Consider the following 72089-nt stretch of genomic DNA (forward strand, 5'->3'; position numbering starts at 1 on the left):
AGGCGGGAGTGTGAGGAGGAAACAAGAGGGGAGGAGAGTAGGAGGTCATGAGCAGAGCGAAGGGGACGGGAGGGAGAGTATCTGGAGACAAGGTCTGAGATATAGGGGGGGGAGCAGTTCAGTTGAGGGCTTTGTATGTCAGAGTGAGAATTTTGTGTTTAATTCTGTGGGCCAGAGGAATCCAGTGAAGGGACTGGCAGAGAGGTGCAGCAGGAAGATCAGCCTAGCAGAGGCATTCATTATGGATTGTAAAGGAGCTAGGCAGCATCTGGGGAGACCAGAGAGGACAGAGTTGCAGTAATCAAGGCGGGAAAGGATGAGAGAGTGGATTAAAATCTTAGTTGAATCTTGTGTAAGGAAATGTCTAATTTTAAAGATGTTTTTATGGTGGAAGCGGCAGGATTTAGCCAAAGACTGAATGCAATGAGTGAAAGAAAGATCTGGGTCAAGTGTGACCCTAAGACATCGGGCATGCAGAGTAGGGGTAATGATGGAGTTGTCAATAGTTATAGAGTAATTGGGGGTGGATATTTTAGAAGAAGGAGGGAAAATAGGGAGCTCAGTTTTGGAGAGATTTAGCTTGAGGTAGTGAGAGGACATCCAGGAAGAGATGTGAGAAAGACAGTTAGTGACACGGGTTAGCAAGAAAGGAGATATGTCTGGTGCAGAGAAGTAGATTTGGGTGTCATCAGCATACAAATGATGTTGGAACCCGTGGGACTTTATTAGGGAACCTAATGATGATGTGTATATTGAGAAGAGAAGGGGACCAAGGACAGGCTACACTAAAGGTGTGGTTTGACAGGTAGGAAGAGAACCATCAGAGGGCTGTGTCACAAATTCCAAAGGATTGGAGGGTATGGAGCAAAAGAGGGTGGTCAACATTATCAAAGGCTGCAGACAGATCAAGGAGGATAATCAGAGAGAAGTGGCCTTTTGATTTTGCTGTAAGTAGGTCATTGGTAACCTTAACAATTGCTGTCTCTGTGGAGTGATGGGGACAAAATCCAGATTGCAGTGGGTCAAAGAGGGAGTTTATTGTAAGGAAATGGGATAGGCGTGCATATACTAGCTTTTTGAGAAGCTTTGAGGCAAGAGCGAGTAGGGAAATAGGGCGGTAGTTGGATGTGGAGGTTGGATCAAGAGAAGGTTTTTGAGGATAGGTGTGACCAGTGCATGTTTCAGAGATGAAGAAAATATACCAGTGCTGAGGGAGAGGTTGAAAATGTGTGTGAGTATAGGGGTAAGGGTAGAAGAGAGGGAGGGGAGCACCTGTGAGGGTATAGGGTCAAGAGGAAAGGTAGTGCGGTGAGAGCTCAGTATAAGTGCCAAAACTTCTTCCTCAGTAACAGGGGAGAAAGAGCTTTTGAGGGGGTGAGAGAATGGAAGTATGTTGAGAGCTGATTTTGTTTCTGATGGAGTCGATTTTGTTATTGAGGTGGCTGGCAAAGTCTTGAGTTGACAGAGAAGTTGTATTAGGGGGTGGGGATGGGCAGAGAAGAATATTGAAAGTGTAGAACTGACGTTTTGGGTTTGATAAAAAGGTTAGAAATAAGAGTAGAGAAGTAATGTTGCTTATAGAGATTAAGGGCAGAATAGTAGGAATTCAAAATTAACTTGTAATGAAGGAAAACAGCTGAACTCTGAGATTTTCTCCAGTGCCGCTCAGCAGTACGGGAACATCTGCATAGGTACCGTGTCAGAGGAGTATGCCAGGGCAGTGGATGAGTTTGTGATTTCCAAGCAATGGTAAGAGGGGCCAGATTGTCAAGGACCGATGTAAGGGAATTATAGTGGCAGATAGATTGGTCAGGGAGAGTAAAACTAGGTAGGCTAATAAGACCTCAGGAGTGTGCACGTGTCTTTAGAATTCTATGACAGCAGTATTTGCAACATTATTTGTAGCTTGTTATACAATGTTGCAAAACACTGTTGCCATAGAGTACTAAAGACACGTGCACACTCCTGAGCTCTTATGAGCCTACCTAGTTCTACTCTTAAATTAAAGATACCAACAGAACAAAGCAAATCTGATAACAGAAGTAATTTGGAAAGTTGTTTAAAATTGCATGCGCTATCCGAATCATAAAAGTTTAATTTTGACTTTACTGTCCCTTTAAGATAAGTAATTCTTTATGTGCGCTAACCTGATACTGTGTTAGACCTACATTCCAATTATCCTCACATAGACGAAAAATGTATTTTCTTCTTAAATGGAAAGAGTCCACAGCTGCATTCATTACTTTTGGGAATTAAGAACCTGGCCACCAGGAGGAGACAAAGACACCCCAGCCAAAGGCTTAAATACTCCTCCCAATCCCATCATCCCCCAGTCATTCTTTGCCTTTCATCCCAGGAGGTTGGCAGGGAAGTGTCAGAATTTTTTATTTTTTTTGTCTCTTATGGAGGGTAGTACTCTTCTGCATGGGGCAGGAGTTTTAAGTAGTCCTGTCAGTCTCTCAGTGAGGGCTTGGATGAAAGTTAGAGTCCGGAGATGCAGGGAGATTCTCTCTGCAAAACCATCCTGACTCATGTTAACAGCTCCTCAAGCAATCGGCGTTGTCAAACTTTGCTCTGCTGCCTGCTTTCTTCTCAGAAGTCCATGGCGGAGGAGATGCTACTATCCATCACACTTGAAATGCCGTGTTCCTTTTCCACGGCATAGATTCTGGTAAGATTGTTTCATTTTACTTTATTTCTCAATATACTGTAATGTGAATGTTTTCCCGAGAGGCTACCACCTTGCGGGTCTATCTTATCACAAGGGTCTCAGTGAGTCTCTTTTAGTATCTTGGAATCGAGGGTTAATATCTCCTGAGGGGGGTTATTGAACAGGGGGATTTATAATCATGTTTGTTATGTGATTCAACCTGCTTATGTGTGATGTTTATGGGCTCGTGGTTTGGAACATTAGAGGCCTTTGGAAGTGACGCAGCCTTTTGGTTGGGCGCACTTTTTTGGACTGTACAGTTTACCTTGTGTCGGGCGTGATTATGTTCCGTTTTTTCCATTTCCGCATTCCCAACCGTGTGATGAAGGAAATATTCTAGTCCGCAGGGGTCTGGTCATAGGAAGTGTTGAGTGCCCCAGCCATTGTGGGTGTCAGGTGCCATTTTTTGTTTTACTACTTTAGCCCATATTTATATATCCTCCACCAGTTATGGAGGATTGTGATGCTGAGGCTGTTCTAATTTCAGATTCAGTTACGGAGGATTCTGATACTGAGACTATTTTGATTTCAGATTTAGATTCTGTGTCCGGTGACGAATCCAGACTGGCCTCGTTGACACATGTCGACCAGTTTTGTTCTGTATGCCATTTTGGAGCACCTGGTTCCTCCTCAGGCTCGGTTAATCAAGGGACAGCTGAGCCATCCACCTCTGGGGGTCCTGTCCTCCGAGAGGCAAGTTCCCTACCAATTCATGCTTCTACACATGCGGGTAACCCAGTTTCTGATTCCTTCATGCAGGGTGGTGTGTTCCCCCTGGAGGTTGCAGCACATTTTCACTTCCATATAATGTTGGCGATTGTTCGTCTGCAGAGTCCAGACGTTTATTTGAGAATGTGTTCGTGCCCTATTGTCCCAGGCCTTCCGCCTTGGGGAGGGCCTCTACAGTTCCCCATGGGTGTAACTCTCCCTGAGTTTTGTGCCTTTCGTTACAGGATTGCGCAACTTTGCATATTGCTCAGACATGTTTTTCAGTTATTGAATGACCCTATCGTTACCTGATACGGGGATTTTCAGTCTGCTAGTTTGAATGGTGCGCCTCATTAGACATGCAGGGATGAGGTAATCTCCTGATTGTCATTTGATTGAGATCTTTCCCAGTCTTTTATGGAAGATAGGATTCCGTTTGGCTGGTACTACGGGTAGGCCTGTGTCTTTTTGGGCGCTAACCTCCGGGTTGCCTTATTTTATTTGTATCTGATGGGATGTCTTTTATTTGGTTTTGTTTCCTTCGGGAACCTTCTGGGATCGATACTCTTGGTTCTTCTTCGGAAGTTGTTTTGGACACGTTAGTCCTATGTTAAAATTTCTGTTTTCTTTTTTTCCCCTATGAGGGAGAATTTGGCAGCTTACCAGTTAGGACCCTAAGTGCAGGCTGGTCCTGTAGGGTTTGTTCGGTCTTGCAGCTTTTCAGATAAGTGGCGCTGTTCTGCTCGGCTGGTACGGTAGAAGCGCTGAGTGCTCAAGTTTTCATTGGTTTTCATGTTCAACTAAGCATTCGAGAGGACCTGTGGGTCCGTAAGGCGGGATGGATTCTTTCAGTCCTTATAACCTTCAGTCAGAGGTGACCGGGTCAGGGGAGTTTTTCCGCTGCGTCACTCTATCTAACATCTAATATCATCAGAACCTAGTGTTTTCCTCCCCCATGCGGGGGAGGGTTGGAGGGCTTAGTGCCCTGTTGCCGCAGTTTGAGTAGTTTGGCCTTCAGTTTCAGGGCTCTGGATTGCCTTGTGGGCCTAATCAACAGCTTGTATCAGATTAGGCTGTCTAGCATGTGGAGGGTTTTCAGTTTGAAACCAGTTGCAGCTCTTGGCACCTTGCAGGTGCATGCATACACTTTTTATAGTGTATCTAGATACTGCTCTTACTCTTGATGTGTATTGTCTGTTTGAGTGGAGACCTTTGGGTCTCCTTCCTTTGTCCCAGGTGTGTTGGATCTACCTTTTAGGGATCTATATTCCGGGTGATGGTTGATCCCTGTGGGGACTTTTTTTAGCTTGGGGTTTCCCGAAGCTGTGAATTCTTAGTGCCTTTTTTCTTCCCTGTGTCCTCTGCTGGTGTGGAGGTGATGGGGAGACTAGCCCTGCTAGAATTGACCTCGAGGTATCCCTTATGTTGTCCTGAGGCCTTAAGAAGTCTCTTCATGAGACTTCTAGCCTTGCTCCTTGGAGCATTGGACTTTGGCTAGGGGTGGTTCCTTCCTTGTTCAGGGCTTTCGAGTTCTTCTCACTATCAGGATTCTCTGGGTATGCATTCATATCCCTTGTGTCTGGCCTTTTGGCCAGTTGGGGTGTTTAGTTCTAGGGTAAGGTTGCCTGAACTATTAGGTGCCCAGACCTGTTTTTCTCCTGAGACTTCCAGTTGCTGAGGCTTCACTTGGCTTTTTTCCTGACCTAGCCGTGGGTTGTTTTGGAATCTTGGATCTCAGATCTGGTCGGGGTGTTCCACAGTAGTGGGAACTTGGGCTATGCCCTTGCTCCATCTACCTGGCCTGGACATGGTTGTCCAGGTTTTCGGAGTATTTAGTACTCTTTGCAACAGAGTAGCCCATGTCATCTAGTGGTTAGCTGTGTAGCTTGCACCTGTTGTTGGTTCATACCCAGCTGCAGGCGCTGTATGCCCAATTTCTGGTGTGCTTAAGGGTTGCATTCCATAGGTCAGCTTGACAGTGTACCCGTGGATTCCCTGCTCTGCAGGCAATTGGGTTGGCTGTGCCTCTGCTTGGCAAGCTACTTGTAGGGGGGTCCTTTTCTAGGACATTTGTGTTGGGGATTTATCTTCCCATAAGCCAGTGGCATCGGGCCTTGAGGAAAGTTGTTGCCCTTCTGGCCTCTTCCCTTTTCTTTTGTGGATATCAGGAAATCTAGGGGAGAAATAGAGGCACCACATAGAGTAGTACAGTTTTGAGCAGAAATGACAGCAGGAGACCCAACATCTCTATAGATTAGCCTCTCACCAAATGTTGCGGCACAACCGGAGTGCCAGACCAGATGGCACGGGACCTTCACAGTCGCCCGAAGGACACAGCGGCAGCTTTAGGCACGTCCCAACACAGCAGGTATCGGGGCTATCCAGTCGGAAGAACCAGGAGGCCAAAAGTTGACATGTATCAGATTCGTTGAATAAACAAAGGAGCATGAATAGTTAAAAGTACAATCTTTATTTTGTACACAGTGTTGATAGCATAGCGACACGTTTCTCAGCTTAAAATACCAGCTGTTTCATCAGGCTACATACACGTTCATATAAGTGCTCCTTATTTAAAACATCAGTGGACCAATCAGAGGAAAAGCCGGTGACAACACCTACCGTGACGTAAGATTGACCATCACGGACACCCGCCACAAATGAATGGAGCACTGACGGCTAAATTAAAAATAACACAGTCCTAAAAAATGCTAATATGTATTAAAGTAAGAATATAATGCTGCTAAACATAATAGTAATGTTTGGACAGTTACAATAAAAATGCTGTTGTGATCAATGTTATTTGAAAAAACGTCAATCAATAATACAACTAAGGTATTTGAGCATGAAAAATTTCTCCTTAGTAGAGACGTTAGGAAACCAATCAAAGGCCGGGCCGGTGATAATACCCACCGTGACATCGGAAATAACAGTCACAGACCCCTCGCACCACTGATATGGTTCCTAACGGAGATGGATAAAAATATAACCAAATGATACAATGCAAATATGCAAATAAACAAGGACATTTCAAGGTAAATAAAAAAAGATAAAATATGTATGAGAATATTAAAAATTATACAAACTATAAATATATCAACATAATCTATTTAGTTCAGGAACATCCTGATACCATAATACAGAACATTTGATTGATTACGGTAATCTACCGAGCCAAGATACAAAGACATTAACGGCTCTCTCACAAACACTACAAATTATGAGATGGGGGCAAATAAGACTAAACTATAAACCTAAAAACAAAAAGGGGGATTAAATGTATCAGTCCATCAATGGGAGTCCCATATGTCGTCTTAAGGTGTAAATACCTATCAATTAAACTTACATAAGCCATCAAAGTGTGGACTAACCGTACTGACCGAAAGGTGTATAATGGTCCATAAATAGAGTGTGACTCTCATAAAGGTGACCTGGGATTAATATAATATAGAATAGAGAACCCATTAGTGGCACATCTATATTGAATGAAGTCCTCCTAAAGAGAATTATCTATATTTAGACCTAGAATTAGTAAAAGCCAGACAAAATAGAAAATATGTAACAGCTCGTGGCTCATCAAAACTACATACTAGTGGTACCATATGAAGGAGAAGTCTACCATGATAAACCCTATTGGTAGATAGACAAAAAAATCCCCTATTAGGTATAAACCTAATTGAATATATGTGTATATCTCTAAATTAGAGATCATAATATCAGTAATAGGACACACAAGTAGACTTATTGTAAACAATAAGATGAAATATCCATTAAAGTATATCAGTCAGACCTTTGATCATTACTAGGACTACTCTATCAACCACACAACAAGCTCAGGCCAACTGATTATAGACCCCAGAACATTGCCAGAAACTTTAAGGAAAATTACATGAAGGCTGCCAAATCAATGTTAAGATTGAGACCATTGGGATGCATACTTTTCAGCAGATGGATCCAAAATGTCTCTCTCTGGCGTAACCTAAAGAACCGATTATATAGATGGGATTTAGGCACAAACTCTATAGGTAATATAGTAAAACAATTAGGTCTTCCCGGATGTTTCAAATTACAGTGTCTTGGAACACTATGATTTTGTAGATTTTTCTTAATATTGCGTTGGTGTTCAGACCATCTAATACTCAACCTTCTACAGGTATGTCCAATATATTGTATTCCACAAAAACAGGTCAAGAGGTAAACCACATATTTGGAGGAACATGATATAATACCTAAAATCGAATATTGACGACCTGTAATGGTCGAGGTGAAGCTCTTTCTATGTGGTAAATAGTCACATAATTTACATCTGTTCATATTACATTTGAAACTCCCATTTGTATTCTGTTGACACCCAACTTTGTGAATTACAGAGATGGTATTCTTTTTTGTTCCTCACAATCTTACTGGGAGCCAAAATTGTTTTAAGGTTTGGTGCCCTTTTATATACGATCTTAGGTACATTACCTAACAGACTACCTAAAATCGGGTCCTTCATCAAGATTTTCCAATGTTTATTCAAAACATTCTTAATAAGTTGATGATTGCTGTTAATTGAGTAATGAACAATGGAGAATTACCCATTGCATCAGGAGCTAATTCAGTTTTTTTTTAAATATTTGCTCCTATCGTCTGACCTGGCTCTATTATGACCTTTAGCAATAATATGTGGTGGGTATTTCTTCTCTAGGAATGGTTCTTTCAAAATCCCACTTTGTTGATCGTAATTGGCAAGGGAACTACAGTTCCGATGAACTCGCTTGAATTGGCCATACGGGACATTGAGTTTCCACGGTGAATAGTGGTTGCTGGTAAAATCTAAATAACTGTTGCAATCAACAGATTTAAAATAAGTGGTACTAATCACTTTTTTGTTTGCAAACTCTAGATTAAGATCCAGAAAACTGACTCTTTTAGTGTCTATTGTGCTGATAAAATATATGCCCCTATCATTGGAGTTGAGGTAATCGACGAAAATATTGGCCGATGTTATATCTCCTCTCCAAATAAAAATTAGGTCATTAATATAGTGGCCATAGAGTACCAGGTGCGCCCTGTACGCTGGGCTGTATATATATTCTTCTTCAAAGAGGCCCATAAATAAATTTGCATAACTAGGTGCGAACCTGGTACCCATCGCCGTTCCTTTGATCTGTAGAAAAAAAATCATCCTGAAAGAGGAAATAATTGTGACTTAATATAAAAGATATTAAAGATAGTAGAAAATCACATTGTTTTGATGTAAGATATTGGTCTTGTGTCAAATAATGGGTTATAGCTACTAAACCCAGTTCATGCTGGATGTTAGAGTAAAGAGCCTGGGCGTCACAAGTGATCCAGAGACAATCTGGAGTAATTACGTGGTGTTCTAGTTTTTCAATAAGATCAGATGAGTCTCGGATATAAGACTCAAGACCTACCACGTATTTTTGTAGAAAGTGGTCTACATAAGTGGACACATTGTTTGTAAGACTGCCGATACCGGCTATAATGGGTCGGCCAGGAGGACAAGTGGAGTTTTTATGTAGTTTGGGCAAATGATAATAAAATGCCACATTCGGTTCTCTGGGAAATAAAAATTCCCTCTCTTTCTTAAGGATTATTCCTTCATTGAAAGTCTTATCAATGGTATCCTTAAGTACGTTTTTATATATAACAGTAGGATCTTGTTTTAAACGAATATAATATTTGGCATCCTGAAGTATTTTCCTGGCTTCGGTGAGATAGTCCCCCAAATCCTGGAGGACTATCCCTCCACCCTTATCTGCTTGTCTTATAACCAGGGATGTATTATTCTTCAGGGTAAGCATCGCTCTCCTTTCATTTGGATACAGATTATCCCTAATATATTGATTATTTTTAGTGATAAGTTCAAGGTCATCACTGACCAACTGTTTGAAGATTTCAATGTGGGCATTGTTATTCAGTGAAAGAATAAAATTAGACTTATTCCGAAAATTAGTGTGAATAAAGCCCTCCTGGAGTTGTTCCATTAAAGAATCTGGTTCGTATACTGGGAGATTTAGTCCATTCAGCCTATCATCCATATTATTAGTCACAATTGGGCATCTTGTGTCATCTTTCAGACGTTTCTGTGCAAAATATTTTTGCATCCATAATTTTTGAGTGAATGGGTTAAGATTCACAAACAGAGAAAACATATTATGACCATTAGTAGGACTAAAAGAAAGTCCTTTGCCTAAAACTCGGACCTCGTCATCAGTTAAAATATGTGATGACAGATTGAAAATGCTCTTAGTGTCTGTAATCTCTCCTTTTTGACGGCTGTTGCTCTTCCTCTACATCCTCGTGGCTTTTCACTTTTTGAGGAGTTGTTAGGGAAATAACCGGTTCCATGTAACTTGATATAGTTCTTTGTTTCCAAGTCATTGGACTTGGACCTGACCCTAAAAAAGGTTGACTAGAGGTCACATCAGCCTCAGGTAAATCTAAAGGAGAATTAGGCAGAGTATTATTGGTCTGATATTGTTGGCCAAGGTTATTTGGTTGTACTGGCCTAAATCCGGTATTCTGATTATCACCAGAATTCGAAGGTCGCTCGTGTCTAGAATGACCTCTGTTCTGGTTAGAATGGCCCTTGTGATGGCCATTGAAATGGTGATGAACAGAAGAGGGTCTATCATCTTTACAGTTATCATGATTATTGGAACGATTAGGTAGATCGTGCCTATCATGAAGATGATATCTCTGATTAAATCGTGGTTTCCCCTGAGTGGTATATCTTTGTTGATATTGACCCTAAGAATATACCTGAGGGGTATGTCTCTGTTGAGATGAGAATTGCACCTGAGGGGTATATCTCTGTTGAGGAGGATGAAATCCAAATTGATCTGAAGTATTTTTAGAATGTTCATACCTGGAATGATATCCAGAATGGCCTGGCCTATGGGAGGTATCAGTATTACGTCTAGTATTGGAATCAGATTGGTTCCTCTGATAAAGGCGATGACCTGAATAGTCCATATCAGGATATTGATCATGGTATTTATAATAGTCGTTCTCTCTGTTAATCCCATCACTGTTATTAAAATGTTTATTTTTATTTTTATTTGAATTCTTGTTTCTATTTTTATGGTAGCGGAGAGTGGACCACTCATCATTATTTTGTGTCCCCATGTCAGTGGAGTATTGGATCTGATTGTTAGATCTAAACAATTTTATTTTTCACCAGATTGTACTGAATTGTCACTTTTAATATCAGTATTTTTGGTTTTATTTTTATTTTTATTACAGGTAAAAATCTCACCTTTTAGGTAGTCTTGCTCATCTCTTATAATTTGTCGATTTTTAAAATCCATTAACTCTTTTTGGTATGCATCTGTTTTTTGTAATACCATTTTATTCAGATCCTCATATAACTGCAGTTCTTTAAATTTCTCTAAATTCATCTGAATGTTATCTATTTCTTTCAATGTTTTTTTGTCAAAGATTTCCTATGGGAAATTAAAATTTTCATCAGTGTTGTTGAGCAAACATTCAAAGCTTCTTCCCATTTAGTTAAAAGGGCAGGATCATCTTTAAAGGAACAGCTCTTAAACATCCTAAGAACCCTTGATATCTGATTTTTATCTATATATTTCTGAAGCATTTCAGCATCTAACCAGTGCCTACATTCAATGTATATTGCTTCTTCCAATCTGGAAAATAAAGCATGTATTGACAAATTCTTAGTAGAGTTGTCATCAGATGGTCCCAAACTAGAGGGAGCAATATGTGACACCATTAGCAGTCTGTTATTATTCCTTTCATTAGAGGATAACATATTGTTCTATAAAACAATCTTAATCACACTAAAAATAAAAAAGTATTCTTTTGATGCTGGCTAATGGTAAAAACAGAAGAACAATAGAAACCTTTTAGAGTATAATACTCAAAATATATATATATATATATATATATATATATATATATATATAGATATTATGACCAGGTTGTCATTGATAAAGTTGAGTCAGTATATCTATACGAAACATGTTTGACATATAGCCTGTATTTACATGTCAAATAAAGACAGTTTATGTATTTACCAGATCGTCTGGCTGCTGTTTCTGGATATTCTATATTTGCTGTTGCCTGCTTACTGAAGTCCTTTGGGAGAGTTGGAGACCGGGTGCCTTCCTGTATCTGTTGGTTGGTGTAGATATTATACTAGGTGTGATACAAATGAAATCCAAATAGTCACACTCAATCGCTAATAATAACTAATAAAAATAATGAAATAGTGAATAAAATCCGCAAAACCGGAAGAAAATCCTATACCATATATCCGATTGATGATATATAAATCTCTGCTATGATCCTATAATAAACAGTGAAGATAGAAAATAACCTATATAATAAGTAAAAGTGCTGTGTAGTGTAGTACAAGTCCTATTGGGTTAAAGTCTCCTAGTGGAGTACTTAAAAGTGTCAGTAAAGGGAAATAGTTCCCTAAATATTGTAATAATATTGCTTATAATAAAGCAGATATAACCGACAGGTTACGAATTTACAAGTGCTATAAATACTAATCTCTAATGTAAGCTATATGTGAGATGTGAAGGAGGAGTACGCCCTAAATAATCAGATAAGCGTGCTGTTATAAAATCAAATATAGTATTAACTGTATAGTATTAACTATAGTATTAGATTGCAGGACATCTGTCATGCAGCACCTACCCTCTGGAACACTCTCCCTCGTGCTGTCAGGCTTTGCCCAAATCTTTCTTACTTTAAATGCTCTCTGAAGACTTTTCTGTTCAGAGAAGCCTACCACTCAACTCAATAACATTCCTTTTACCTAACAACATTTCCCTCCTCTAACTCTGCATTAACATCTTTCTCAATCTTGTAGTCCTCACCTCCTGTTTCTCAACCTTCTACCCTTCTAGATTGTAAGTTCCCACGGGAATAGGGCCCTCGATTCCTCCTGTATGTGTTTGTAAATTCTGTCCTGTATCTTAGTCTTAGAAGTTTTATACTATTGTTTTATTTAAATGATCTGTATCCATGGACAGCGCTGCGGAATATGATGACGCTTCATAAATAAAGTATAATAATAATAACAATAATAACTATGTTAACCTTAAAAAGCCAGATGCTATATAGCATCAAAGGGCTATACTAACTGGTTATGTATATAACATGCACTAGAGAAATCAATACGTGACCAATGAAACAATATAATCAAAAATCAGTAAGTGTCAGATAATAATACAAATAAAACAAAATATATAGAGATTTTGGGTCTCCTGCTGTCATTTCTGCTCAAAACTGTACTACTCTATGTGGCGCCTCTATTTCTCCCCTCTAGATTTCCTGTGCACCGACATTTCCTAAGAGAGCTGCCTACTACCGCTCATGATTGCTTCTCCTGTTTGGTCCCGAGCGCACCTCCTGAGAGGAATTTTCCATCTCCTCTTTGCATCCCTATGGAGATGGAGTCCTTTCTTGGGGCTTCTCCTAGATGGGTGGTAGAAAGGGGGGATTGGTTCCCCTGGGGTCGTACTGGCTCCAAGTCAGACTTGTTGGGCCTTTATTTTGATAGATCCTTAGGTCTATGGCCTTGTCATCTGTTTTCAGAGTCAGTACTCTGTACTTGTGCTCTGTGGAGATGGCTGTGCTATCCTTACGCTGTTCTGGATGCTTCTGTTCCCCTATTTTGGATCCCTGGGGCTGATTTGGTCCTGCTGGGTGTGGGTTTACAGGTCAGGATGGCCGAGCGGTCTAAGGCGCTGTGTTCAGGTCACAGTCTCCTCTGGATGTGTGAGCTTTGTTGAGTCTATCCGTTAGCTCAGTCTGCTAGGATATAGAATCTCCTTTCAACTTGCTCCATCGATTTAAGAAGAGGGTCTACTCTTCCTTTGGGTTCTGAGGGTATACTCTCCTTCTCGGGGGCCTCAATTGAGGTTTTGTGTTACCCTTTTTAGGGACCTCTGTCTGCAGCTTTGGTTGCCTGGAGCGTGCCCTCGGTCTGAGGGTGGCTTTTGTGGTCTGTTCCTTGCTTGACTGCTTCTTCTTCCTCTCAAGTGTCCTCTGTGTCGTCCTGATTTGGACTCTGTGTTCTCAAACTTGGGTTTTTTTTCACCTGAGTCTATTACACGTTTTTCGTGGTTGAATACTTTGGTATTCTATGTTCAGACACTGGGAGGACTTTGCCTCTTCAGTTGCATTTAGTGCTTGCAGGATGTTGGAGAGAACTCTGTTCTGTCTCTGGGCCGGGTCTTACCCTGGGTTTTGCTGGTATAGGTGTGACCTCCTTTTCTTGTTTGGGCCTGTTGGGGTCTCTGTGAGCAGGACTTACTCTTGGAGGTGTTCTTCTTTTGTATTAATGGACCTTTCGGTTTCCTCGGTTTTCCTTTGCCTTGTCCCCTTGGGGGTTTTGGCTGGTGTCCCCTTCATTAGTGGGGGGGTGAGTGGTGGGGGACCGTCTGTTGGGTGACGGTGTCTCCTGGAGGACTGTTGGCTCAGTCAAGTCTGTTTTGCGGTCTCTAGTTTGGCTTCTGGACTAGCTGTGAGTCAGTATCCTTGGGGCTTTTCCTTTAAAAATGTTCCCTGCTTCGGACAAAGCGGGGTTTTTTAATGGGTAGAGGTTCAGGCCTGGTGTCCTCAGTATGGGCTGCCAATTGTACCCTCCCGTCTTGGTATTCAGTATCCTCTATAGCTTGGGTATTGTTTTCCCAAAATTTATTAATGCAGCTATGGACTCTTTCCATTTAAGAAGAAAAACATAAATTATGCTTACCTGATAATTTCCTCGGCAGAATGACTGGGGGATGAGTGGAGTGGGAGGAGTATTTAAGCCTTTGGCTGTGGTGTCTTAATTCCAAAAAGTAATGAATGCAGCTGTGGACTCTTTCCATCAAAAGAAAAGGAAATTATCAGGTAAGAATAATTTATGATTTTTGTTTTTAAATATATATTTCTATATAAATCTGATGATGTTAATGTAGAAAAATGCATATATATAACTATATAGCTATATGAATGTAAATACTAGACGTACTCTATATACATTGTTACCAATGCACCAGGGAACACTGGGTAAGCTATGCAAATTAGAAATACAATATATCATGGTTTTTGCTTTTTTATTGTAATCTGGATTTATCTCCACCATAATTCAAATGATTATTGCTTTTTTCTCTGGAAATAAGCTTCACAAGTTAAACCTACCTTCTGCTGATGAGAGTCAAAAAATTTGAACAGGCTGTCCAAGAGTGGTTTTTTTTTAAATTTTCCCCATAAAAGGGATTTCTTTGTGATATTGTATAATTTGCATATCTTACTCAGAGTTCCCTGGTGCATTGGTAACAGTCTCTTAATTAGTAAATTCACTTACTAAGCATTTTAATTTCACAGATAAAAGGATACTTGTTATATAGAAACTTATTTTTTTATAAGTTGTATTGACTTTATTCAAATTGAAGACTGGCGTTTTTCAATATGTACGTAACACTAATAATGAAATCCATTGATTCAAGTGTTAGTCATTCTTTCATTAATCAATAATACAAAGAAATGCTTGATTCCAACCAATCTCTTCTCTGGTTGCATCTTAATATTTATAGCTTATAGCTCTCTGTTTCTATAAAGGGCCAGTAAACCTTACAAGGATGCTTGTGCGAAAACATGTAAGGAGACGTGTACCTGGCATGTGCAGGCACAGTCACTTTTTTTATCTCCCCATTTTAAAGGGACAGTCTACACCAGAATTTATATTGTTTTAAAAGATAGATAATCCCTTTATTACCCATTCCCCAGTTTTGCATAACAAACACAGTTATATAAATATACTTTTTACCTCTGTGATTACCTTGTATTTAAGCCTCTGCAGACTGCCCCCTTATTTTAGTTCTTTTAACAGACTTGCATTTTTAGCCAATCAGTGCTAAAATCTATATGGCACACATGAACTAACGCCCTCTAGTCGTGACAAAAATGTCAAATGCATTCAGGTAAGAGGCGGCCTTCAAGGGCTCAGAAATTAGCATATGAGTCTACCTAGGTTTAGCTGTCAACTAAGAATACTAAGAGAACAAAGCAACTTTAAAGGACTACTTTCTGTTATAATTTTTAAGCTAAACAACTAACATATTAAAGTTAATAAACATTAATTAAAACCTACTGACCTATATTTTCTCCAAAACGAAGTTTCATAACGTTCTAAAAGTTATATCTTTTATTCGCCGATGATGTCACGTTATCCTGCCCACTATTTTCAGCACTGCATGTTCAAAATACTTAAACCAATAACTTTGTGTTTAAAGCGCCATTTTGAAACCTAGGTATTGTAAACGGATTGGTACAGAGCAAAGGATACCCACGGAGTGGGTTTGGAAAACAATTAAATTTGCAGACAAGATTTCTGATATACGGTAGAGATATGTTAATGAAATGCTATTGATAAAAAGCGTATTTGGGGTAGTTAGTTAGTAACAGGCATAGAAAATATTTACTTACAGTGGCCCTTTAATGATAAAAGTAAATTGGAAAGTTGTTTAAAATCGCATGCCCTATCTGAATCATGAAAGTTTATTTTTGACTAGACTGTCCCTTTAAGGATGTTTACAATGAAATTCTGTGAGATTATGGTAAAATTCCACAAGATCAACTTTCCAATTGACTTCTGTTATTAATTTTGCTTTATTCTTTTGCTATCCTTTATTGAAGGGGCAGCAATGCACTGGGACCTAGCTGAACACTTTGGAAAATCGACGATAAGAGGTATATATGGACAGCCACCAATCAGCAGCAAAGTATACTAAGAGAATGAAGCAAATTAGATAATAGAAGTAAATTTGAAAGTTGTTTAAAAGCATATGCTCTATCTGAATGATGAAATACATTTTTTGGGTTTCATGTCCCTTTAAACCAGTAAAATAATTTAAAACAATACATCTGCATAATATACGCAGGCTAAGCTTTCAATTAAAGGGACACTGAACCCTAATTTTTTCTTTTGTGATTCAGATAGAGCATGTAATTTTAAGCAACTTTCTAATTTACTCCTATTATCAATTTGTCTTCGTTCTCTTGCTATCTTTATTTGAAAAAGAAGACATCTAAGCTTCTTTCTTTATTCAGAACTCTGGGCAGCACTTTTTTTATTGGTAGATGAATTTATCCACCAATCAGCAAGGACAACCCAGGTTGTTCAGCATCTAAACTTACATTCTTGCATTTCAAATAAAGATACCAAGAAAATAAAGAAAATTTGATAATAGGAGTAAATTAGAAAGTTGCTTACAATTTCATGCTCTATCTGAATCACGAAAGAAAAAATTTGGGTTCAGTGTCCCTTTAAATATATATCATTCTACCCAGTATTTACTGTACATAATGTTTAATGTATCTACAAGCACAGCATTGCAACAAACCTGCATTCTAAATAAATGTTTAAAAGCAAAATTTGCATTGCTTTGCAGTCCAGGGTCAAACATTTAGAAAATCTCCTGAGGAAAAAGAGAGTATGATGTAAAAGCATAGTCATTTGGAATACTATTACTCACAATGGTCAAGATTATAAGTCGCGCAGCAAATCAGTTGCAAAAACACTGCACACGTTTTGGCTTTTTCACATTTGGTGTTGCGCAGCTATAACAAGTTGCAAAATAACTTATTTTGCGCCCGCCTTAACCCACATAATCCATAAAGCCAGATCACATGTGAGTTCATGTATTCCTCATAGAAGTCAACCGAGAAGACAAATAGAAAAAAAACACACAAAAACCCTAATATGCTGCGCAAAAAGCCCTTGACGTATTCTCCTCGAAAAGTGTACATGAAAATGCAAATATTTCATATTGCGAAAATGTTTTCATAACGGAATATGTTCTTTTTATTTATAAAAATAATATTTCTCTACATATGTGATGATTTTTGGACAGATATATCTATTTATTGTGAGATATGTATATGAATATATTTATGTCTAGATATCTCGAGATCTATATGCGAATATCTCTTTTGAAAAATCCCTCTGAGATATTGTTTAATGTGCATAAGATTGTAATGTAAAATCTCTATTGTTAAACACATCTCTATACATATAAATCCATGTTTCTCTATGTATATATATGCATGTCAATGTAAAATCCCTGCATCAGCTTTTTTTCCCCTAAAACCCGAGATCTTGTATCTTTTTAGCCCTTATAACTTGTGTACAATATATTTTTTAAATAATTTTTATTAGACAGTGTTAATATGAGTGTAACTGTACTTTGTAATCTATTTTTGAAGTGTTTTGTTAAACTTTTATGTTGTGCAAAACTGTTAACTACAGCTCTTTGAGTGCAGAAAGGATTGTTGCGTAAAAGGCAAATGCGTGTGATCAATCGCGATTTTTCAAGACTTGTAAAAATTGAAATTGATTGAGAAAATACCATATTGCGCACAGAAAAATCATAATGCGTGACTTGTAATCTTGCCCAATGTCATTTGAGAGGTTAAAACTTGATGGAGTTGAATAGTTTTTCAATCTATATTATCTATCTATCTATCTATCTATCTATCTATCTATCTATCTATCTATATGTCTATCTTTCTATATTTTAAGTCAGATCGCACACTTTTTATTACTTTAGTTTATATAAGTAGCGCTAGTGTTACAACTAATTTATATAAGTAGAAGTCCAAATATATTAAGGCAAAGAATATGCTTTTATATTTCATGGGTTTAAGCTGTTACTATTTTCTGAAGTGGGAGATATAATATAGTTTTCTAATGGATAGTTTGTCTTTAGTCAGCATTTTGTATTTCTTGAGGTGCCCATAAGAGTGATGATTTATCTGCTGATAGAGAATGAATGCAGCTAACAAGCAATATGCACAATATGCTTTGTATATATTGAACCTTCCCATTGATCTCCACATTGGATTGTTTTTAATTACATGACAATCACCAGAGGGAATGAGTTTAGAAAGAACAAGACACAATATGGTAAATCAGAGTCAAGAATCAGCTTTAATTAGATTGCAAGATAGCCATATGTTTTACATGTATTTAAAATGATGTCATATGGCAAGAACTTTGCAGCAGTGTCACTGGACTCTTTATTAAAGGGATACTAAACCCATTTTTTTCTTTCATGATTCAAATAGAGCATGCAATTTTAAGCAACGTTCAAATTTACTCCTATTACATTTTTCTTATTCGTTCTCTTGCTATCTTTATTTGAAAAAAGCAGGAATATAAGGTTAGGAGCCGGGCTTTTTTTGGGTTATGCTTGCTCATTGGTGACTAAATGTAGCCACCAATCAGCAAGTGCTATCCAGGGTCCTTAACCAAAAATGGGTCGGCTCCTAAGCTTAGATTCCTTCTTTATTAAATAAAGATAGCAAGAGAACAAAGAAAAAATTGATAATAGGAGTAAATTAGAAAGTTGCTTAAAATTGCATGCTCTGTATTAATCATGAAAGAAAAAAATGTGAGTTTAGCATCCCTTTAAATATATGATTCCAACATAGAGTAACCTTGATTAGAAAAGAACCTGGAAAGGAAAAAAAAATCAATAAATAACAAACAATATAAATATTTAGAGAGTTCATTCAATTGGGAGCTGCCCATGGGGCCCTAAGATAGACCTGCCATGTCTACAAGGATATTTCAGGCAAAAGCTGATGTGCAACACAGACCTCTATGATAAACACATCTTTATTTTTTAACCCTTTGACCTCTACTCTAGGGAGATTTGAGTCAAAACTGAAACATATCAGTCTATTTTAGTTTTGATTAGAAACAATTTTCCAATACACTTATCAAGGGTATAACTACAGGGGTCTCAGAGTCTCAATTAAGACAGGGCCCACACCACTAGGAAGCTGACCCTGCAATCATTCATTAGCAGCATCACTGCTGGGTGCCACAATAGGGAAATAACTTGCCCCTCATTTATAAAGCAAAGTTACTCAAGTGCATATCTTCTGGTGAGGACTAACTAATGGATAAGCAGATTGCTTTGTTTCTATGTGGCTGCCAACTCAGCTTGTGCTGATTGCAAACAGCCAGTAACAGCATTGTGGAAATGGGGGAGCCTTGTCATAGCCCAGTGAGATTTAGTTACACCCCTGACACATATGTTATCAAAATGGCTTCTAGTAAAATCTGTCACTGTTTTCATGGTAGCTCTGTGTCTGCAACATACAGAGCATACATGCATATGCTATGTGCACCCACATGGAGAGATTGCACCTGCTCAGGAAGCCAACGGTGATTTGTACAACATCAGTAATGACACCCTGTACCATTATGAGATAAGATGAGATATTAGTCATCGCCAGTTCTCTGGGCAGTGCAAGCCTTTTATGCAGATGCCCACAGCATACTAATGCATATGGTGTGAGCACAGGAAAATATATTCCTAAAAGGCTGATACCTTTTAGTAGGAGTATTTTATAGAACTTGTATATTGCAAAAAAGTCTTCAAATAAAAACTTATATGCAACAATGGAAGTTTGTATTTTGACTAGAAACTCCTTTAACCCCTTCACTGCTGAACTATTTTGCACCCCTGTGCTGGATCTGTTTTTAGTTATTTGGCCCTCATTTGGAAAGTTTACAAGTAAAGCGATACTTTTTTTATCGCGCATGAGCGCTAACTGTGCACAAGGTAAAAAAATGATAGCTCTCAGATTAGCGCTTGTATTACAAGGTAAAAGTAAAAAGTTAGCGAAAGACTTAAGCGCGATAACGTCAGGACTTTGGATATCGTGACCATGCTAAATATGAATGTAACTGTAATTTTCCATATATTTATGTTATGTTTAGGGCAACTATTTTTTAAGCTTTTTCCTTTTACGGTAGGTTTTCAGTCGAGCTAACAGGACAAACGTAAAATGTGATTGCGCTCTCGCAATGGCGTTTATTTTCAACTTGTAATACGTGGGCTCTTTCTGTTGTGCACTAAAAACTGATATCGCTAGCGTGCAACAGTTAGAGCGTCACTTGTAATCTAGCCCATTATGTTTTATACTAATGAATAAATAATACTTTTTGGAACTTAAAGGGACACTGAACCCAAATTTCTTCTATCGTGATTCAGATAGAGCATGCAATTTTAAGCAACTTTCTAATTTACTCCTATTATCAAATTCTTTTCATTCTCTTGGTATCTTTATTTGAAATGCAAGAATGTAAGTTTAGATGCCGGCCCATTTTTGGTGAACACACTGGCCCCTATTTATCAAGCCATCAACCGCAAATACGCTGGAATTCCGCAGTGTAATTGTGGAGAGCCTGATTCCCCTTAGTTATCAAACCCTACAGACTGGCAAAAGTAGAATTTTGTGACGTAACATACGATCCGCCGGTCTCAGTCCAACACAGATCGAAGCTTATGTCATCACAGATGTTCCAAATGCAAATTTGGCACGATCTGACTACTTTTGTAAGTTATCAAATATCTACCAGGTACGCTCGCCACTATCCCGGCCCAGCGTACCTGGTTTTCAAGCCGCCGCCCTGGAGGCAGCGGATGCCATAGGAATCAACGGGAGTCTGAAAGCAGTGAAAGCTTATGTTTGCTGCTGCCCGATATCCCATTGATTCCTATGGGAGAATAAAGTTACGTTTACACCTAACACCCTAACATGTACCCCGAGTCTAAACACCCCTAATCTGCCATCCCCTACACCACCGCCACCTACATTATACTTATTAACCCTAATCTGCCACCCCCTATACCGCCGCCACCTACATTATACTTATTAACCCCTAATCTGCCACCCCGACACCGCCGCCACCTACATAAAGTTATTGACCCCTATCCCGCCGCTCCCGGAGCCCACCACAACTAAATAAAGTTATTAACCCCTAAACCTAACAATCTGCTAACTTTATATTAAATATTAACTCATCCCTATCTTATAATCAATTTAAACTTACCTTTAAAATTACATTAAACTATATTAAACTAATTTATTATAATAAAATTACATTAAACTATATTAAATTAATAATTAATCTACCCTAACTGTTATACTAAAATTACATTAAGCTATATTAAATTAATAATTAATCTACACTAACTTTTATAAAAAAAACTACATTAAACTACAAATTATATTAACTATATTATATATTTAGAAACCTCACCCTACTCAAATAATTTAAATCTACACTAAAAAATTTCTAAGTTACAAAAAAACTAACAACTTAGTTACAAACAATAACAAACACTAAGTTACACAAAAAAAATAAACACTAAGTTACAAAAAATAAAAAAGACATTATCAAAGATTTAAACTAATTACACCTAATCTAAGGGCCCTTTGCAGGGCATTGCCCAAAATAAATCAGCTTTTACCTGTAAATAAAAAATAAAAACAACCCCCCAACAGTAAAACCGACCACCCACACAACCAACCCCCCAAATAAAACCCTAACAAAAAAAACTAAGTTCCCCATTGCCCTGAAAAGGGCATTTGGATGGGCATTGCCCTTTAAAGGGCATTTAGCTCTATTGCACCCAAACCCTAATCTAAAAATAAAACCCACCCAATAAACCCTTAAAAAATCCTAACACTAACCCCTGAAGATCGACTTACAGTTTTGAAGATCCGACATCCATCCTCCAAGAAGCCGGCAGAAGTCCTCATCGAAGCCGGCAGAAGTCCTCATCGAAGCCGGGAGAAGTCTTCATCCAAGCGACCAAAGGCTTCATCCAAGCTCGCAGAAGTCTTCACCCAGACGGCATCTTCTATCTTCATCCATCCAGCGAGGAGCGGGTCCATCTTCAAGACATCCGGCGTGGAGCATCCTCTTCTTCCTAAGACTCCCGACAAATGAAGGTTCCTTTAAGTGACGTCATCCAAGATGGTGTCCCTTATATTCCGATTGGCTGATAGAATTCTATCAGCCAATCGGAATTAAGGTTGAAAAAATCCTATTGGCTGATGCTATCAGCCAATAGGATTTAGCTTCAATCCTATTGGCTGATCCAATCAGCCAATAGGATTGAGCTTGCATTCTATTGGCTGATTGGAACAGCCAATAGAATGTGCTTTCAATCCTATTGGCTGATTGGATCATCCAATAGGATTAAAGTTCAATCCTATTGGCTGATTGCATCAGCCAATAGGATTTTTTCAACCTTAATTCCAATTGGCTGATAGAATTCTATCAGCCAATCAGAATCTAAGGGACCCCATCTTGGATGACGTCACTTAAAGGAACCTTCATTCGTCGGGAGTCGTCGGAAGAAGAGGATTCTCTGCACCGGATGTCTTGAAGATGGACCCGCTCCTCGCCGGATGGATGAAGATAGAAGATGCCGTCTGAGTGAAGACTTCTGCGGGCTTGGATGAAGATTTCGGCCGCTTGGATGAAGACTTCTCCGGGCTTCAATGAGGACTTCTGCCAACTTCTTGGAGGATGGATGTCGGATCTTCAAAACTGTAAGTCGATCTTCAGGGGTTAGTGTTAGGATTTTTTAAGGGTTTTTTTTGAGTGGTTTTTATTTTTAGATTAGGGTTTGGGTGCAATAGAGCTAAATGCCCTTTTAAGGGCAATGCCCATCCAAATGCCCTTTACAGGGCAATGGGGAGCTTAGTTTTTTTTTAGTTAGGGTTTTATTTGGGGGGTTGGTTGTGTGGGTGGTGGGTTTTACTTTTGGGGGGTTGTTTTTTTTATTTACAGGTAAAAGAGCTGATTTCTTTGGGGCAATGCCCCGCAAAAGGCCCTTTTAAGGGCTATTTGTAGTTTATTGTAGGTTAGGGTTTTTTTTATTTTGGGGGGGCTTTTTTTATTTTCATAGGGCCCTTAGATTAGGTGAAATTAGTTTAAATCTTTGATAATTTCTTTTTTATTTTTTGTAACTTAGTGTTTATTTTTTTGTGTAACTTAGTGTTTGCTATTTTTTTTGTAACTAAGTTGTTAGTTTTTTGTAACTTAGTAATTTTTTTAGTGTAGATTTAAATTATTTGTGTAGGGTGAGGTTTCTAAATATATAATATAGTTAATTTAATTTTGTAGTTTATTGTAGTTTTATTATAAAAGCTAGTGTAGATTAATTATTAATTTAATATAGTTTAATGTAATTTTAGTATAATAGGGTAGGTTAATTATTAATTTAATATAGTTTAATTTAATTCTAAAGTTAAGTTTAAATTTATTATAAGATAGGGATAAGTTAATATTTAATATAAAGTTAGCGTGTTGTTAGGTTTAAGGGTTAATAGGTTCATTTAGTTTATGGCGAGGTGGGGGGCTGGCGGTTTAGGGGTTAATAACTTTATTTAGTTGCGGTGGGCTCCGGGAGTGGTGGGATAGGGGTTAATAAGTATAATGTAGGTGGCGGCGGTGTAGGGGGCGGCAGATTAGGGGTTAATAACATAATGTAGGTGGCGGTGGGCTCTGGGAGCGGTGGGATAGGGGTTAATAAATTTATTAGAGTGGTGATGGGCTCCGGGAGCGGCAGGATAGGGGTTAATAAATGTATTAGAGTGGCGGTGGGCTCCGGGAGTGGCGGTTTAGGGGTTAATAACTTTATTTAGTTGCGGCGGGGTCCATGAGCAGCGGGATAGGGGTAAAACAGTGTAGTATAGTGTGGGTGTTTAGTGACAGGGTATAAATAAAGCTATGAAAAAGCCGAATAGCAGCGAGATCGATGACTGTTAGTTAACAACAGTCCATTGCTCATCCCCCCGTACTTGGTGCGCGGCTTTTTGACAGCTTTTTTGGTAACTTTGGAGAACGTATTCAGGTCCGCGGCAGCAATGTTAGGCGATGTCAGGCGAGCGTATTGGTGCCGTCGAATGCAAGTAAGTTGACGGCTTGATAAGTAAGCCTCACTGTGTTGTTCTTACTGATTGGTGGCTAAATTCAGCTACCAATAAACAAGTGCTTTCCATAGTTCTGAACCAAAAAAATAGCTTAGATGCCTTCTTTTTCAAATAAAGCAAGAGAACGAAGAAAAATTGATAATAGGAGTAAATTAGAAAGTTGTTTAAGATTGCATGCTCTATCTGAATCAGGAAAGAACAAATTTGGGTTCAGTGTCCCTTTAAGGATTCTTTTATGCAGTTCCAATACATATTTATTTTCTGGATACTGGTTACCCCAGATTTAAGTTAAAGGGGTATATAGGATTTGTGAATACTGGTTTTTAGCTGGCCTTCCAGAAAATATATTACTTTTTTGTCTAAAAAGAAAGGCCTGAAAGTTTATTATTTCTTTTAAATGCTTTATGTTTTGTTATTAGTGAGCAGAGCAGCCACCAAATGTTGTTAGTTTATAGACTTAACGGTTTAGTGTGATTTCAATGGAGCAAGGAGTTTGCTTTATTTATTTCTGTTTAAATAATGTTGCAGCAAATTGCACATTTCTAGAATACTATATACAGTATATATTTATTTTTGGTTGTCTTGTTTTTTTACTATACAAAAGACTGTGTTTCAACTGATCCCAGTATATAGTGCCAAATAGATAAGTCCCTAAAGCAGAATAATATACTGTTGAAAACTAGGGAAAATACATTAAATCTTTGGTTCAAGGTGCAGCAATGCAACAAGAAACAACCAGTGTGTGTGTTGAGTTTAGTGATATACTACAACAACTTGTGTTCGGTCAAAAAGAAAACCCAAAAGGGGCCCATATATCAAGCTCTGAAGGGAGCTTGTGGGCCCGTGTTTCTGCCGAGTCTTCAGACTCGCCAGAAACACCAGTTATGAAGCAGCGGTCTAAAGACTGCTGCTCCATAACCCTGTTCGTCTGCTCTGAGGCGGACAGGAATCGCCGGAAATCAACCCGATCGAGTACGATCGGGTTGATTGACACCTCCCTGGTGGCGGATGTTTGGCCGCAAATCAGCAGGGGGAGGCATTGCACCAGCAGCTCTTGTGAGCTGCTTGTGCAATGTTAAATGTGGAGAGCATATTGCTCTCCGCATTTAGCGAGATCTTGCGGACCTGATCCGCACTGTCGGATCAGGTCCGCAAGACCTTTGATAAATAGGCCCCAAAAGCACTGACTAAGCAAGTGGCAGTCATACAGGTAAAAGATAATCATCTGCCAAACATCAGGAAATCCATGGTCTGTCTGAGAGGCTTACTGGGTGTGCTACAGAATAACCACACAGATCAGATTGCTTAGAATGAGTATCTGCTATAAAACTAGCTGCAGATGAAGTTGAGGCTTCTAACTGTTGTTCAATAATCTATAAAATATAATTAATTTTAGCGATAACATTTTTATTACATTATAAAGTTTAAAATTATAATTGTAATATTTATTTCAAGAGTGTAAACCGTTTGATTTAAAGAAAAAAACATAGAACATGGGTTGAGTGTACAGGGAAATTAGATCTCCTTATTTTATCACTTTCTGTACACACAATGCTTCCTTATCTTACATCTGTCTGTATACTAAAGTCCAATACTTAGAAAGAACAATTGAAAATTTAAATTGTATTACTTCTCTCCTATAATTTCTTTTTCTGGCTATGTTGACACAGCTTTTCTATAGAATAATAAAGAATAGAAACTTTCTGTATAGGTAGAGGTACCACAAGCTATTTCAATTGCTGAAAAAAGGTAAATGAACTATTTGTAAACAGTTTAATACACTTCAGTAGGTAAAATTGATTATTTGGAAAAAATTAAAGGGGAGAACATTTTAGGGTACACTGTCCCTGTAAGCTATGAATGTTTTCTTATGAAACGTCTTCCATGTCTCCCTTCAAAAAGGGGGAAATCCAAACAATTTGTTGAAAAGCATATAGTCAAATTCAGCAATAGAAAGACGGCCTTCCTCTTAGATTCCCCGAAATTGGTTCTCCAACCGACAATTAAAATGCTAAGGAAAAACCCCCAACATCTGAAGATCTTTCAGGACGAAGAGAAGCTATAACAAAACAGAAAGAGGAAGCATACAACAGAGATACAGAAATGTATAAAGGGAACAGTAATATTTTTTTTTTCAAAAATGGGTTTAAAATTTGCCCATTGAAAATCGGCTATTTCAAATGTTAAAGGAAAAAATCACAAGAAAGGTTACTGTTTTATTTTTGCCGGAAGGGACTATAACAGATCAAGCAACTAATAATAATGAAAGACCCACAATCTCTTTTTAGAGATCCATCTAAATTTTATCCAGTTCAAGAAAAAGGTTACCATATAATCGTATTCAATAAATTAAAAATAAAATAATTTGAAGACTGTAACAGCAACTGGAAAAAAAAGATAAAACAATTTAACATCAAAGGAATACCATTTTTAAAAAATAAATAAATAAAATATAAGACTCCATAATAAAATACACATTTGTAAACTATGGGCTAGATTGCAATTGGAGCGCTGATTTTCAGGGTAATCTTTTTTTTAGAATTAGGGCTTTTTATGCCCAAATTAACTAAAATCATTTTAGGGCAATGCCCGACCAAATGCCCTTATCAGGTCTTAGTGTTAGTTTAGAGGTTTTTTTAGGGGATGGCTGTTTTTTTAAGGGGACTTAAGTTTTAGCATAGGTCTTACTGGTTGGTGTTTTTTCTTTTTCGTAATTTTTTTTTTTCTTTTCTGTAATGTCAGATTATTATTTCCTGTAATGTTATTATTTTGTTTCCCTGTAATGGTATGTTTTTTTAAAAAAAATGAATAATTTGGTAATGGAGGTTTTTTTATTTGCTGTTACGTTAAAAGTGTTGGGGGGCTTAGCTGGTAGGAGGTTAGGGGACACTTTGTGATGCAGGTGTGGCGATTAGGGGGTTAATAGTGCAAAAAACACTGCAATCTCACGATCGCATTTGCGCTCCTCGTGCTAACTCATAATTTAGCCCTATGAAGGGAAATAAAAATAATTTGCAAGCAGTTGAGTGGAAATAGAAACTATCACTTGACAGATCTGTAGAACCTAAGTTTACAAAACTTTTTTTAATACTTAGGGCAATACAATTTATTCTTCATCAAAAATATATTGTTGTAATAGTCCATGTCATTTACAGATTTGTGAAACAGTCATGTGTAGAAGATTTTGCCAAGATGTGCTAGTATCTACATGGGTTTCTGGGAAGCAGAGTATATATGGAACAATAACACTTTAGACACAAATATTTTATCCTGGCTTAGATGTGTTGATGATGTGATTTGCATTTGGGATGGAAAAATATGAAATTAAACCGCTTTATTTCAGACATCAATAATAATTCTTATTCACTAAAATTATTGGATTTTTCACTTACATTAGTGAGTAGCAGTGTCACAGTAACACATAGGGGTGAGATTACAAGTGGAGTGGTATTTAACGCTCCTGCTCGCATGCAAACTCAGCTAGAAGTACGTTTTTTGCGCACGTCGGGTAGTTAAAAATAAAACTTTTTTGTTTTGCGAAACAGTTAACCAGAGCTCTGAGGACGCTATAACCATTCTAGCATAAATCACAATTGTGTTCATGCGTTCGTGTTTACTTTCAACTTGTAATACGAGTGATAAACCCGACGTGCACAAACACCCACAATTAAACCCCTTTTCGCTTGTGTGTAACTGTTAGCAATCCACTCGTAATCTGGCATTAAATTTGATAGCTGCTATCATTCCCTTTGGTTTAAATCTGTAGCTAGAGGACAATGTAATTGGCTTTGAAGAAATTGCAGTGTTTTAGAAGATTTTAATCAGCAATCTGAGATCTTGTCTTTTAAAGTTATAGATAAAGGATACTCAGAAAAAGATACCAGACAAGAAGCAGAAAGAATTAAAACTTCATAAAGATGGTGGCGTGTCTGGGCCGCGGCCATGATAAGTCGCAAAATTGGGAAACTTTCTACTCAATACGAATAATCCGGCGATTATTACCTTCATAGCTTGTCATCTCTAACTAGAAATCAGAATACTAACCAAGGCGAAGATCCGGAGTAAGATGATATTATTATTTTCATAATTCTATGAGGGACATCCCAATCTAGACCATTTGAGTCTGAAGGCGGTGGCCTTACTTCACTATCTCAATACCAGGTAAAGCAGTTTCTTGTCTGCTGTCATTGCTAATACACCTATCTACACATGGAGGAGGACCATCATATAAGGCTACAAGCTCTACTTAAAGATTTTGAGCAACGGATGCACTACAGTTTTGTGGACCTTACTTACACAGTAAAAGATATATGGGCTGGGGGAAATAATGATGTACCCAAAATGGCTGAATCTATGGAGGTCAATACACAACTGAAAAAAGCCAAAGTTAGTAAGAGCTACCTTCACCACAATGCAGATCGCAGTTTAGAGACCAGTGAGACAATGCAGGAACAGAGAACTGCCCTGCACTCTGGGAAGTCCAAGATCTCTTGTATCAAGCCTGGAACTCGCACTTCAGAGCAAGTAAAAAACAAAATCTCACGTGGAGACCTGCTTAGCTGCAACCCAAGTTTGTGTGGATCGCTCCTGGATTGTTTTGACTAATGTATCCGATGACACCTGTGCGTACACAAGCTTAGCACATACGACTCACATAGTGACCAATGCTCTCCATGTAGAAGTCACCCGGATGACTTGGAGAATTAGGCAGCACGAACTCAGCCATTCCATTGATGGTGCAATTTTAGAAACCACAGCCGTAACAGACTCCAGCTACCCAAAGAGGTCATTTATCGATTTAGACACACGCTTGCCAATCAATGCTACAGGGATTTTCTTTGAATCTGAGGGAGTGGCACTCAGCTCTAGCATTAATTTTGCTCTGGGTCTCAAGCAGAATTCAAGTGCTTTGAAAACCGTGCAGATTGGGGACACACTCATGAGACTCTTAAGATCATTAGTGCAAAGACAGTAGCTCTTTCAACACACACCTTCTTACACGGACCGTCTAGCAAATCAAGTAATCCCACTAGATCAACTTGTGAGTACTCTCTGTATAGTTGATGGCTCTTATAGTTTCCAAATGACACACATGAGAGCAGGAGTAGGGTAAACAGCGACCCACAATACCTGGGACTAGCTCTTCAATCTGGACATTACTTTATTGCTTTTGTTTCACAACTGTTGCTATAATAGACTTTGATTTGCCAATATGAACTTTCTGTTTGCGTTAACTTCAGTTCATAGGATGTCTGGGTTGTCTTGTTTTTCGCTATGTGACAAATTATACAGCATTGTGTTAGAGCAGTTACACAGTTTATTCTACACCACATATTACCTCTCAATTCTATGTGTATCTTTATCCTCTGGATGTTCTATTTCTATATTTGAAATATGTCTTTGGAGAGATAGTTTTTAATTTTTTGTGGTTTTATCAACGTTCTATATCTTCTAATACCCTCAGCTAATATTTATCCCATATACCTATCCTGCTGCTGCCCTGTCAGAGGCTGAGATAGGGTAGAACAGCACATTTGCTTATAGTCATTATGAGGGGAAGAGGAAAATTTATGTTTAACCTGATGTCATTACCAAATTCTGGACTTTAGAGAGGGTAAAGTAATTAATGAGTCTCCAATTACCACTACCTTAGTCAGACAAGATGTCCTGTACTCCAGAGCTATGAGGAGCCCTAATTAATACTCCCCACTCACCTCTGGAGCATCAACTTATAGTACTGTTAGAACTATTTTTCCTCCCAACTTCATACATTAGGAAGCTGCTAAATATATAGCCTGTTCCCTTTTAGCTATGAGAGCTAGAGGCCGAATTATCAAGCCGTCAACTATGCTGCATTCGATGGCACCAATACGCTCGCCTAACATCGCCTATCATCGTGGCCGCGTACTGAATACGCTCTCCTTAGTTATAAAAAAAGCTGTCAAAAAGCCGTGAACCAAGTACGGGGCGATGAGCACCAGACTGTTGTTAACTAACAGTCATCGATCTCGCTGCTATTCGGCTTTTCCCCAACTTTATTTATATCCTGTCACTAAACACCGCCACTATACGAAAATGTTTAACCCCTATCCCACTGCTGCAGGACCCCGCCACAACTAAATAAAGTTATAAACCCCCACCCTGCTGCTGCCGGAGCCCACCGCAACTCTAATAAAGTTATTAATCCCTATCCCTCCGCTCCCGGATCCCACTGCAACTCTAATAAAGTTATTAACCCCTATCCCTCCGCTCCCGGAGCCCACCGCAACTCTAATAAAGTTATTAACCCCCATCCCGCTGTGCCTGGAGCCCGCCGCAACTCTAATAAAGTTATTAACCCCTATCCCTCCTCTCCCGAATCCCACCGCAACTCTAATAATGTTATTAATCCCTATCCCCCCGCTCCTGGACCCCTCCGCAACTAAATAAATGTATTAACCCCTAAACCCCTGGCCTCCCACATCAATACCACTTACTAAACCTATTAACTCCTAAACCACCAGCCCCCCACATCGCCATAAACTAAATTAAGCTAATAACCCCTAAACCTAACAACCCGCTAACTTTACATTAAATATTAACTCATCCCTATCTTATAATAAATTTAAACTTACCTTTAGAATTAAAATAAACTATATTAAACTATTAATTAACCTACCCTAACTATTATACTAAAATTACATTAAACTAACAGTTAAAATAACTATATTACATATTTAAAAACCTAACCCTACTCAAGTTATTTGAATCTACTATTAAAAATTACTGTTACAAAAAAATAACAACTAAGTTACACAAAATAAAAAACACTAAGTTACAGAAAATAAAAAATAAATTATCAAATATTTAAACTAATTACACCTAATCTAATAGCCCTATCAAAATAAAAAAAAAAGTCCCCCCAAAATAAAAAAAAACCCTAGCCTACACTAAACTACCAATGGCCCATAAAAGGACCTTTTGCAGGGCATCGCCCCAAAGAAATCAGTTCTTTTACCTGTTAAAAAAATACAAATACTCCCCCAACAGTAAAACCCACCACCCACATAACCAACACCCCCAAATTAAAACCTATCTAAAAAACCTAAGCTCCCCATTGCCCTAAAAATGGTATGGGCATTGCCCTTAAAAGGGCATTCAGCTCTTTTACTGTCCAAAGTCCCTAACCTAAAATTAAAACCCACACAATAAACTCTTAAAAACCTAACACTAACCCCCGAAGATCCACTTACAGTTTTCGAAGACCCGAGATCCATCCTCATCCAATCGGCAGAAGTCCTCAGCGAAGCCGGCAGAAGTCTTCATCCAAGTGGGCCGAAGTCTTCATCCAAGTGGGCAGAAGTCTTCATCCAGAGGGAATCTTCTATCTTCATCTGTCCGGCACGGAGCAGCTCCATCTTCAAGACATCCGGCGCAGAGCATCCTCTTCTTCCGATGTTTTTTTCTGGCATGACGGTACCGTTAAGTGACGTCATCCAAGATGGCGTCCCTTAGATTCCGATTGGCTGATAGAATTCTATCAGCCAATCGGAATTAAGGTTGAAAAAATGCTATTGGCTGATTGGATCAGCCAATAGGATTGAGCTCACATTCTGTTGGCTGATTGGAACAGCCAATAGAATGCAAGCTCAATCCTATTGGCTGATTGGATCAGCCAATAGGATTTTTTCAACCTTAATTCCGATTGGCTGATAGAATTCTATCAGCCAATCGGAATCTAAGGGATGCCATCTTAGATGACGTCACTTAACGGTACTGTCATACCAGAAGAAGACGTCGGAAGAAGAGGATGCTCCGCGCCAGATGCCTTGAAGATGGAGCTGCTCCGCGCCGGATGGATGAAGATAGAAGATGCCGTCTGGATGAAGACTTCTGCCCGTCTGGAGGACCACTTCTGCCCATCTGGAGGACCACTTCTGCCGGCTTCGTTGAGGACATCTTGCCGCTTGGATGAAGACTTCTCCCGGTAAGTGAATCTTCGGGGGTTAGTGGGGACCAGACATCCATCCTCATCCAAGCAGCAGAAGTCCTCAGCGAAGCAGAAGTCTTCATCCAAGTGGGCCGAAGTCTTCATCCAAGCGGGCAGAAGTCTTCATCCAGAGGGTATCTTCTATCTTCATCCATCCGGCGTGGAGTGGCTCCATCTTCAATACATCGGGCGTGGAGCATCCTCTTCTTACAACGTCTCTTGAAGAATGATGTTTCCTTTAAGTTACGTCATCCAAGATGGCATCTCTTACATTCCGATTGGCTGATAGAATTCTATCAGCCAATCGGAATTAAAGGGGAAAAAATCTTATTGGCTGTTGCAATCAGCCAATAGGATTGAGCTTTCATCCTACTGGCTGATCTAATTAGCCAATAGGATTGAGCTTGCATTCTATTGGCTATTCCAATCAGCCAATAGAATGTGAGCTCAATCCTATTGGCTGATTGGATCAGCCAATAGGATGAAAGCGCAATCCTATTGGCTGATTGCAACATCCAATAGGATTTTTTCCCTTTAATTCCAAATGGCTGATAGAATTCTATCAGCCAATCGGAATGTAAGTGACACCATCTTGGATGACTTCATTTAAAGGAAACTTCATTCTTCAAGAGACGTCGTAAGAAGAGGATGCTTCACGCCGGATGTCTTGAAGATGGAGCCGCTCCGTGCCGGATGGATGAAGATAGAAGATGCTGTCTGGATGAAGACTTCTGCCCGCTTGGATGAAGACTTCTGCCGCTTGTATGAGGATGGATGTCCGGTCTTCGAAAACTGTAAGTGGATCTTCGGGGGTTAGTGCTAGGTTTTTTTAAGGGTTTATTGGGTGGCTTTTAATTTTAGGGTAGGGACTTTGGGCAGTAAAAGAGCTGAATGCCCTTTTAAGAGCAATGCCCATACAAATGCCCTTTTCAGGGCAATGGGGAGCTTAGGTTTTTTAGATAGGTTTTTATTTGGGGATGTTGGTTGTGTGGGTGGTGGGTTTTACTGTTGGGGGGGTATTTGTATTTTTTTAACAGGTAAAAGAGCTGATTTCTTTGGGGAAATACCCCGCAAAAGGCCCTTCTAAGGGCCATTGGTAGTTTAGTGTAGGCTAGGTTTTTTTATTTTTATTTTGGGGGGGCTTTTTTATTTTGATAGGGCTATTAGATTAGGTGTAATTAGTTTAAATATTTGATAATTTTTTTTTTTTGTGTAATTTAGTGTTTTTTATTTTGTGTAACTTAGTGTTTTTTATTTTGTGTAACTTTTTTTTGTAACTTAGTAATTTTTAATAGTAGATTTAAACAACTTGAGTAGGGATAGGTTTTTAAATATGTAATATAGTTAATTTAATTTTTAGTTTAATGTAATTTTGGTATAATAGTTAGGGTAGGTTAATTAATAGTTTAATATAGTTTATTTTAATTCTAAAGGTAAGTTTAAATTTATTATATGATAGGGATGAGTTAATATTTAATGTAAAGTTAGCGGGTTGTTAGGTTTAGGGGTTAATAGCTTACTTTAGTTTATGGCGATGTGGGGGGCTGGCGGTTTAGGGGTTAATAGGTTTAGTAAGTGGTAGTGATGTGGGAGGCCAGGGGTTTAGGGGTTTAGGGGTTAATACATTTATTTAGTTGCGGAGGGGTCAGGGAGTGGCGGGATAGGGATTAATAACTTTATTAGAGTTGCGGTGGGCTCCGGGAGCGGAGGAATAGGGGTTAATACATTTATTTAGTTGCGGTGGGCTCCGGGAGCGGCGGGATAGGAGTTAATACGTTTATTTAGTTGCAGCAGTGTTGGGGAGTGGCAGGATAGGGGTTAATAACATTATGTAGGGGCGGCGATGTCGGGGGTGGCAGATTAGGGGTGTTTAGACTTGGGGCTTATGTTAGGGTGTTAGGTGTAAACGTAATTTGTTTTCTACCATAGAAATCAATAGGATATCTGTCAGCATCGAACATGAACTTTCGCTGCTTTCAGACTCCCATTGATTCCTGTGGCATCCGCGTCCTCCAGGGTGGCGGATTGAAAAACCAGGTACGCTTGGCCGGAATAGTGGCAAGCATACCTGTTAGAAGTTTGATAAATGGCAAAAGTTGTCACATCATTACTATTATTTTTCACATAATCTATTACCATTTAGACATATCTTAGTATACTACAAGCCTCTTGTTTGTATAGGTTTCCTAGCTATCTCTATAACCCAGACTATCTCATATTTCATCCTCTTATTGTAGCTTGAATCCTTGATCTCGCATATAAGTAGCTCCTCCTCTATTAAAACTTACTAACATAAGTTTGCACATACATTTTATCATATATTATAGTATGGGTCGCTAAGCGTTTATACCTTTAATACACTGAAGATCCAAGAGCGACCCCTTCCCATGCAAACATAGTATTTGCCTATATCATTTTGTTTTATATCCACCCATTGGAAATATCATTACAATATCCTTTGCTAATTTGTTTTAATTATACAGGTCCAAAAGTGACCACCTCAAAAGCTAATTTTCCTCCTAGATGATATAAGTCTTATTATGTCCAAGAGTGACTGTATGTGCCAAGTGAGGCAACTTTTGAAGAAAAGATTATAAAACGGAGGTTCCAGATGTCTACCTAGTATAACTTTTTATATCACCTCAACTTATATCTTTGACTGTTTTTGGGAACCCATTTATGTTGTACTCTTCGCACAACCTCAATACAAAATAGAGATGAAATGTTGGCATAAAAACCTAGAAAAGCTTTAGGTTAGAAATGGATCTGATTTTGTAAGGATTTTAAAGATATCAACTGAATTCTCCATAAGCATTAGCATTTATTAAAAACATATTCTAGCCAAGGTGCTACAGAAAAAAGAAAAAGCACAGATAACTTACAGAAAGCTAATAGGAACAGCCAATAGAATGAGAGCTCAATCCTATTGGCCTATTGGAACAGCCAATAGAATGAGATCTTAATCCTATTGGTTGATTGGAAAAGCCAATAGAATTTTAGCAGCTCTAATTCCTATTGGCTGATTGAAATCTTTCAGCTAATAGAAATGCAAGGGATGCCATCTTGGATTGCGTCACTTGCATTGAAGAATCAGTTTACGGCGGGGACCGTATGAAGAGGATGCTCCGCGCCAGATGTCTTCAGGATGGACCTACTCCGCGCCGGCTGGATGAAGATCGAAAAGGCTGCCTGGATGAAGACTTCTTGCCGCATGGATGAGGACTTTGCTGGCTGGATGACGATAGAAGAGGCCGTCTAGATGAAGACTTCTTGCCACATGGATGAGGACTTCGCCGGCTGGATGAAGATAGAAAAGGCCGCCTGAATGAAGACTTCTTGCCGCATGGATGATGACTTCGCCGGCTGGATTGATCCTTCAAGCAGGACTTCAACAACTGTAAGTTGATCGTCGGTGGTTAGTGTTACGTTTTTTTTAAGGGTTTTTTGGGTGGGTTTTACTGTTGGGGGGTCTTTGTGTTTTTTTACAGGTAAAAGAGCTGATATCTTTGGGGCAATGCCCCACAAATGGCCCTTTTAAGTGCTATTAGGAGTTTATTGTAGGCTAGGTTTTTTTTTATTTTGGGGGGGCTTTTTTATTTTGATAGGGCTATTAGATTGGGTGTAATTCTTTTTTATTTTTGATAATTTGTTTGTTATTTTTCGTAATTTAGTGTTTGTTATTTTTTGTAATTAGAAACATTTTGTAATTTTTAGAGTAGTGTTAGGATTTTTTTAATGTGTAGTTTAGTTTTATTTAAATGGTAGTTAGTTTAATTTTAGCTTAATAATTATAATAGTTTAATTGTTAGTTTAAAATTATTTTCTTAAATTTGACAGGTAAGTTTTAATTTAATATAAGGTAGGTAGGTAGTATATTTTTAATTTTATATATGTGTATTTTATTTGGAGTTAAGTTAGAGGGTGTTAGGTTAGGGGGTTTAGTTATTAGTTTAAAGGGACAGTCAAATCCAAAAAAAACTTTTATGATTTAAATAGGGAATGTAATTTTAAACATCTTTCCATTTTACTTTTATCACCAATTTTGCTTTGTTCTCTTGGTATTCTTAGTTGAAAGCTAATTCTAGGAGGTTCGTATGCTAATTTCTTAGACCTTGAAGACTGCCTCTAATCTGAATGCATTTTAACCACTAGAGGGCATTAGTTCATGTGTTCCATATAGATAACATTGAGCTCATGCACGTGAAGTTACCCTGGAGTGAGCACTGATTGGCTAAAATGCATGTCTGTCAAAAGAACTGAAATAAGGGGGCAGTTTGCAGAGGCTTAGATACAAGGTAATCACAGGGGTAAAAAGTGTGTTTCTATAACAGTGTTGGTTATGCAAAACTGGTGTTGACTGTCCCTTAAATACTTTGCAATGTGGGGGGTTGGCCATTTAAGGGTTAATAGTTTAATTAGGTACTTCTCTTTGTGGAGGGATGGCGGTTTAGGAGTTAATAGTTCAATTAGGTACTTTGCGTTGTGGGAGTATGGCGGTTTAGAGGTTCATTGTTTATATACTTTGCGTTGTGGGGGGATGGCGGTTTAGGGAATAATGTTTAATTACTTTTTGCATTGTGGGGGAATGCCAGTTTAGGGGTTAATAACATTAATTAGTGTTTGCGATGTGGGGGGTTGGCGGTTTAGGGGTTTTGAATGGCGTTTTGATGTGTCGGTTTATTTATTTATTTTGGTTTCTATTTTTTTTTTATGTGAATATAACTAAAAAAAACCCTACTCTTTATTTTTATTTTACGCGTGCAATATACCGGCGTAAGTTACTGGCGACGCCAGAAATGTGTAGTTGCGTACATTTCTGAACCTCACCAGTTTAACGACTTTTGCCAGTTTATCATATGGCGTTGTGTGTTATGTGATTCACCCGATGTGCGAGGTGAACTTTTGGGCGATGTGGGTTTCAGCAGTTGCTCTGAAAAAATATGCAACACATGTGATTGCGCCCTCTGTGTCTATAAAACAATGGGGAGCTGCCATGTTGTAACTTAGGTTACCTTCTCTGCAGTGGGACAGTTATAAATAGGTCACTAGAGTGTGCAGCCAATGGCTGTGTGGAATATAACAGTGTTTTGCACTTCCATTTCTAACAGGAACAGAAAAGCTCACAATTTCAGATTGGAATTACAAGAAAAGGGGACAAAATAAATAATGAAAGTATATTGTAGAGTTTTATTATTTATATGATTTATCATTTTATGTTAGCATCTCGTAGGGGTCAATTTATCAAGCCCCCGTGTTTCAGGCTCGCTGGAAATAGAAGTTATGAAGCAGCAGTCTAAAGACTGCTGCTCCATAACCTGTCTGCCTGCTCTGAGGCGGCGGACATAAATCAACCCGATCGGGTTGATTGACACCCTCTGCTAGCAGCCGATTGGCCGCAAATCTGCAGGGGGCGGTATTGCACCAGCAGTTCACAAGAACTGCTGGTGCAGTGATAAATACCAACAGCGTATGCTGTTGGCATCTATCGATGTGCAGCGGACATGATACGCTATATCGTATCATGTCCGCTCGCACATTAGTAAATTGACCCCAAAGTGTTTAATGTTTCTTTAGGTGGTAATATGGTTATTGTTAGACCTGTGCATTCGGATAATTTGTTATGATCCAAATGCATAAGAAGGCTGCCGCTCGCAGCATTCGTCTCTTTTCGAAGCAGCATTTGCAGATCTTAGTGTGTTTCACTTTCACAAGAATAAATGAGGCTCAGAAAGAGCCAAATGCTGCAAACACCTTTTAATTTCAATCTGTAAAGTGTGCAGCAGTAGTGGCCCTTGGGGCCCTGGGTATATGCTGGCTTGCCCACCCCTAAAAGTAGGCCTGTTTCTATTATCAATTTTTTTTGTTTCCTTGGCATTCTTTGTTGAAAATAATATCAAGGTAGGCTTAGGAACAGCAATGCACTACTGCGATCTAGCTGATTATTGATGGCTACACACATACTGTCATGGCCAAAAATATTGGCACCCCTGCATTTCTGACAGATAATGCACCACTTCGCCCAGAAAATTGTTGCAATTACAAATGTTTAAACATTCTCATGTTTATTTCTTTTGTTTGTATTGGTATAACACAAAATTTGAGAGAGAAAAGACAAATCTGACACATTCCACGCAAAACACCAAAAATGGACTGGACAAAAATATTGGCACCCTCAATTTAATATTTGGTAGCACACCCCTTGGAAAAAATAACTGAAATCAATTGCTTCCTGTAACCATCAATGAGTTTCTTACACCTCTCTACTGGAATTTTGGACCACTTTCGCCAACTGCTCCAGGTCTCTTAGATTGGAAGGGTTACTTTTCCCAACTGCTGTTTTGAGTTCTTTCCACAGGTGCTCTATGGGATATAGCGCTTTGTTAGATTGAGCTCGCATTCTATTGGCTGATCGGAACAGCCAATAGAATGCGAGCTCAATCTGATTGGCTGATCCAATCAGCCAATCGGATTGAACTTGAATCTGATTGGCTGATTCCATCAGCCAATCAGAATTTTCCTACCTTAATTCCGATTGGCTGATAGAATCCTATCAGCCAATCGGAATTCGAGGGACGCCATCTTGGATGACGTCCCTTAAAGGAACCTTCATTCTTCAGTTGGACGTCGAACGAAGAGGATGGATCCGCGCCGGAGGTCTTCAAGATCAGCCGCTCGTCATCGGATGGAACAACATAGAAGATGCGGCTTGGATGAAGATGTTTGCCGGTCCGGATCTACTCTTCTGCCCGGATAGGATGAAGACTTCTGCCCGAAGATGGACTTCTTCATTTGCCGCTTGGATCAAGACTTCAGCCGGAGGATGGACGTCACTCTTCAGCCCCCGCTTGGGCTTGGATCAAGACTTCGGAGGCTTGGATCAAGACTTCGGTGAACGGATCGGTGAACCCGGCGTGGTGAAGATAAGGTAGGAAGATCTTCAGGGGCTTAGTGTTAGGTTTATTTAAGGGCAGTTTGGGTTAGATTAGGGGTATGTGGGTGGTGGGTTGTAATGTTGGGGGGGGTATTGTATGTGTTTTTTTTACAGGCAAAAGAGCTGAATTCTTTGGGGCATGCCCCGCAAATGGCCCTTTTCAGGGCTGGTAAGGTAAAAGAGCTTTGAACTTTTTTAATTTAGAATAGGGTAGGGCATTTTTTTATTTTGGGGGGCTTTGTTATTTTATTAGGGGGCTTAGAGTAGGTGTAATTAGTTTAAAATTATTGTTATATTTTTCTAATGTTTGTAAATATTTTTTTATTTTTTGTAACTTAGTTCTTTTTTATTTTTTGTACTTTAGTTAGTTTATTTAATTGTATTTATTTGTAGGTATTGTATTTAATTAATTTATTGATAGTGTAGTGTTAGGTTTAATTGTAACTTAGGTTAGGATTTATTTTACAGGTAATTTTGTAATTATTTTAACTAGGTAGCTATTAAATAGTTATTAACTATTTAATAGCTATTGTACCTGGTTAAAATAATTACAAAGTTGCCTGTAAAATAAATATAAATCCTAAAATAGCTACAATATAATTATTCGTTATATTGTAGCTATATTAGGGTTTATTTTACGGGTAAGTATTTATCTTTAAATAGAAATAATTTAGTTAATAAGAGTTAATTTTTTTTGTTAGATTTAAATTATATTTAATTTAGGGGGGTGTTAGTGTTAGGGTTAGACTTAGCTTTAGGGGTTAATACATTTATTAGAATAGCGGTGAGGTCCGGTCGGCAGATTAGGGGTTAATAATTGAAGTTAGGTGTCGGCGATGTTAGGGAGGGCAGATTAGGGGTTAATAATATTTATTATAGGGTTATTGAGGCGGAAGTGAGGCGGATTAGGGGTTAATAACTTTATTATAGTAGCGGTGAGGTCCGGTCGGCAGATTAGGGGTTAATAATTGAAGTTAGGTGTCAGCAATGTTAGGGAGGGCAGATTAGGGGTTAATAATATTTATTATAGGGTTATTGAGGCGGGAGTGAGGCGGATTAGGGGTTAATAACTTTATTATAGTAGCGGTGAGGTCCGGTCGGCAGATTAGGGGTTAATAATTGAAGTTAGGTGTCGGCGATGTTAGGGAGGGCAGATTAGGGGTTAATAATATTTATTATAGGGTTATTGAGGCGGGAGTGAGGCGGATTAGGGGTTAATAACTTTATTATAGTAGCGGTGAGGTCCGGTCAGCAGATTAGGGGTTAATTATTGTAGGTAGCTGGCGGCGACATTGTGGGGGGCAGATTAGGGGTTAATAAATATAATATATTGGTCAGCGGTGTTAGGGGCAGCAGATTAGGGGTACATAAGTATAACGTAGGTGGCGGCGGTGTGCGGTCGGCAGATTAGGGGTTAAAAAAATGTAATCGAGTGGCGGCGATGTGGGGGGGCCTCGGTTTAGGGGTACATAGGTAGTTTATGGGTGTTAGTGTACTGTAGAGCACAGTAGTTAAGAGCTTTATGAACCGGCGTTAGCCCAAAAAGCTCTTAACTCCTGTTTTTTTTCTGCGGCTGGAGTTTTGTCGTTAGATTTCTAACGCTAACTTCAGCCAAGACTCTAAATACCGGCGTTAGAAAGATCCCATTGAAAAGATAGGCTACGCAATTGGCGTAAGGGGATCTGCGGTATGGAAAAGTCGCGGCTGTAAAGTGAGCGTTAGACCCTTTCCTGACTGACTCCAAATACCAGCGGGCGGCCAAAACCAGCGTTAGGAGCCTCTAACGCTGGTTTTGACGGCTAACGCCAAACTCTAAATCTAGGCGTTAGCTAGTCAATAATATTCCTGGTCCAGGCTCAGAATATGCCATTAAAGTCAGGTTTCTTTACTTTGTGAATTGTCTTTTTTTAATTTAACAGTATTTTTCCATTTTGATTCTTGTCTGTGAGATTTTTGTGTTTGACCATTGACTTCACTGGTAGAATACTCCTGGTTCTAATTCATTATGATAGGACTTATTTTATTTTACTGACTTTAGAGTGTAATTCTATTTGAATGTTAAAAAAAAAAAAAAAAAAAAAGAAAAAAAATGCCTGGAAATTCAAAACTTAAAAAAATATGGAGATTAGGTAAATATGTGCAAGAGGCTTTTTAAGGCGAATGTGTATGCATGTATGTAATGCACATTCTTTATATCCAAAATACACCTCCCATGGTTAAACTCACAGCTTTGGGTGCTCATCTGGCACTCACAATTTGCTGTATATGCATTCAGTGACTCAGGCAGTTAACCCTAGACAAGCCGGGATGCAAAGATGAATAGTCCCTCACTTAGATGCACACAACTAGACTTAAAGCACATTTTAAAGAGTGAGTTACACCATTTGGCCATCCTACATTTCCTAACCTAAAGACACACATGCAAGGTTTTGGTCGGAAGCAGTTTTTGAGCTTATCATCATTTGTCCAAACACTGTAACTTTAACCTAGATGTGCATCTAAGTTAGTTTGGCAATTTTGTGTTTTTGCTTTACACATACACTATATATATATATATATATATATATATATATATATATATATATATATATATATATATATATATATATATATATATATATTATTTGAAAGAGAACTAGAAGGATCAGCGCTAGGTGTGCCCCCCAAGAACAGTTGTATATTTATATGTGAATGAACCGGCAGCCCAATACCTGAAATAAGGGCACTTGATAGGTCCCCACCTATCAACATCCTATTTCTAGTTATGAAAAAAATTTGTGGGTGAAAAGATTAGTATTAGGCGCACAGGTTAAAGAACAATGACCTGTTTAGTGTCAATATTATTGCCAGAGGAAAATGCTATGCAGATATAAATCAGGCATATGTTATATGTATCACCATATATTACATGAGTATCGATGTTAATATAATGTAGTATCGTTTTACCTTATTCTTATTTGGTGTGAGTGGAAATAATTGGGTACAGCAACTAATTATTGGATCTTATACAGAAAGAAAAAATTCCACAATATGTATATGTCATGTAAATAGGACCTAGTAAATGCAAAGAAGTGACTTTGAACAAAGTACACAAATAAATTAGTCCCAAATTTGTATAAGATTGTGCAGTATCAGTTCTTTTTTTCTCCTCTTAATCTTGTGACATCCACATATTATACGTCAGTGCCCACTTACTAGATTAGACCTCAATCCTATGAGGTAAGTAAATGTGTCCCTTTAAGATAAAGTTGTCCTTCAGCAATCCAGAAAAACTGCTTCTCTGCCTCCTCAGTGTCGTAGAAAGTTTATTTCTCCCCTCTTAGTCGAGTCTTTTGTTCTCCTTCCAGTGTCACTTGGTGTCATGCACATAGATAGGGGAATACAGGAAGTTGGAACATGCCGCATGGGTTGACCTCTCTGTAAATGAATCACCGTCGCACCCTCCCGCTGGCAAGTCATCAGCTACTCCGGCCTCACAGTGACGTTCCCCCCACACACACTCACTCACAAAGTAACCTCCTTAATTTAGCAGTGTGCCATTCATACACTGCCCTTTGCTTTAGCTACTGCTCTGCTCACTGGACCTATCTTTATTGGCAAAAGGGCAGAAGGGGACACTGGCGCTGGGGTGTGAGTGTCGCCCCCTGTCAAGGTGAGCACCGGTCCAGGCAGCTCTAAATTAAGGAGGTTACTTTGTGAGTGAGTGTGTGTGGGGGGAATGTCACTGTGAGGCCGGAGTAGTTGATGACTTGCCAGTGGGAGGGTGCGACGGTGATTCATTTACAGAGAGGTCAACCCATGCGGCATGTTCCAACTTCCTGTATTCCCCTATCTATGTGCATGACACCAAGTGACACTGGAAGGAGAACAAAAGACTCGACTAAGAAGGGAGAAATAAACTTTCTACCACACTGAGGAGGCAGAGAAGCAGTTTTTCTGGATTGCTGAAGGACAACTTTATCTTAAAGGGACGCATTTACTTACCTCATAGGATTGAGGTCTAATCTAGTAAGTGGGCACTCACCTATAATATGTGGATGTCACAAGATTAAGAGGAGAAAAAAAGAACTGATACTGCACAATCTTATACAAATTTGGGACTAATTTATTTGTGTACTTTGTTCAAAGTCACTTCTTTGCATTTACTAGGTCCTATTTACATGACATATACATATTCAATATTGTGGAATTTTTTCTTTCTGTATAAGATCCAATAATTAGTTGCTGTACCCAATTATTTCCACTCACACCAAATAAGAATAAGGTAAAACTATATTACATTATATTAACATCGATACTCATGTAATATATGGTGATACATATAACATATGCCTGATTTATATCTGCATAGCATTTTCCTCTGGCAATAATATTGACACTAAACAGGTCATTGTTCTTTAACCTGTGCACCTAATTCTAATCTTTTCACCCATATATATATGAGTGCTTAATTCTGGGATAATATGCAAGCTTTATACAGCACCCTAACAGCTGTGGTTGGTTGATGAGAGTGCACACACATACATACACACACATACTGTACATACATAGACATATACACACACTCACATGCATATGCACATACACAACACACACAGATACACATACATACACACACACACACATACACACACATACATAAACACACACACACAGATACACACACATATATACACACATACATACACACACAAATCTTGATCTAAAACTTATATTGATCAGGTATTGAAAACAGCATCTGCATATGCTTACTAAATTAATTGTTTTACAGTGTGTTAATGAGCAACAATAAAAAATATTCATATTCTGTTGAGTAGATTTTTTTTTGCTATAAACATAAATGTATTTCTTTGCTAAATTACTCTATATGTTAAACTTATTTATAACTTATATGCTTTGAATTATATGAAGCTTTAACAAAGAATTAATCTACCCCACCATAAAAAGATCTATCATCCAGTAATAATGTCTAATAGCTATTTTGAAAGAGAGTGACAAAGAAATAATATGTAAACCAGTCATTTTTAGATTACATTTTTTCCAATATTTTAATCTTTTTCCATGATAGCGATTGATGGCTTTTATATAAACTCAAAGAAATTTCATAACAACCACTTTAGATGTATTTCTCAACACATTTTAAGTGTATATAATTCAAATCCAAAAGCCACTTGGCATTTTGGGGAGTATTTTAAACAAATTCTTACTCTGATGCTTGTACATAAATCTATAGTTAATGTGAGTAATCTGATTGGGTAAAGGATACTATTTTAATGTTAAATGTACATCTGTGTAATTAAGCATGATTAAGGGCCATGTAGGCTCGAAAAATTGCTTTTTTACTGTCTTGGGAGGCTGACGGTCATCCAATAAAGATTGTGTCACTTTTATACTAAATGGCACTGTCACATGCTCTTTTGTAGGTCTGTTATAAATATATATTTACCCTTGGAAATACATATTTGGGGCAAGATTACATATACGGCGTCGCTTGCAAAAGCTGGCGCGTATATTTCACTTGTCGCCCGAAATTTATACTCCCATAAGCTAACATAGAACCACATTGCAAATTGGTATCACATATCACTCACGCAGTGAAAATCGAGCCTTACGCTGAAAATGTGAGCACCGTAACTCCTGTAACAGCCTGAAAATATTAACTAACACGTAACGCATGCACAATATCTATCTACTTGTCAACCGCCAACCCCCACTGCAATAACTAATAAAGTATATTAACCCCTAATCCGCCATTAACCCACATCACAATAAACCTAATAAATGTATTAACCCCTAATGCGCCATTAACCCACATCGCAATAAATCTAATAAATGTATTAACCCCTAATCCGCCATTAACCCACATCGCAATAAAACTAATAAAACTATTAACCCCTAATCCACCAAACCCACACAACACAATAATCCTAATAAATCTATTAACACCTAATCCGCCACACCACCACAACGCAAATAACTAATTAAATTACTAAGACCTGTAACCTAACATCCCCTAAATTAACCCCAATTACCTAAATTTAAAAATACTAAATTACTATTAAAATAAAAAGCTAACATTACTTAAAAATAAAAAATAATTAAAAAAAATAATCTAAGATTACAAAAAATAAAAAAGTCTAATATTACATAAAATAATAAACCAAATTATCAAAAATAAAAAAATTAAACCTAATCCCTATATAAATAAAAAAGCCCCCCCAAAATAACCCCCCCAATCTAATACTAAGATACCAATAGCCCTTAAAAGGGCCTTTTGTAGGGCATTGCCCTAAGTTAAAGGGACAGTCAAGTATAAATTAAACTTTCATTATTCAGATAGGACTTTTAATTTTAATTGACTTTCCAATTTACTTTTATCATCAAATTTGCTTTTTTCTCTTGGTATTCTTAGTTTAAACTAAACATAGGTAGGCTCATATGCTAATTTCTAAGCCTTTGAGGGCTGCCTCTTATCACATGCTTTTTAAATCTCTTTTCAACACAAAGAGACAGAAAGTACACGTGGGCCATATAGATAACACTGTGTTCAGGCACAGGGGGTTATTTAAGATCTAGCACAAAGCAATGCTAAATTGAAGACAATAGATAATAAACAGTCACAGTCATGTGATCAGGGGGCTGGAAGAAGGTTCCTAGATACAAGGTAATCACAAAGGTAAAAAGTACATTAATATAACTGTGTTGGTTATGCAAAACTGGGGAATGAGTAATAAAGGGATTATCTATCTTTTAAAACAATAACAATTCTATGGTTGACTGTCCCTTTAAACAGCTATTTTACCTTAAAAAAATACTAAGTCCCCCCTCTAACAGTAAAACCCACCACCCAACAAACCCCCCAAAATAAAAAAAAACTAACACTAAAAAATCCTAAAATACCCATTGCCCCTAAAGGGACATTTGTATGGGCATTCAGCTCTTTTAAGAGTGCCCAATAAATCCCTAATCTTAAAAATAAAAAAAAAATAATAAAAAAAAAAAGCCTAAATCTAACACCTAAATAGGTACTCACCGTTCCTGAAATCCGGTGGAGAAGGTCCTGTTCCAGGCGGTGAAGTCTTCTTCCTAAAGGCCGACATTTTCTTGCAAGCTGGGACCACTTTCTTCTTCATCCAGGACCAAGGCGGCGTGGAGTGGAGTTGAGCGCGGAGCAGGACTGGTGACTGCGGGGCCATGGAGCAGTGTGTCAAAAATAGTGGTTGATGTGACTCTCCTATAATATGATTATTACGATCCTTAGATGGGCAATATAATATGCCTGAATGTGCTGTAAATAATGCATTAGAAGGGTAATTTACAGGAATATAGTGTTTACTATATATCCAAGAAATAAGAAAATGTGAATAGATATTTTGATTATACATAATCAGTGTACTCCTAATTAGTGATGTCCCGAACTGTTCGCCCGCGAACGGTTCACAGCGAACATAGCTTGTTCGCGTTCGCGTTTGTGGGCGAACACATGGCGATGTTCGATCCGCCCCTATGTGTCATCATTGTGGAAACTTTGACCCTTTATGTCACAGCCGCCTGACACATTAGAGCCAATCAACATCAGACACTCCCTCACAGACACTCCCAGCTACTCGGAATCCGCCATTTTAGACTCATAACGACCTTGCTTTTTTAATGAGAGGACGTGTTATGTTTTTGCTCCTGACATTAATAGTAAAAACATAGCTAGGCTAGTGTATTTACAGTCCAGAAGGACTCCACTCATCTCTGCTGCAAGCACAGCACCCCAAAAAGCCCTTTTTAGGGCTATATTTCGTGCCGTTTTTTTTTTTTTTTTTTTTTTTTTATTATTAGCATTTGCCTGGCTTTCAGGTGTGTGTTTAAGGCTCACAGCATATGCTGTGACTACTGCCACCACTGATATCTCCCTAACAACATTAGTTTAAATTTAACTAACCCAAAAATATAATTATTTTTCTAGTGTAATTTTTTTTCATTTTCTATCAGGCCAGTGTCACACAGCATATACTCTGGTTCATTGCTCTGTGCCAGCCAGCAGCCAGCAGTGTTAATATCCGTTTATAACATTATTTTTAATTTAAAAAAAAAACACAAAAAAATATTTTTCTAGTGTAATCTAATTACATTTACTATCATGCCTGTGTCTGTCAGGCTCACTCAGCATTAATATACCTCTTTTTTTTCAGTCTTTTGGTTAATTGGTCTGTGCCAGGCAGCCACCCAGCACTCATATCTATTTTTCTTTCACCTTAATTTTAATATAAAAAAAAAAAAAGTTTAAATTTGTTTGCTAGTGTAATCAAATCTAATTTTCTATCTGGCCTGTGTGTTTTGCTGACATAGAGAGCCTACTGTGTTTACTTGCTGCCCTCCCTAGTCTATGAGCCACAACTCATATGTGTTTAACCTTTTTTTAATTCCCCCCCCCCAAAAAAAATTTCAATCATTTTTCTAGTGTAATCTAATAGTATTTTCTGTCAGGCGTGTGTGTATCCGACATACATAGCCTACTGTTTTTAATAGCTGCCCTTCCAAGGCTATCAGCCACGACTCATATGTATGTGCTTAACCTTTTTCTTAAAATTTCCAAAAAAAAGTCTTTAAATCATTATGCTAGTGTAATCTAATTGTATTTTCTATCAGGCCTGTGTCTAACTGTCTATCTGACTTACACAGCATACTGTTGTTATAATTGCTGCCCTACGTAGCAGCCAGCCAGTGCGACCACTCATAGAGTCATATGTGCATTGCACTTCTTAACATAATTTTAATATTAAAATCTAAAATTTTAAAATATTTTGCTAGTGTAATGTAACTTAATTTTCTATCAGTCCTGTGTTTTTGTCACTTACACAGCATACTGTGTTAAATTACTGCCCTACCTACCGTCCACGACTCATATCTGCCAGCCTGTCTGCCAGGCCCAAGTAGCCAATTAGTGGCACCAATCACAATTCTTGTAACAGTAATAAAAATAAAAAAAATCATAATTTTTTGGACTGCAAATATTCAGTCTCCTAGGGCCATTGAATTTAATTTACCTCCTGCCTGCCACTGCCAGCCTTTTGTGCCAGGCCGTCTAGCCAACTATTTACACCAATCATAATTGTTGTCACAGTCAGACAGTATAGTTATTAATTTAAATTAAAAAAATCTTTATTGTTGATGATCTTAACCCTCAGTTCGCTCGTGCCTTTGAATTGCACTTTTCTACAGCCTTCCAAGCCTGGGTGCCAGGCCTACTTAAAAAATATTTACACCAATCATATTTGTTGTGACAGTATTCTAATAATTAAAAATTAAAATTTTTGGTAATAGTTGCTGTGATTTGAATCGTCAGTTTGCTGGTGCCATTGAAACGCACTTTCCTGCTGCCTTGCAGCCTGCTGTGAGCCAGGCCCCCACCTAGCCAATTGTTGTCAGCAATCATATTTCTGTTAACAGTATTGCAAAAATTGTCAATCATCACTGTTTAGACTGTCAGTAATCAGTCTCCTAGTGTCCTTGAATTGCATCTCCCTCCTGCCTGCCATCCTTTTGTGCCAGGCCGTCTTGCCAACTATTTACACCAATCCTAATTTTTTGTCACAGTATAGTTACTAATTATAATTAAAAAAATCTTTATTGTTGATGATCTTAACCCTCAGTTTGCTCGTGCCTTTGAATTCAGCTGTCTACAGCCTTCCAAGCCTGTGTGCCAGGCCTACTTAAAAAATATTTACACTAATCATATTTGTTGTGACAGTATTCTAATAATTAAAAATTAAAATTTTTGGTAATAGTTGCTGTGATTTGAATCGTCAGTTTGCTGGTGCCATTGAAACGCACTTTCCTGCTGCCTTGCAGCCTGCTGTGAGCCATGCCCCCACCTAGCCAATTGTTGTCAGCAATCATATTTCTGTTAACAGTATTGCAAAAATTGTCAATCATCACTGTTTAGACTGTCAGTAATCAGTCTCCTAGTGTCCTTAAATTGCATCTCCCTCCTGCCTGCCATCCTTTTGTGCCAGGCCGTCTTGCCAACTATTTACACCAATCCTAATTTTTTGTCACAGTATAGTTACTAATTAAAATTAAAAAAATCTTTATTGTTGATGATCTTAACCCTCAGTTTGCTCGTGCCTTTGAATTGCAGTTTTCTACAGCCTTCCAAGCCTGTGTGCCAGGCCTACTTAAAAAATATTTACACCAATCATATTTGTTGTGACAGTATTCTAATAATTAAAAATTAAATTTTTTTTTTGGGTTTGGGTGCAGCTAATCATGAAGGACAGATAGACCTGCCACCATTTGGTGTTGTAACAGGTATGAAAATGCAAAGAACAGTACTACATAACACAACCTACTTACCATGGGTCCCAGAACATATGTTTGGTTGTTATATTTTGTAAGGGTAATCATGCAGGCCATATAGACCTCCACCGATAGGGTGAGTATGAGTAACAGCTATTAAAATGCGAAGGACATTACTAATTAACACAACATAGTTACCATGGGTCGCAGACCAAGAGCAGATGTCTTATTATTATATTTTGTATGGGTAATCATCCAGGCCGTATAGACCTCACCAAATAGGGGGAGTTACAGAGATTAAAGTGCTAAGAATGATAGTACTTAAAACACAACCTCGTTAAAATAGGTAGCAGACCACATGTCTTATTATTATAATTTTTCAGGGTAATCTGGCAGGCCATATAGAACTCCCACGATAGGGGGGGGGGACAGGGATTAAAGTGCTAAGAAAAGTACTAATTGACACAAGCTAGTTGGGTCCAAGAACGCATGTTTGATTATTAGAATTTATTAGGGTAATTATATATCTAACAAATATATCTATTTCTCTTCTATCGATTCTATCTAACTATCAATCTATGTATATCTATCTATCCTATCTATCACTATCAATCTATCTTCTGTCCGGGATGTTTTGAGACAGCCACTTTGGGAATGTTAGTTGATTTAGACCCATTATGGCTTAAAAGCAGACTCTGCATCAACTATGTAATTTCCATTGGAGTTTTGCCAGGGATCCCCCTCCAGCATGCAACAGTCCAGGTGTTAGGACCCTTGAAACAACTTTTCCATCACTATTGTGGCCAGAAAGAGTCCTTGTAGGTTTTAAAGTTCGCCTGCCTATTGAATTCAATGGCGGTTCACACGTTCGCGAACAATACTGGAAGTTCGAGTCCGCGGTTCGCGAACCGAAAATTTTAGGTTCGCGACATCACTACTCCTAATAAAAAATACCTTGTGAGTGACTAAGTGTGAAAAAGAAACATTAACATAAGTAGGTATTGATGCCTTTATGGTAATAATGTAAATATGAATTTCATTTCTGATATGAAGTGGGTTTGCTTATTTTTTCTGATTAAGGGTAGCACTCCCCATTTTATAGGCGAATATACCTATATCGGTTGTATTAATTATAAAAAGTAAAAATAATTGTTTTGTTCATTTATTCCTCTAGGCTGTACAGAGTTAAGTAGGTAGATCCACTTGCATTCTGCTTGAAGTAGTGCTTTTTCTAAGTTGTCACCCCCTAATATCTAAGCTGATTTTCTCCACCCCCATGCATTGGAGATTTGTAGGATTAGACCAGAGGTGTTGTAAGAAATGAGAGGCCACAGAGGTGATATTTTTGCCTTTCTATTTGTCTTTAGCTGCATTTTTTATATTTCTTTTATGCTCTTGTAATCTAACCCGTAATTTTCTCCTTGTCATACCTACGTAGATTTTGGGGCATTTGCACATAAGAACATAGATTACTCCTTCAGTTGAGCAGCTAATATAATTTTAGAGTTTGTGCTGTTTGTTCACAGATTGTATTTGTCTTTTTTATATGTGGGCATATAGAACAAGTGCCACATGGGAAGGACCCTGGATTAAAAGCAGTTCGAGTTTTGGGAAGATAAAAATGACTACTGGACACTCTATCTTTGATGTTCTTGGTACGCCAGTAACCTACTTCTACTTTAGTGACTACTATAGGCTTAAGGTCAGGATCCGTCAGGAGAATATTTCAATGTTTGTTTAGAATTTGAACGATATGATGTATTTGTGGGCTATATGTTAGAATTAGCCTGGTTTTGGTGTCAGTTTTTTCCTCCTTTTCCTTGAGTAGCGTTTGTCTATTTGTATTCATAGCTCTGGGTTTGGATCAATTTGCACTAGCCCTGCAAACCCTGCTGACTCGCACTGCACATTTGGACCAAAGTGTCCCGCAAGTTATGGCTTCTCCTGTTTCTGCTGCTGCACCTATGCCTACCAGGAGCATGTCCGGTTCTGCACCTCTACCTCAGCGATATGGAGGCGATCCTATTCAGTGCAGAGGGGTTTTGAACCAGGTGGGCATTTACTTTGAGATGTTACCTCAGGCGTTTCCCTCTGACAGAGCTAAGGTGGGATTTCTCATCTCGTTGCTCTCTGACACAGCTCTTGCCTGGGCTAATCCCTTGTGGGAGACTAATAAACCTGTGATTTCAAATTACCCTGAATTTGTGGCCTCCTTTCGAAGGGTATTTGATGTTCCGGCTCGCTCCTCCTCTGCTGCTAAACGACTCATGTCCATTCAGCAAGGTACAAGATCTGTTGCTCAGTATGCTATTGAGTTTCGTACGCTTGCCGCAGAGGTAGGTTGGAACAATGAAGCCCTTGTTGCCGCCTTCTTTCATGGGCTCTCTGATGCGATTAAAGATGAAGTTGCTGCCAGAGATTTACCAGAGGATCTCGAGGCATTGGTGTCTTTTTTGATCCTAATTGACATCAGACTCAGAGAGAGGCCCTCTTTCAAGGAGCGCTTGCGGAAGCCTCCTGTTCCGTTGTCTCCTCAGTGTTCATTTCCTCCCATGCCTCCTGGTCCTGAGTCACCAGGTACTGCTGAGCCAATGCAGTTGGGATTCACACGTCTCTCCACGGCGGAGAGGGCCTTTAGGAGGAGGGGGGGCTCTGCCTCTATTGTGGGTTACAGGGCCACCTTTTGAAGTTTTGTCCTACACGGCCGGGAAACGCTCACACCTAAGGTCCTGTCGGGGGCAGACCTTGGGTGGTTTATCCTCGTCCCCGGAACCGCTTAAGGAGAAACCTTTTGTCACGGTTGTCCTTTCCTGGGTGGACTCCTCCATAGTCACTCAGGCTCTTGTTGACTCCAGTGCTGCGGGCTATTTCATTGACAGTGCTTTTGTATCAAAGCACTCCATTCCTGTTTTGCCTCGGTCCGTTCCGCTTGCTATTGAGGCCATTGATGGCAGGCCCCTTTAGCCCGCACTTGTTACTCACGAAACTGCTCCGTTTTCTATGGCTGTTGGGGCTCTCCATTTTGAAACCCTCCAGTTCCAGGTGATTAACTCTCCGCATTTTCCAGTTGTTCTGGGTTATCCCTGGCTCCAAAAGCACAATCCCAGTCTCGACTGGCGCAGGTCCGAAATTTTGTCATGGTCCCCGCAATGTATTTCCACTTGTCTTCGGAAACCAGTTAAAGTCTTGTGCACTTCTTCGGTATGTCAATTGCCAGAGGAGTACTGAGAGTTCCTAGACGTGTTTGACAAGGTGCGTGCCGGTACATTGCCTCCTCACCGGTCTTACGATTGTGCCATAGACCTGCAACCCGGAGCCATTCCTCCTCTGGGCCGGGTGTACCCTCTGTCTGTTGCAGAGAATTGTGCTATGGAGGAGTATGTTGCCGATGCTCTGTCGCGGGGAATCATCCACAAATCCTGCTCTCCTGCAGGGGCTGGCTTCTTCTTTGTGAAGAAAAAGGGTGGCCAGTTAAGACCATGTATCGATTATAGGGGTCTTACCATTAAGAATGCTTACCCTATTCCGCTCATTATAGAACTCTTTGACCGCCTCAAGGGAGCTACGGTCTTTACTAAACTTGATTTGAGAGGAGCGTACAATCTCGTTAGGATTAAGGAGGGTCACGAATGGAAAACAGCATTTAACACCAGGAGCGGGCATTTTGAGTATCTTGTAATGCCCTTTGGCTTATGTAATGCTCCTGCTGTTTTTCAGGAATTTATTAATGATGTCCTACGAGATATGCTGCAACAGTGTGTTGTGGTGTACTTAGACGACATCCTCATATACTCACCCACACTTGAGGCTCATCGTTTTGATGTTACACAGGTTTTTCAGAGACTACGTGAGAACGGCCTGTTTTGTAAACTCGAGAAATGTGAGTTCCATCAGTCTCAAGTAACCTTCCTAGGTTATGTTATCTCCGTTGCAGGGTTCTCCATGGATCCTGACAAGTTATCTGCAGTTCTGCAGTGGCCTCGCCCAGTTGGTCTTCGGTCTATTCAACGTTTTTTGGGGTTTGCCAATTACTATAGAAAGTTTATTAAAAACTTTTCTTCCTTGGTCAAACCTATCACAGACATGACCCGTAAAGAGAATGATCCACTCCATTGGTCACCTACTGCCATTAAGGCCTTTGATAGTCTTAAGACTGCCTTTGCTGTCGCTCCAGTTCTGGCTCATCCTAACCCTGTCCTGCCTTTTGTTCTTGAGGTCGATGCGTCTGAGACTGGAGTAGGTGCCCTCTTGTCTCAACGTCCTACGCCTGACGGTTCCTTGCATACGTGTGGTTTCTTCTCTAAGAAATTGTCTCCAGGGGAGTGCAATTATGAAATTGGCGACAGGGAATTACTGGCCATAATTTTGGCACTCAAGGAATTGAGGCATCTTCTCGAGGGTACTAGCGTGCCAGTGCTTATTCTTACTGACCACAAGAATTTAACTTATCTATCTGAAGCAAAATGTTTGTCGCCCCGACAGGCCAGATGGGCGCTATTTTTGTCTCGGTTTAATTATGTGGTCTCCTACCTGCCTGGTAGTAAGAATGTTAGGGCTGATGCCCTTTCTCAACAATTTTCGCCTCTGTCCAAGGAGGAGTCTGTACCTACTCCTGTTATACCTCCTGACCATATTTTGGCTACCATACGTACTAATTAGACTTCTACCTTGGGGGAGGAGATCCTGGCTGCATAAACCAAAGCACCTCCTGAGAAACCTAGTGGTAAGTGTTTTGTTCCTGACAATCTTCAAACTAAACTTTTGCACACTTACCACTATCCTAAAGCCGCAGGTCACCCAGGCAAGAACCAAATGATTTGGTCTGTCACTCGACAATTCTGGTGGCCAGGTCTTCGTTCTGATATTGCTGCGTATGTTGCCTCCTGCTCAGTTTGTGCACAGAATAAGACTCCTCGACGTCTTCCTGTGGGTCTTTTTCAACCTATTGCTAATGGTGAGCGTCCTTGGACACATCTTTCCATGGACTTCACTGTCGAGCTCTCTGTTTCCAATGGCAATACTGTTATCCTTATGGTGGTTGACCATTTTTCTAAAATGTCACATTGCATTCCCTTGATGAAGCTGCCTACCGCTCAGGAGCTTGCTTCAATTTTTGCCCGGTAGGTCTTCCATTTACATGGGTTACCCAAGGAGATAGTGTCGGACCGGGGTAGCCAGTTTATCTCCAGATTTTGGCGTTCCTTCTGTGCTCAAATGGGGATCCAGCTTTCCTTCTCCTCGGCATATCACCCTCAATCCAATGGGGCTGCGGAACGGTCTAATCAAGCTCTGGAACAGTTCCTCCATTGCTATGTCTCAGATCACCACAATAATTGGTCTGAACTGTTACCTTGGGCAGAGTTTGCTCATAATAGTGCTATTAATGCTTCCTCCAAGTTATCCCCATTCATGGCGAATTATGGGTTTCAACCATCCTTGTTGCCCGATTCATTCATGTCTCAGGGTATTCCGGCTTTGGAGGAGCATCTCCGGCAACTCCGTTCCACGTGGGTGCAGATTCAGGATTGCCTTCATCGTTCTATGCAGCGCCAAAAGTTCCAGGCTGATCGTAGGCGTCTGCCCGCACCTTCCAACCAGGTTGGTGAGAGAGTTTGGCTGTCCTCCCGCAACTTGAACCTTCGTGTGCCTTCCAATAAATTGGCTCCCCGTTATGTTGGTCCTTTTCGAATACTCCGACGGGTTAATCCTGTGGCCTACGCTCTTGACCTTCCTCCTGCTATGCGCATCTCCAATGTTTTTCATGTCTCCCTCTTGAAACCATTGGTTTGTAATCGGTTTACCACTGTGTTGCCTCGCCCCCGTCCTATCTTTGTTGACAACCATGAGGAGTATGAGGTCAGCAGCATTATTGACTCTCGTATGTCCAGGGGCCATGTACAGTATTTGGTTCACTGGAGGGGCTACGGTCCGGAGGAGCATTCTTGGGTTCCCTCCTCTGATGTTCATGCTCCCGCCCTCCTCCGTGCCTTCCATGCCCATTTCCCTAATAAGCCTTTGTCTTCCCATGGGGGAGGGGTCATTGAGGGGAGGCCACTGTCAGGGTTTTTTCCCTGTTTGCCATGTGCTGCTGGCAGCCATTTTACTCACCTCTCTTCCTGACTATGGTGCATTGTGGGGGATGCTGCTCATTTCCTACACTTCCTTTTATGGCCAGACTGGTGTGCATCATCCATGTGAGACAGGATGCAGTCTCAGAATTGTGATGTCATCACTTATTATTTAAAGGGCCTCTGTTCAGTATGATTTGCCTTTGCGTTGTCTCAGACCTGTTTGTGAGAGTTCCTGTGTATTACCTGGCTGCCTGACATCCTTCCTGGTTCCTGATCCCTGGCTTGTTCCCGACTCTGCTGTTTTCCTTGTTCCTGATTCCGGCTCGTCTGACTATTCGCTTTGGCTCCTGACTCGGCTCGTCTGACTACCAACTCTGGTTTTGACTCCTGGCTTGTTATTTGACTTGTGGACTTTTTATTATTTTTTGCTATTAATAAAGGTGTGATTATTTTTGCACTTCTCATCTCAGTCTGATTCATGGCACCCTGACAGTTCTGCCATCCACATCCCAGGGGTGGACAACTGTGAAGCGGATTATCTGAGCAAGCAGACTTTTCATCCATGGGTGTGGGCTCTATATCCAAAAATATTCTCAATGATAACTCTCAGGTGGTGAGTTCCAGAGTTGGATCTGATGGCGTCTCGTCTAAACGCCAAACTTCCAAAATACGGATCAAGATCAAGGGATCCACAAGCAGCTCTGGTCAACACTCTACTAGTTACTTGGGACCTCGGTCTAATTTACCTGTTTCCTCAGTTTGCTCTGCTTCCTCAGGTGATAGCCTGTATCAAACAGGAACAGGCTGCAGTGATTCTAATTGCTCCAGCTTGGCCTTGCAGAATTTGGTTTGCAGATCTGGTGAAGATGTCGTCCTTTCCCCTGTGGAAATTTCCTCTGAGGAAGGACCTTTTTCTTCATGGTCCTTTCCTACATCCAAACCTAGATTCTCTGAAGCTGACTGCTTGGAGATTTAACGTCTAGTTTTGTCTAGACAAGGTTTTCCAATAGGCTTATTGATACTATGATTCAGGCATGTAAGCCAGTAAATCGCAAGATTTACCATAAGGTGTGGCGTACATACCTTTACTGGTGTGAATCTAGGGGTTTTACTTGGAGTCAAGTGAGGGTTCTCCGCATTTTGTCTTTTCTTCAGAATGGCCTGGAGAAAGGCCTGTCAGTCAGTATTCTGAAGGGCCAGATCTCTGCCCTTTCGATTCTTTTACACAAACGTCTGGTTGACTTACCGGATGTTCAGGCCTTGGTTAGAATTAGGCCTGTGTTTAAATCTGTTGCTCCTCCGTGGAGCCTTAATCTTGTTCTTAGGGTTTTGCAGCAGGCTCCGTTTGAACCTATGCATTCTGTTGATATTAAGTTATTGTCTTGGAAAGTTTTGTTTCTTCTCGCTATTTTTTCTGCTCGTAGGGTCTCAGAGCTTTTGGCTCTGCAGTGTGACCCACCTTACCTTATTTTTCATGCGGATAAAGCGGTCCTTCGTACCAAATTGGGATTTCTTCATACAGTGGTTTCGGACCGCAATATTAATCAGGAAATTGACGTTCCTTTGTTCTGCCCTAGTCCTTCTTCTCATAATAAATGGCTGTTGCATAACCTGGATGTTGTGCATGCTCTGAAGTTTTATCTGCAGGCTACTAGAGATTTTCGTCAATCTACTACCCTTTTTGTGTTTTTTTCTGGTAAACGTAAGGGCCTGAAGGCTCGCCAGAAACACAGGGCATCAAGCTCCGTTCGGAGCTTGATAAATAGATCCTGTGGACTCTCCATGCCATTTGAAAGAAAATAAAATGTATGCTTACCTGATAAATTCTTTTCTTTCCTGGAATGAAGAGTCCACGACCCGCTCTTATTTAAAATTTCAGATATCTTTTGTCTTTTCTAAACTTCAGGCACCTCTATAACCTTGTGTCTCTTCTCCTTCCGTATTCCCTCGGCTGAATGACTGGGGGTTTATGGGAAGTGTGAGTGATATTTACAGCTTTGCTGCGTTGTTCTATGCCTCCTACTGGTGTCCAGGAGTTGAATTCCCACTTTTAATTAGAATGGATTTGTGGACTCTCCATGCCAGGAAAGAAAATAATTTATCAGGTAAGCATACATTTTGTTTTTGTAAAATGGACTGAACATGGGCGTTCCATGGGTGTGTATAAAATTTTCTCTCAATTTGCAGCGTAATTCTATAAACATTATTGCACTACTTATTATTCTGAAAGGAAAACGTATTTGCAAATTACAGCGTATTTAAGGTACAGTGCGCTGAAAACAGCTTAATTTATTATGTTTTAGGTGTAATATTCAAGTTTAAAAACACGCCTTTTTCTCCCTCTGTACCTCGCCCTCCATTACATAATTCTATCTAGCAGAGAGCTCTCATTTTTTGGTATGGGAGACATAGCGACACTCGCAGTGACAGCCCCTTATTTTACTAAAATTCCATGAGGTGTGCTCCGGTGAGTGTTGTCGTGGAAAACTATGCATAGACCAGCAAAATTTATAGAATTAGGCCCAGTATGTCTGCTGCTATTATTTAACATTATACAGCACCACTCCCTGCTCTTGCGTGACTTTCACTCACCACCCCGAATAAATCAATTTGATGTGCTTTAGTGCACCCACCTCAGATCTCAGCTTCTTAACTTGCGGCAGTCAGTTGACTGTCATTTCTTACAGCGAGATGAAATCCTAAATTTTTCTTTCAGAATTCAGATAGAGCATACGATTTTATACAACTTTTCTCTTGGTATCCTTTGTTGAAAAGCATACCTAGGTAGACTCAGGAGCTAGGAGCTAGCGTCTGATTGGTGGCTGCAAATTTTTGCCCCATCTTGATGTCTTATCAATGTTTTAAGCTTGCTCCCAGTAGTGACATGCTGCTCCTTTAATAAAGGATGCCAAGAGAATTAAGCTTAATTGATAATAGAAGTAAATTGAAAAGTTGTTTAAAAGGACTTTTAAACGGCTGGGTACAACTACCCTAGAATAATTACTACCCACTATGTTATTGCATTTCATCCTGTTCCTGCAGCTCTTTTCAAATCCGTTCTAATGATTTAATAGCTTAAAGTTGCCAGAAACAGAAGCTCCGCCTCTTTGTATGGAGCGCCGCCATCTTGGAACTGAAGTATTCAGCCTGTGACATAAGCTGTGCACACTCACACATTGGTAACATTGCCTATCTGTTGCAGCTGTATAATGTGCTTCAGGTTAGGGTGCATGATACAAAGCAGAAGCTTTACATTTTTGCTGTGGCTGCCAGGGCCGGATTGGCCTACCAGGATACCGGGAGATTTCCCGGTGGGCTGCAGTAGCTGGGGATGGAAGGCTACAATTTAAAGGGGGATTAATTGATGCAATTGGGTTGTAGGGTGCCTGTATAATTATAATCTGGCCCTTTTATTTAATACAAAGTAATATAATTTAAGTATGGGGAAAGAGTATCTCAGTAATCTCCTTTGAGAAAAATGGGACATGTGCATTCTACCGACTCAAAGGAAAATAGGGCTGGTCTTCATATTTTTCCAGGGCTGCTTTTTATTCCCAGTCCGGCCCTGGTGGCTGCATTGCTCTATATTATTGTTGAGTGCTTTTTAAAAATAATTTTGTATAAACTTTAAAACTGCAAAAACATAAAGCTCACATGATGTATATATGCACACTAACCTAAAACACATTATACAGCTGTAAAAAAAAGTGGTCAATATTACTGATCTATGAGTGTGCACTGCTTCTGTCACAGGCTGTGAGAATACCTGAGCTTCAAGATGGCAGCCCACAGTACAAAGAGGCGGAGCTTCAGTATCTGGCACCTTTAAGCTATTAAAACAGCATAGCTGATTTGAAAAGAGCTGCAGGAACAGGATGAATTGCAATAACATAGTGAGTAGTTACTATTATGTTTGTAGTGTACAGCAGTTCAATGTCCCTTTAAAAAAAAAATAGGATTTCATGTCCCTTTAATTAGCAGCAAGCAAGTCTGCCTGGCAAGGGCTTCAGAGAAACTGCATCCCATATACTCTTGTTGCAGATTTCTAAGCCAGTGTAATAATACATGAGAACATTTGGAAAATAATGGTGTGCTCTGGAGAACAGACCTCAAATAATGTGTCACACTGTAATTGTGTAGCTTGACAGGTCTACATCATTTTAACCCTTGAATACTATAGCATATTTTTGAAAGCATAATAAATTCCCTTTAATAATTTCCTAAAAGATTTTGCCTTGATTAATCCCGCTACTTTCCTGAGTGATGTTGACGGTAGATTGAGCCACGAGCTTCGCTGTGTAGAATAGATCCTTAGGCTGCTCCTTTCCTAACTGCGAGATCAATGAGCTGCTTTGGGTACGCTCTGATTAAAGAAGGATTGATGAGACACTTGGAGGGGTCTCTGCTGTAATACATCTAGAGAATGAGCTCCCTGGAGTCTAGGTCACTAAATCAAATCTTGTTGCCCTGCCGGACAGTGTCAGAATTTCACTAACAGCAAGTGATTAACAGACATAATCAGAACAAGACTGGATCTGAGCTGCACTCTATGCTAAGCAAATGATTCCACCATATAATTAGCTGCAGATGTCCAGAATAAGTAATACTAAAACATATTTATCTTGCTCAACTTTGTCTGCCCTGGAATCCCATTAAAATTCCTTATTAGGACCATTTGTCTGCAAAAAAAAAAATCCAAAAAAACAAAAGACTGCAGCTTGTATATTGCATTTGTTTTAATTCTTTTAGAGCTTAAAAATATCTTTTTGCTAGGATTTTAACCCCTGGATGTTATCATACAAGTTAACAAATGGGGGTAGATTTATCATAGTACGAGCGGACATGATACAATGTAACGTATAATGTCCGCTGCACATCAATAAATGCCGACAGCATACGCTGTCGGCATTTATCAGTGCACTAGCAATTCTTGTGAACTGCTGGTGCAATGCCGCTCCCTGCAGATTCGCGGCCAATCGGCTGCTAGCAGGGGGTGTCATTCAACCCAATCGTATTCGTTCGGGTTGATTTCTGTCCGCGGCCTCAGAGCAGGTGGACAAGTTATGTAGCAGCGGTCTTTAGAAGGCTCACGGTGAAACAGGGGCATCAAGATCCTTACGGTGCTCACCCTATATGAAAATAATAAAAACATTAAAAAAAATACAGACTATATGAAGTCATTAAACATTTACTGAGATTGTATAGATTCAGAATAATCATCCAGAAATCTTTTTACCTACTGTGTTAAACTATATTATTTTGTGTTTTAAAAGGACATCATATAAACAACATTGTTCTATTCCTTTTTTTATGTTCTTTCACTTAACAAAAGCCTAAATGTAGACTTTCTGTGGGCATCAGATTGGCATTACAATTATTATATTGAAGAAACTTTGCAAGTGCAATTGAGGATATGAAAACAATGTTTTTTTCTTTCATGATTCCCAGATAGAGCATGCAGTTTAAAACCACTTTCTAATTTACGTCTATTATCACATTTTCTTTGTTCTCTTTGAATCTTTTGTTGAAAAGCGGGGAATTTAGCTCAGAAGTGTGCATGTGACTGGAGCACTATATAGCAGCAATTTGACTATACCCTGCCCTGTAGTGCTCCAGACATCTACAAAGCACATTTGATAATAGAAAGTAAAAAACATAAAATTTGTATGTAAATTACACAGAATTTATTTTTATTAAATATGCACATCGTAAATCGTAATTACACTGGATGTGCAATAAAAACCCATAGAAATTTGTACAGAATACAAAGCGTAGATAAAGTGGGCGTTCCATGGGCGTATATAAAATTGTCTCTCAAATCCTAGTGTAATTCTGTAAACATTTCTGCCCTACAGATCTCACTGTTTTTTCTCGCAACTTAAAGGGACACTGAACCCAAATTTTTTCTTTCGTGATTCTGATAGAGCATGAAATTTTAAGCAATTTTCTAATTTACTCCTATTATCAAATTTTCTTCATTCTCTTGGTATCTTTATTTGAAATGCAAGAATGTTGTCAGGATAGGTTAAGTCCAGAGTTAGACCCAAATGCTAAAATGAAGTTAGAATAACACTCTAGCACTGTGAGTATATTCCCAGACCTGACCCTGCGACAGCTGCAATAGTATACTTACAGAAATAAACTGGAAGATGATACAGCAGGGTCAGGAGAAGAACTTCGGGTAGATAAGGGTTAACCAAAAGAGTAATCCATCAAGCAATAACCGGCAACATGGAATCAGGCAGGCAGGGGTTAACCAGAAGGGTTTGTCAAACAAGCAAAGTTCCAGTAGCGTGTAATCAGGCAGTTTGGGGTTAAACAGTAGAATGGTCAAACAAGCAAAGTCCAGCAACATGTAATCAGGCAGTTTGGGGTTAAACAGTAGAATGGTCTAGCAAGCAAAGTTCCAGCAGCATGTAATCAGGCAGTTTGGGGTTAAACAGTAGAATGGTCAAACAAGCAAAGTCCAGCAACATGTAATCAGGCAGTTTGGGGTTAAACAGTAGAATGGTCTAACAAGCAAAGTCCAGCAACGTGTAATCAGGCAGTTTGGGGTTAAACAATAGAATGGTCTAACAAGCAAAGTCCAGCAACGTGTAATCAGGCAGTTTGGGGTTAAACAGTAGAATGGTCTAACAAGCAAAGTCCAGCAACGTGTAATCAGGCAGTTTGGGGTTAAACTGTAGAAATGTTCAAACAAGCAATAGTCCAGATAACAGGAATCAGGCACGAAGGGTTAAGCGGGTTAGGAATCAAACAAGCCAGCAATTCCGATTCAAATAAGTAATCCAAAAGTTACTTACAAGCCAGGAACAGAACAAACAGGCCCCGAGGTGAGGAGACGCCGGAATAAGAAGGCCCTCTGACGTCAGCAGAAGGGGCCGAGGAGAACAAGGTTGCTAAGCAACCAAGAAAGCGCTACCGCGCTGTACAGAAGGAAGCGATCAGCAGCTGAGCGATCGCGACAAATGTAAGTTTAAATGCCGGCCCACTTTTGGTTAACAACCTGGGTTGTTCTTGCTGATTGGTGGATAAATTCATCCACCAATAAAAAAGTGGTGTCCATAGTTCTGAACCCAAAAAAGCTTAGATGCCTTCTTTTTCAAATAAAGATAGCAAGAGAACAAAGACAAATTTATAATAGGAGTGAGTTAGAAAGCTGCTTTAAATTGCATGCTCTATCTGAATCACGAAATAAAAAAATTTGGGTTCAGTGTCCCTTTAAAAGGTATCAAACTTTTATCAAAATACTCAAAACACTAATTACTCTGAAAGGAAAACCTATGCATGTACATTTAACTATTCTACTGTATTTAAAGGGACATGAAACCCCCAAAAATTATTTGCCATTCAGATAGAGAATACAATTTTAAACAACTTTCAAATTTACTTCTATTATCTAATTTGTTTAATTCTCTTAGAATAATTTGTTGAAGGAGCAGCAATGCACTGATTGTTTCTAACTGAACACATGGGTGAGCCAATGGCCATTGGCATCCACCAATCAGCAGCTAGATTCTAGGTTTGTTTTGCTGTTCCTGAGCTATAGATAAACCTTTCAGCAAAGGATAACAAGAGAAGGAAGCAAATTAAATAATAGAAGTAAATTGGAAAGTTGTTTAAAATTGTATTCTCTATCTTAATCATGAATGGAAATTTTTGTGGTTTCATGTCCCTTTAAAGGTGATTTAAAGGGCAGTTTGGCAAGTAATATTCTGGTGATTTATCTCTGACTATAATGTCCTTTTAAATACCTCAAAGCAAATTTGATGCTGTACGATATTTGAGAAAAGGATTAGATGTTAAAACTGCTTCAGATTGTGGTGACATTTCATAATGAAATATACGTCAATGACTATTTCTTATCATTTTAGGCTCTTTTTAATAGCTTCTACATCAGCAGTTTGCAAGCTCCTTGCGAAGAGACACAAATTAGTGAATGTCATGTAAATTATGAAGGAAATGTTTAATGTGACTGACATTGCTGTAGTTAACATAATCTTATGATCCGCAGTTTTGCAGCTGCAGTTTAAGATAGAATGAAAATTCAAATTTAAAGGAACAGTACATTTAAAATGTAATACAGCATAAAATCTTTGATTAGGAGAATTTAAAATATATATGTTTATTAATTATTTACCTGCATTTCCTGTAATTCAAAAATAAAAAAAATAAGTGGGGGGGTTTTCCACTCACCCTGACATAGGGGCCGAATTATCAAGCTCCAAATGGTCTAAAGACTGCGGCTTCATAACCTGTTCGCCTGCTCTGATGCGGCGGACAGAAATTGCCAGAAATCAACGTGATCGAATACAATCGGGTTGATTAACACGCCCTGCTAGCTGCCGATTGGCTGCGAATCTGCAGGGGGCGGCATTGCACCAGCAGTTCACAAGAACTGCTGGTGCAATGGTTAATGCCGACAGCATACGCTGTCGGCATTTATCGATGTGCGGCGGACATGATCCGCTATATCGGATCATGTCCGTTCGCTCAATAATAAATATGCCCCATAGACTGATCCTGTGAAATCAAGAAACTGATCCTGCAACACGTTTCAAAGTGATGGCTTGATCAATGCAGGAACTCATTTATACGTGTTATAAAGGAGATAAAATAAAGGTATGCAATGGTCTTTTAAAGGAGAGCAGCCCTGGACTACAAATCAGTGTACAGTCTGCAAAACAAAATGACAGTTGAAGGCAGTGCTTTATTGCTGATATCTAGGGCTCGGTTTTGTCTGCTGCTCGCATTTAAAGGGACAGTCAAGTCAAAAATAAACTTTCATGATTCAGATAGGGCATACAATTTTAAGCAACTTTCCAATTTACTTTTATTATCAAATTGGTTTTATTCTCTTAGTATTCTTTGCTGAAAGCTAAACATAGGCAGGCTCAAACTGATTTCTAAACTTCTAAAAATCACCTCTTATGTCAGTGCATTTTGACAGTTTTTCACAGTTAGCCAGCGCTAGTTCATGTGTGCCATATAGATAACATTCTGCTCACTCCCATGGAGTTATTTAAGAGTCAGCATTGATTGGCTAAAATGCAAGTCTGTCAAAAGAACTGAGATAAGGGGGCAGTCTGAAATGGCTTAGTTACAAGGTAATCACAGAGGTAAAAAGTGTATTAATAGAATCATGGTAGTTATGCAAAACTGCGAAATTAGTAATAAAGGGATGTCCCTTTAACATTGCACAAGTAATTACTTGTGCAGCTACGTCCAATCAGAATGATTGGCATGCCCTGCTCTTGCGCTATTGGTTGTGAGCTGCTGGTGCAATGCTAAATACGGAGAGCGTACTGCTCTCCTCATTCAGCGAGGTCTTGCAGACCTGATCCGCACTGTTGGATCAGGTCCGCAAGACCGTTGTTAAATTGGACTCCAGGGCCTCAAAGCTGTATCCGCAGCTTTATAAATGAGGTGCATAATATTCATATTTAAAAATCACTTTAATGTCCCTTTAATGTCCCTTTAAAACAAAATGAAATATGCACAATATAAAGGGCTCTTTCAACTGTTGACAAGTAAGTGCCTAAAAGTACTTCCCCAAAATGTACCCTTTGCATTGTTTGAAAACACTTGAGGCATGGCTGCCCACAACCTTTCCCACTGCCCCCCAAAAGAGTATTCCCATGAATTACATGAGTGTATTGGCTTTGGATTGGCTGGGAGCACCCATACAATGATTGAAAGGACACTCAAGTCAAAATTAAACAATTCAGATAGAGCAGCCATTTTAAATAACTTATCAATTTACTTCTATTAACAAAATGTGCACAGTCTTTTTATATTTACACTTTTTGAGTCACCAGCTCCTACTGAGCATGTGCAAGAATTTACAGAATATACTTATATTCATTTGTGATTGGCTGATGGCTGTCACATGATACAGGGGGAGTGGAAATAGACAAAACTTTGAAATTTGTCAGAAAAAAAACTACTACTCATTTGAAGCTTAGATTAACGGGACGATTTATCATGGCCAGAATGGGGCTGTATACCCCTGTTTCCGTGCGAACATTCAGGCTCACCATAAACACGAGTTAAGACTTAAGACTGCTGCTCCTTAACTCGTCCACTGCCTCTGAGGCTGTGGACATCAATCCGCCCATTCTCATACGATCGGGTTGATTGACACCCCCTGCTAGCATTGTCTTTTTATCATGCATTTGTTGATTGTGCAAATCTATTGCATTTACTAGTCCTAAGCTAATACTGTCATAATTCATGGTAGAATGTTTTTTTTTTTTTTTGGCAGTGGAAAACTTTGAAGGCAGCAGTTCCTTTGGCATTTTCCAACACCATAGAGGGGGAGGTAAGTGGTTTTGCTTCTAAGAAGTATTCTGTTAACTAGGAAAAGTCCTCTTTTCTTCCAGGTCCATTTATGTGCTTTCCACTATCCTGTAAATACTCATTGCAATGAAAGGCTATAGCATTGATAGTCTGTGAGCTTGCCTGCTGCTTTAACCAGTATTTTAATCTTGTAATTTATTCTTAAAAGGACATAAAACACCTCTTGATTTTATGGAAAAAGTCAGCAGTGTTATTTGCAACATTTTGAAGAAAACCTAGCTGTCCCTTTAAAGTAGTTGTAAAGTTGAATCAATTAAAGCCTAGTATCTAAAAAAACACTTAAAGGGAAACTGAACCCAAATTTTTTCTTTCATGATTCAGATAGAGCATCTTTCAAATTTACTCCTATTATCAATTTTTCTTCGTTCTTTTGCTATCTTTATTTGAAAATCATGAATTTAAATCTTAGCAGCCAGCCCATTTTAGGTTCAGCACCATGGATAGCGCTTGCTTATTGGAGGCTGACATTTATCCACCAATAAGCAAGCATAACCCAGGTTCTCAACCAAAAATGGTCCGGCTCCTATGCATCACATCCCTGCTTTTCAAATAAAGATAGCAAGAGAACGAAGAAAAATTGATAATAGGTGTAAATTAGAAAGTTGCTTAAAATCGCATGCTCTATCTGAATCATGAAAGAAAAAATGTGGATTCAGTGTCCCTTTAAAAACAGGGGCACTTGAATTAATTAAACTTAACAAATACTCTTTTTAAAAAAACAAAAACTTTTTGTTACAGTAAATATATCGCCGATCCTCCGCTTGCATCTCCGACTGTATTTTACATATCGATAACAAATCCAGCTTCCTCTAATCATGAGCTGGACGCAAATGGGGGCATGCAACTATTGGAGGAAGCTGGATTAGTAATCGAACTACAAAATATAGAAAAAGACGTTAGTGGAGGATCGGCAGTCTGTATACTGTAACAAAAAGGTAAGGTATTTTTTTTTTTTTTAAGAAATTTAACAGTCAGGGGACACAGCTCCTGGCTGAAAACCAGCTGCGCACACTCTATTGAAAAATAATATCAAAATAATTAAAAAAAAATAATAAATTCAAAATAATGCACAATGTTTTAAAGATAATGCATACAATTTTAAAACATATAATATGAATATAATACGATAAAATCAATCATAAAGACACAGTTCTTAGCTTTGATGTGAAATAACAACGTGTTTTCTCTTGGTGTGTCTTCTAATGCCCCACAGGAAATGCCGGCTGCTTGTTAAAGAACCCCTCAGGTTTCCAATCCGAGTTTAGAAAACAGTTTTATCTGAAAAAACAAGCGCACAAGGCACCTCTCATAGTGCAATATATTTATTAAATTAATGAAAATTAAACATTCACAAGTAAAATCCCATTCAATAGGTACTCACAAAGAAACCCTCAATCAAATGAGGTAAGGTACAAGCTGCAAAGTGAAGGTACAAATGTCCTCTTTTTGTAGCTGTCCAAATAATGCCAGTCGTTATGAAGGCAAACAAAGTCCTTATTTCAGCATGGAAAGACTCCACAGATGATCCGTTATGGTTAAATACCAAGATTGACAGGAACAAAGTGACTTATTATCACAAATATATTTACCATGCAGAATGAATACTGGTTATCAGTTACTTCCGTATTACTACTTAGAAGTAAGAACGTGACATAAGGTGGGTGTGGCCTAACGCGTTTCACGGGAATACCGCTTTGTCCGAGGCTCATGCCTACCCGCCTTACTGTTCTGCTATAAATAGGCCAAAAAACAAACGCCCCCTACCTACGTCATGTTAGAACTCCGGGCTAATTCAAAAGGCAATGTCTCTATTTAAGCTATTCCCTACGCTATTTTACGACTAACAATTGGAACAAATCCTTATTAAGAACACTGCGAATTAGAAATATTTGGCAAATATGTCCAATAATGATACCTAAAAAAATATAATATAAATAATAAATATAAATAGATAAAAATGTGCATCATATATTTATATTACAACATTTATAAATTCATGGGATAAACACATAAGTTAAATTTAATGGAGTAGCACTGAAAAAAACCCACTTTAAAACCATAGAGAAAATGTGCATCAAATTAAGAAATATAGCACATACAGTTTAAATATAAAAGATCATAAAAAATGCATGGAAGACTGCTGAATATGTCTTCTGTATTTTTAATATTTCTAAAACTCTTGTGACCTATTAAAAACATAGGTAACATTTAGGAGAGGAGCACTGAAGTATCTCATATTAAATAAACAAAACACTATAAATCCATTGTAAATCCATAGGTAAAGTGCACAAATAGAACTAAAAATGCATCTCATATGTATTTTATTTATAAGGTCAAAAGAAAGATGTATATGTGGACCACATAATATATTTTCTACATTTCTGGTCTCTTATAATCTTACATTTATATTTATATATGCCCAAAAAGTACACCACAAAAAGAATATACAATACAAAAATATCTCTACACTAAAAAAGCTTGAATGTCCACATCCCTGTTCATTCCCAGGGGCTGATTGGAACAGCCAATAGAATGCAAGCTCAATCCTATTGGTTTATTGGATCAACCAATAGGATTGAAGATCAATCCTATTGGCTGATCCAATCAGCCAATAGGATTTTTTCAACCTTAATTCCGATTGGCTGATATAATTCTATCAGCCAATCAAAATCTAAGGGACGCCATCTTGGATGACGTCACTTAAAGGAACCTTCATTTGTTGGGTAGTCGTCGGCAGAAGATGATGCTCCGCGCCGGATGTCTTGAAGATGGACCCACTCCGCACCGGATGGATGAAGATAGAAGATGCCGTCTGGATGAAGACTTCTGCCCATCTGGAGGACCACTTCTCCCGGGTTGGATGAAGACTGCTCCCGGCTTCGTTGAGGACTTATTTCCGCTTCGCTGAGGACTTCTCCCGGCTTCATTGAGGATGGATGTCGGCTCTTCAAAACTGTAAGTGGATCTTCAGGGGTTAGTGTTAGTTTTTTTTTAAGGGTTTATTAGATGGGTTTTATTTTTAGGTTAGGGCTTTGGGCTGCAATAGAGCTAAATGCCCTTTTAAGGGCAATGCCCATCCAAATGCCCTTTTCAGTGCAATGGGGAGATTAGTTTTTTTTTAGTTAGGGTTTTATTTGGGGGGTTGGTTGTGTGGGTGGTGGGTTTTACTGTTGGGGGGTTGTTTGTATTTTTTTTTTACAGGTAAAAGAGCTGATTTCTTTGGGGCAATGCCCCACAAAAGGCCCGTTTAAGCACCATTGGTAGTTTAGTTTAGGCTAGGGTTTTTTTTATTTTGGGGGGGCTTTTTTTATTTTGATAGGGCAATTAGATTAGGTGTAATTAGTTTAAATATCTTGTAATTTGTTTTTTATTTTGTGTAATTTAGTGGGGGGTTTTCTTTGTAATTTAGGTATTTGTATTTAATTTAGTTAATTGTATTTAATTTAGGTAATTTATTTAATTGTAGTGTAGTAATAGGTGTTAGTGTAACTTAAGTTAGGATTTATTTTACAGGTAAATTTGTATTTATTTTAGCTAGGTAGTTATTAAATAGTTAATAACTATTTAGTAACTATTCTACCTAGTTAAAATAAATACAAACTTGCCTGTAAAATAAAAATAAACCCTACGCTAGATACAATGCAACTATTAGTTATATTGTAGCTAGCTTAGGGTTTATTTTATAGGTACCTATTTAGTTTTAAATAGGAATTATTTAGTTATTAATTGTAGGTTTTATTTAGATTTTTTTTAATTATATTTAAGTTAGGGAGTGTTAGGGTTAGACAGGTTTAGGGGTTAATAAATTTAGTATAGTGGCGGCGACGTTGGGGGTGGCAGATTAGGGGTTAATAAATGTAGGTAGGTGGCGGCGATGTTAGGGGTGGCAGATTAGGGATTAATAATATTTAACTAATGTTTGTGATGCGGGAGTGCGGCGGTTTAGTGTTTAATATGTTTATTATAGTGGCGGCGATGTCCGGAGCGGCAGATTAGGGGTTAGAAAATATAATGTAGGTGGAGGCGATGTCGAGGGCGGCAGATTTGGGGTTAATAAGTGTAAGATTAGGGGTGTTTAGACTCGGGGTTCATGTTAGAGTGTTAGGTGTAAACATAAAATGTGTTTCCCCATAGGAATCAATGGGGCTGCGTTACGGAGCTTTACGCTGCTTTATTGCACGTGTTAGACTTTTTCTCAGCCGGCTCTCCCCATTGATGTCTATGGGGAAATCGTGCACGAGCACATACAACCAGCTCACCGCTGACTTAAGCAGTGCTGGTATTGGAGTGCGGTATGGAGCACAATTTTGCTCTAGGCTCACTTCTCGCCTTTTAACGCCGGGTTTATAAAAACCTGTAATACCAGCGCTGTAAGTAAGTAACCGGTGACAATAAAGTGCAAGTTGGCAAAACTCGTAATCTAGCCGATAGTTATTTACATACTCAAAAAATTTCCTCACTGTATTCTCATCCCCTTTCTATATTATAACCACATCATCTATGAAACGTTTCCATAAGATGATGTTGTCAAAGTGGGGGTTATTATTCCAAATGTATTTCTCCTCCCAGGCACCCATATACAAATTTGCATAATTGGGGACAAAGCGTGTACCCATTGCCGTGCCCCCAATTTGTAAAAAAAATTGATGCTGAAATAGAAAATAATTTTTCTTTAAAATGAAATTAATTGAATCCAATAAAAAATGTCTTTGGTTCTTAGGTAAGTGATCATGTTTATTTAGAAAAAAACTACACTTTCTATCCCTTAATCATGGGGGACACAGGTGTACAGGGACGCAACATCCATAGTTAGCCACCTGTAGCCTTGTTTCCACACAATGTTCTCCACTATTTTTAGAATGTTTGGTGTGTGTCTGATATATGATTTTAAAGTAAAGACCATTGGTTTCAGTTAGCTATCTACAAATTGTGACAAATTGCAAGTTAATGAACTGATACCCGATATTATGGGCCTCCCCGGTGTTTTTTCTTGATTCTTATGAATCTTGAGTAAGTGGTAAAAAATTGCAACCTTACACTTATCCTGAAATAAAAAATCCTATTCATCTTTATTTATTGTTCCGCCTGCTAAATGGTCATCAAGAAAATATCTCATTTCTTTGATAAACATATTTGTTGGATCTTGTATAAGCTTTTTATATGTTGTTATGTCATTTAAAATATTTTTGGCCTCTGTAATATAGTCATCCCTATTTTGTATAACTATACTTCCGCCTTTATCGGCTTCTTTAATTAATATGGAAGAGTCATTTCTTAAATTAAACAGAGCCCTTTTTTCAAATCTCTTTAGATTGGAGTTTCCTCTCACATTGACCTCCGCTGATTTACATATGTTAGTTAGTTCTTTTTCAACCAATTTATGGAACACTGGTATATAATATCCCTGGGACTGAACTGGAAAGAAAACTTGGGTTTAAAACTGTTTCTTTGTATTCCCCTAATTCCTTCCTCTTCTAGATTGTGTAAGAGGTCAAGGGTATTTTTTTTTTTTTTAAAGCGTGTTTTTAAAGTGTAATGAATTAAAGTGCCCCTGTTTTTAAGTATATTTTTTAGATACTGGGCTTTAATTGATTCAACTTTACAATCACTTTAATATTATAAAGAAAGTAAGCACAGTTTTTAATAGGTAGATTTTGTTAATATTAAACGTGATTGTATTTTTTGTTCAGTTAGAACAGTTATGCCCCTTTAACATTCTTAAAGGGATAGAAAGGTCAAAATTAAAATGTTCATGAATGCATTTCAATTTAAATAAAAACATGTTTGTTATACATTTCAAAAATACATGGTATAAAAGTTATTGCTGGTTCAAAGGCATACGCACATATGCTTCATATCACCAGAGGATCAGGATTCAAACACATTGGCCTCTATTTATCAAGGTCTGGCGGACCTGATCGGCAGTGCGGATCAGGTCCGCCAGACCTCGCTGAATACGGCAAGCAATACGCTCGCCCTATTCAGCATTGCGCCAGCAGCTCACAAGAGCTGCTGGTGCAACGCCGCCCCCTGCAGACTCGCGGCCAATGGGCCGCCAGCAGGGGGTTGTCAATCAACCCAATCGTACTCGATCGGGTTGATTTCCGGCGATGTCTATCCGCCTGCTCAGAGCAGGCGGACAGGTTATGGAGCAGCGGTCTTTGTGCAGGCTCGCCAGAAACACGGGACATCAAACACCATTCGGAGCTTGATAGATAGGCCCCCATGGCTGCTAAGAGAGCTGGCGTTTAGGTGTATTGTTGACACTTTTGTTAT

This window comes from Bombina bombina, chromosome 11, assembly GCF_027579735.1.
Source record: "Bombina bombina isolate aBomBom1 chromosome 11, aBomBom1.pri, whole genome shotgun sequence".
Taxonomy (NCBI): domain Eukaryota; kingdom Metazoa; phylum Chordata; class Amphibia; order Anura; family Bombinatoridae; genus Bombina; species Bombina bombina.